We start from the raw sequence: 72,089 nt of genomic DNA on the forward strand, positions 1-72,089 counted from the left end.
CTGCTCCATAAAAGTAGAAGCTTTGCCCGGGAAAGGGTGGGTCTCGGTTAATCTTTTGCTGAGCAAGGATTCTGGTCAAAACCACAGAAAGACAACCACTGGACCATGGACCAGGGCACTCACCTGGGAGTGGAGGACCCACATCTGAGTCCATGTGCTTCCCTCCTTCCCTCTGCTAACTGGTTATAGGCTTTTAGGGGAAAGAGCTCTCTCACATTTCAGGAAAGCTCTTCTGTCCTAATGCAGAAAGGGAGGTTGTTTTTTTGTGTTGTTTTTTTTAAAAACAACACTTAGCACAGTACGGGAAAACCATATCCCACCCATGTTCCTCAGGACCTCTGGATGGTACATTTAAAAATGGAGAGGAAGCTACACTTGACTCTTCAAGGCATTATAGAAGGGAGGGCACATGGGGCTGGGGATGTAGAAGAGATGAGAGAACTCCTTTGTTTTATGGATCAAGGCGAGAAGGAATTATTAGGAGAATCTTCAGTCAGCTAAGTGGAGCTTCTCTTCTCCCTGCCCCATGCCATAAAAATAAGCAGACAGTCTACAAAGTTAAGAGAGGGGCAGATTTGAAAGTGATCAATGGAAACTTCTGTGATTAGGTGGTAGAACTCATTGCCACTGGAAGTAGCCAAGGCCAAGATATTTGTACCTGTATAAGGATAACGTGAATATTCGAAGTTATAGCAGTCAGTGCTTACACATATTGAAAGGATAATAAATCTCATACCTAGACAGAAATTGGCTTAAACCCAGTCAGAGATCTGGATGAAACCTACTGATTAGACAGTTATAGATTATCCCATGCTTATGTACTATTGGGGTCTTCCACCTTCCATTGAAATATCGGCTGCCAGCCACTGTCGAAGGTATGACCTGGGACAAGATGGACCTCGTGCGTGATTCAGTCTGACAATCCCTATTCTAACCGTCTACATAACACAGGCCATAGAGTTTCACCCAGAGTGGCTCTGGCCTTGACCTTAATGGCTTGTGGTTGAGCAGAAAGCCTTCCAACCTTTATTGCAAGGCTCCAAATAATGGAGAATCCACCACATCCTTTGTTAAGCTGTTCCCATGGTGAGCTGCCCTCACTCTTATACTTTGTCATGCTGTGTGTCCAGACCTGTGCAAACTTCTAAACCAGGGCAATAATTACAAAGCAATGCCACCAAACCAGAAATATGGGCACAGGGTATAATTTTTTCTGATAATTAATTGGCTCTTTTAAGGAGATGATTCAGTGACTAAAGACGTGAAATCGTTCCTGAATATTTAATCTCTTTATGATTTAGACGCACACAGAGGAGATCTTGGTATTCAGAGGCATACAACTGTCCTGTCTGGCAAACATTCTGGGCTGCAAACACAGCTTATACTGTACCCAACAAGAGCACAGTAATTCCCCTACGTTCTTATTAAAGCCACATCCCTGTAATATCCAAGCCATTCACAATCATCTGTGTATCTTCTCATCACAGCATTGGTTGTACAGGTTGAACCTCTCTTGTCCGGCACCCTTGGGACCTGGTCAGCGCCAGATGAGAGAATTTTCTGGACGACAGGAGGTCTATATTTTCTAGCACATTACCAACACTTCCACTGCTTACTGGGCTCTTAGGAGACACTTAGGGGTAAATTACAGCTAAATAACAGCCCAGAACACAGAGTAAGGACTGGTGGCTGGAAATAAACTTTGTGGGACCACAGGACACTTGACCACACCCATGATAAATTGTTGTCCAACTAACTAAAATTGTGCCAGATTACAATGTTGCTGGATGAGTGTGTGCCAGATTAGAGATGCTCAACCTGTATATTATGCCCATTTTGCAGCTGGAGAATGGAGGTAGAAAGGAGACCCTACTTGTCCACAGTCACGTCGAGAGTCTGGGGCAGAGCTTGGAATTTAACCTGAATCTCCAGTCCAGTACTGTACCCATTCTTCTACCCTACATGGCAGCTCCGCCAACGAGCCAGAGCAGTTACAGCTACTGACCAGACATGGAGGAACACCAGTGACTGCTCTTATAACCCAAGATGATAACTAATAGCTTGGTCGCACACGTCACACCTAACGAGGGAGGCACGAAGAGGCATTGCAACATCGTGACGCGGATCCAGTTCCTCAAGAAGGCTTCCTCTAGCCGGTCCCCCTTCTACAGTCACCACATGACACCTCTGGACAGGAATCTCCTAGCCTTCTGGGTCAGAAGTCTGCTGCCTGGAGAAGTTGAGCTGAAAGCCTGTGACTTGAAACGTTTGCGGGTGGAGAAGAGGCACAAGATGAACATGTGACTGTCCCTCTCGGTGCATCTCCAGCTGCTGTTTCAAACATGGGGAAGAAGAAGGGTATTCCTAAAAGATCTGCTTCCCCTACAGGGTTGGGTATTTAAATAGCAATTCAGCAGAACATGCTATGGTTTACCAGAGGCCTAAGATATGTCCCCCTTAGATGCAGTGCTGTCCCTTGCCTCTCCCCCAGGACTCTGACTGAAAAGCTGCCAGTGAAGTTACTGGACCAGCTAAGAATAAGGCCCAGCCAAGAATTTGTCCCCCTCCATAGTTTCTCGGACTCACTGGGATTATAGGAGGACCCAAGCAATGGGGGACCATTAACTGTTCTCTTTGCTGTCTTGTAGGGTGACTGTCTTAAAAAGGGGACTATGCCAAAGTGCTTCCATAGCAGTGTTGGGCTGACCTGATCTCCCTACACCAACATTCTCTATAAGCTGAGCATTTGGGTGGCCACTTGGGAGAGAATCAAATGCCACCCATCTGATTAGCAGAGTGCCCACAGGCAGCAGCATAATCTTTCTATTGGTGGTGCACATCTGCGCATACATTGCTGCATGTAACAACATTTATTCTGTCCATGGGTGGAAAAAAATTAGAGGGAACCTTGCCCTGTACCCCCAAAATTTTCCTTCACTTTGTCGTCATCCCATAGTCACATGGCCCTTTGCATCATCCAGATCAATCCGAGTTTAGTCTCCTCTTGACTGCTGCGGTTACACAGGTGTCGCCTGTGACTTTAATACAGTTTCTCTTCTTGATCACGTGTAAATCTGGAATATTTGGCTTTTCCCTTTCACTAGGGACAGACACTGGCAGCCTGCCCCCTTGCTGCATGGTTTACCTGTTGATCCAGGTGCTGAATTCCTCCTCTCTGCCCTGTATACTACGACGTTGGGTGTGTAGATACACAGAGAATGGAGAAGTTTGATTTAAGCCAGTTTCATTTTGTGCTGTTCTTAGTTAAAACAAGCTGGGTGGGAAGAAAATCACCACAGCTTTACTGTCAGCGTGCTGGCAAGGGAAAACCATCTGAGGAGTAGTAAGCAGGGACTGCGCTTTGTACGTGACGTGCCCCACCTCTGGACTTTGAAACTATCCATTCCCAGGGCAACACAGACGTCACCTTCCAGCATGGGGTACCCACCCTGTGCAGAGAAATGGAACAGAAACTGAAACTGACTTACTGCCCTATGCAGTCAGAGGTAAACTATGGAAGAGTAGTGGCCCAGCAGCTAGCAAGGGTGGAGATCACCCAGATACCTTGGTCCACTAAAAGATTTCCCGTATCTCAGATATTTACAGGCACCAGCTGGCAAAAGGAAGCAGCTGCCAACAGTGAAGTTGCCCAGAAGGACTCAGCATGAACCCGGACAAAGCACTTGATACTTATCAGTAATACAATAACCAGAACTTCAATAACCTGAGAAGACCTTCCTGTATTCCCAGAAGGTTTTAGTTTCGTAGAAACATTTTTTTTTTTTTAAATATTGGGTTGAGCCTTACTGGAAAGGCCAGTCCTAGTAGACTATGTCTGCTGGTATATAGACCCTGTGGGCTACGTGCGTGATCATTTATCCCCTGCAGGGAGGTTTCCCGGTAGGTTATTTAGCTAGAATGGTCAGATGGACATCCATCACGATAGTGCGTATTCCTGGCTACAAGGCTATTTTCCAAAGTGCTCCAATATTCTGCAAAAACTGCCTCAGATATCACCTCAGAATATCTGAAGCACTTTGGCCACTGAAGTAGGCAGCGGGATGTCTGGGTCCTGTTCCAAGTTCTGCTCCAAGGGCAAGTCAGCCCTAAACCTGTAACCAACTGTTGTGGCTCCAGCCTTAGGCCTCTTACCTGTCTGGTCCCTCCTCTCAGTTTCCCTTTCTACAGGCTGAGGGCAGGTGGGCTAGTTTGTGTATATTAGTGCTCTCAAATTAGAGGGGCTCTAGAGTCACAAGGAATATTGTGACTCCTATCAGCTGCAGAGTTCTGAGATCTCACCATCTTGTGACTTGAAAACAAAGGGTCAAGAGCATTTAGGACAATCAGAAGACTGGGTGTATTTTAGAGTCAGGATGATCTCCTTACAAAGGGGTCCCAGTAAGTCTTTACGACAGGAAATGAGACATGAGCTAGGTACATGCGCGGCTCTGCCTACTCTACTCCTGATGTAGCTGGGGATGGTCCCCTAGTTTTTCTGGAGAGGAATCCGATTGTTCTGCATCCGCTTGAAGTCAGTTGTCCAGTCTGAAGCAGGAGGAGCAGCCCAAGAGAGGGGACTGCCACAAAAGGATACCTTTCCTAGGTCCCAAATTATTGAACTCATATTGGATGAGGGCAGAGTTCATCACCGGCATAAACTTATTGCTTTCAGTTGGAGAGATCTGGCTGATGAATTAGATCTCATTATGACAACTTACATGGAAGCTGCCCCACAACACTGAACCGACAGTCACTTAAAAAAGGCCTTTTTGAATTTCTACACTGCCTTGACCCTCCTCCAGCACCAGTTTAAAGCCGCTTCTTACAGCCTCTTCTCTGGGTATGTCTCCTTTACCTGGAAGACCAACCCACTCAAGGTTGATACTTCAAAGTTCGATTTCACACACCTAGTAGGGATGTGCGAAATTGAACTATCGAGGTCAACAGATTACCCCTGTGCTCCTCAACACTGCACCGAGTAAAGAAGGTTGACTGGAGAGTTTTCTCCCCTCAATCTGCCTCTGTGAGGCTGGCCAAGTAAGTCGATCGCAGATGCGTGGCTGGAATCAACTGAACTGCTGTAGCTAGAATTGGGTATCTACGATCTTCTTTAAGGTCAGGTTTGGTGTTCAGCTCATCAAGCAGCGCAGCTCCTACTGCTCGCCTGAGAGGGCTGTGTCTTGGGGTGAGACTTCCGAAGGTGCAGAAGAGACTAAAGTACCATTTTCAAAAGGGATGTGAGCACTCGAGCACTTCTGAAATTGGAATCCACTTAGAGTAAAAGTTTCCCATTCTCTTTTCTTTCAGAGTAGTCAGTCCTAATCTTTATTTAATTTCTGCATGGACATACTTCAGCCAAGGCTGAAACAGTCACCCAAGAACAGAGAAACCGACATTTTCCTTATGCAGGGGATAGTTGCAATGTCTTTATCGGCTTCCCAGTTAGATGAGAAACTCCTTCTCTATTATTTTTTAAACCCACAGGAAGATTAAGAATTAGATCCATGCAACACAGGACATCATCAAAGGCTTCTTCTAGCAAGTCAACCCCACGTTGCATGTGGATTTGGGAGCAGAGCACAGTACGTCGAGTCGTTTTCATTTCTTGACAAAGTTCTCCTCCAAAAAAGTTCACTGAAGAGCTGTAGACTTAAAGTTGGAGCTTGTGTGAAACAGTCATAGAAGTTTAAACCAAAAACTGGGCTTATTGGTCAGACAACGTCCACATCAGAAATATGTTTGGAGGAGCGCCAGAATTAAGAAAGCAAGCAATGGGGCTTGTTTCATGATCAAGGAAATGAAAACACTGAAAAGCTGTTTTCTAAACCGGATCCAAAAGCCCAGTACCATCATCATCATTATGCGCACATTATACTCATATGAAGAAAAAACAACACACATCGTTGGGCCAGTATTGCTAAGAGAATGCAAAATGTAGCTCCTTCCCTCATATGGGCAATCCTGGTGACATGTTGCCCCTCATGTTTTTCCTGTAACCAGGGAGACTGCAGCTTACGTGATAACACCCAATAACTGATTAATTGCTGATCAGCCAATCTTTCATTGCTATCCGCAGGCACGCCTGTGGCATACCAGCCAGCTGTGCTGACCAAACAAAGACGGGAGCAAACCTTGAGATTCTCTGGAGGCCAGTCACATGGTTCAGTCTGTCTCTGAAAAAAGAAATCGGAGCAGGTCACTTCAGTTTCATTCTTCGTTTGTCCAGGAAACCACACCCTGTGCACAGTAGATAAAGAAATACCAGCACGGGCCAGTCTGCTTAGCAGAATTTGTGGTGTCTTTTGTGCGTGTGGAAAGACATTAATGCCTGTTTTTTTAAAAAGTCTGCAGAGGCCATATACAGTTACCATCCCGGGGCATGGACATTGGAAGGGGGTGCTCGGGGGTGAGACAGAAGGACCCAAAACTGGCCAGATTGGAGTGGTCTTGTGTGACACTGTGCCAGGCACTCACATTTGACTCAGCTGCCCCTCCACCAGCCCACTTGGGAAGGGGCTCTGCCATTACACCCCCTACGCCCTGGGCTCCCTTCCCTGACCTCTGCTGAGTTCAGGTTCTCAGAAGTAGGGGGTCCAAAGGCTCTTACTCCCCCCAGCCTCTGGCACCCACAGGCTGAAACAAGTCTGAGGCCTAAGTTTCAGGCCATTGCCCTGGCTGCAAAAAAACCGAAGAGGCCCAGGGGACCGAACTGCCAACATGCTCAGCAAAACAGCCTGCATGCGTGGAGTTGCCAATGCATTGCGCTGAAGCTATCCCTGGATGTGCTGAGTTCACCAGCACCCTCCACTGGCTCTAGCCACTTGCCCCAGTGCAGACGGAGCCTAGTACACCATCTGTCTGACTGCAATGAGCTATTCCAGCACAGAACTGGGGTCGGGGCCTGGATTTTGGGAAGAGGACGGTGGGGGCTTTCCTTAGACAGAATCGATAGAATCCAATGCTTGGTCTGCACCAGGCAGGTAAGTCAACTGCAGCATAGCTAGAATTGGCTTATCTGAAATCGACTTTCTGGGAAGTCCTCACAGAGAGAGGTTGATGGGAGAGATTCTCCTTTCAACCTCCCATACTCCTTGTGATATCGAGGAGCACAAGGGTTGACAGCTGACCCCGGATAGTTTGATTTCATCCATTAGACATTAGAGGAGGTTTTGGAGTTAATCGATAAGCTGAATAGTAACAAGTCTCCAGGACCAGACAGTATTCACCCAAGGGTTCTGAAAGAACTCAAATGTGAAATTGCGGAGTTATTAACAGTGGTTTGTAACCTATCCTTTAAATCTGCTTCGGTACCCAATGACTGGAAGACGGCCAATATAACGCCAATATTTAAAAAAGGCTCCAGAGGAGACCCTGGCAATTATAGACTGATAAGTCTAACATCAGTACCAGGCAAATTAGTAGAAACAATAGTAAAGAATAAAATTGCAAGGCATGTAGAAGAGCACAAATTGTTGGGCAAAAGTCAGCATGGTTTCTGCAGAGGAAGTCGTGTCTAACTAATCTATTAGAATTCTTTGAAGGGGTTAATAAACATGCAGACAAGGGGCACCCAGTGGACATAATATACCTAGATTTCCAGAAAGCTTTTGACACGGTCCCACACCAAAGGCTTTTATGTAAATTAGGCGGTCATGGGATAGGAGGAAAGATCTTTTCATGGATCGGGAATTGGTTAAAAGACAGAAAACAAAGGGTTGGAATAAATGGTAAATTTTCACAATGGAGGGGGGTAACTAGTGGTGTTCCCCAGGGGTCAGTCCTGGGACCGATCCTGTTCAACTTGTTCATCAATGATCTAGAAAATGAGGTAAGCAGTGAGGTGGCAAAGTTTGCAGATGACACCAAGTTGTTCAGGACAGTCAAAACCAAAAGGGATTGTGAAGAACTACAAAAAGATCTCAGCAAACTGAGTGATTGGGCAGCAAAATGGCAAATGAAATTTAATGTGGGTAAGTGTAAGGTAATGCACATTGGAAAAAATAACCCAAATTACACGTACAACATGATGGGGTCAAATTTAGCTACGACAGATCAGGAAAGGGATCTTGGAGTTATAGTGGATAGTTCTCTGAAGACATCCACGCAGTGTGCAGCATTTACCTTTTCCCATAATACAAGAACTAGGGGACACCAAATGAAATTGATGGGTAGTAGGTTCAAAACTAATAAAAGGAAATTTTGCTTCACACAGCGCACAGTCAACCTGTGGAACTCCTTGCCCGAGGAGGCTGTGAAGGCCAGGACTCTATTAGGGTTTAAAAAAAGAGCTCGATAAATTTTTGCAGGTTAGGTCCATAAATGGCCATTAGCCAGGGGTAAAGTATGGTGCCCCTAGCCTTCAGTACAAGGGCAGGAGATGGATGGCAGGAGATAAATCACTTGATCATTGTCTTCTGTTCTCCTTCTCTGGGGCACCTGGCATTGGCCACTGTCGGCAGACGGGATACTGGGCTGGATGGACCTTTGGTCTGACCCAGTATGGCCACTCTTATGTTCTGATCTCTACCAGGCACACAAAATCAAACTCTGGAAGATCATCTCTGACCGGGGCAATCTTCTGGATAACGTAGACTTACCCCGAGACACACGTTCGCCCACTCAGAAATATTTAATACAGGCTGCACAAGTGCCGAAAGCTTCAAATGGGCTATGGGTATAAATGATGGATCATCACTCCACACCCACTCTGTCCTTTCACCCAGACTGGCTTTGCTTGCATTCACTGCCCACACCCAGGCCTAACTGGGCCAGCTGGTTTTGGCCACCTCGGAAATTATACCTTCTTCTAAAAGGTCATTTATATACAAAGACAGCTTCCCATTTGTGTCTTGTGGCATTTCGATGCTACCTCCCTTTCCTGGCTCCACTCCCTCAGGTCAGGTTTTAAGCCCATTTAAGGGTTCCTCTATACGCTGCATTTCCCGACCTCGGAAGCGAGTATTAGGCACATGCTGTTTCCTGAACCATGCCCAGCACTGTGTTATGAAAGGGGCCTCAGCACTGCTTTTCTATTTACCCTGGCAGATTTATCTGCCCAGCCCTCAGCAGGTGCAACCACTCCCCCCCCCAAATCCAGGAGCGCAAATGGCCCCAACGCACCTGCCAGTCGGGTCTTTTGATATTTAAATACTTGATTGACTGAAGCATTTTGCACAAGCCACATTCCAGTTGTAAGAGCAGAAACTGCGAGCAGGGTTGGACTCGAGTGTCCAATGGTGCAGGGAAAAAGAACATCACAAGGCAGAGTTAAGTGTGGTTACACATACAGAACACTGAGGGTGTAACTTTCTACCTCCAACCCACAGTAGGGCAATTTCCCCAGAGCTGGAAAAACACATTCCAACTCTTTAGTCATTGGGTTGGGAGCCATGCACACTCTAACGTCTTCCATCCAGGGCAGAATAAATTTTGTTGTGTGCACCAAGACATGACTGGATGTGCACCACCAGTAGAAACACATGCTGTCAGGTGTGGGTGCTCTGCTAACCAGTGGGGCAGCACCTGACTCTCTCGTGAGTGTACGCGCAAGTGCTCAGCTTAGCGGCAACACAACTTGGGTTTCTCAAGAGTGTGAAGGGAATTAGGCATCCAGCTCTCAAGTCAATTGGATTTGGGCACCAAATTCTCTTCTAGTCCTTTGAAAGTCCCGGCTGTAACTGTGTGGGCCCAAAGCTACAGGAAAAAGCAGGCATGACGCCCATTGGTTTCAGTGGCATTCCACCAGGGTAGAACCACTATGAGCCACAGGAGACTCCAGACCCCAGGAATCTCCTCACCCTTCTAGCACGGCAGCATGGCAAGAACTGAAAGCATCAGCCAAACAGCAAGTAACATGCCAGAATGGTTTAATGGAGGCTCAGTGTTCCCTGAATGCTGAACACCTGGGCAGTCACCCAGAAGCAGAGGTGGAAAAAGTACCCAAAAAGTTACTTGAGTAAAAGTGCAGCTGCTTTCACTTCTGGATACTTGAGTACAATTAAGATGTCACATGTTTTCCAGAGGGTCACCAGTGACTTGTACTTAAGTACATCCCCCCACACCAAGCAGGTGTACTTTTACTCAAGTAACTTTTTGGGTACTTAAACCCCTGCCAAGAGAGATTCAGGTCCTGCCCAACTGCTTAGAAGAGAGTGTCCACAACCAGCAGTACAGTAAACCTTCAAGTTATGGGGCTTCCAGGAATGCAACTCTTGCAAGTAACTCAAATTTTCACGCAAGTTGGGGGGAAACCAGTGGGCAGCCTGGTTCCTGTCTCCCCAGCACTGGCAGGGCCCAGGAAACTGAACAGCCAAGTGGCAGCCTGGTTCCCAGATATCCACTGCTTGTGGGACCCAGGAAACTGACTAGCTCATGGCTGGTCAGTTTCCAGGGTTCTGCAAGTGTAGAGGCAGCAGCCTGGTTCCTGGCTCCCCTCTGCTTGTAGAGCCCAAAAACTGAACTGACTGGGGCAGCAGCCTTGCTCAGTTTCCTGGCTCCAGCCACTGGAAGGGATCAACGGAACCACTCCCAGGACCTGGAAACTGCTCCTGCCAGTTGTGCATATCTTGAGGGTATAATATGTACCTTTTTCCTGCTGGTGCACATCCATACATGCCTTGACCACACATAAAATTGATTCCACCCATGGATGGAAAAAAAGAGGGGGAACACTTATCTTCACTGAGGTTATTCTGGTGTTACAAGGGTGCAAGGCATGGTCTTGCAGTCTGCAGGCTTCGTTCCAAGTGAAAGAAAAACACAGATCTCTCAGAGAAAGGCAGGAGGCGGCAAATTACCCTCTACACAACACCGACCCTGACCCACTTCACACCACTGCCCAGGCCAGCGCTGTATCCGCAGAAAGTTACGATGCCCTGTGGTGGGAGTGGAAGCCACTCATTACACTCCTACAAGGAGTTCTGCTTCACAGGCTTTCCCATGACTGCCAGCCCATGCAGACACACAGCCTAGGAAAACCGGGTCAGGAAGGCTGACACCCTGTGTGAGCACATCATGTTGGGCCTACTGATGCCTCCCACATATGGAAGATTATGCAGGTTATCCCTACTTTCAGCATCTGTGTGCTCCCATATCCCATCTGCTTTTTAACAGGCAGTATACTGCCCTCCTTTACACCAAGTATTTCCCATGGGCCAGATCCTCAGCTGGCATGGATCAGCGTAGCTCTATTGGCATAAATTGATTTATACCAGCGGAGGAGAATTTACTCCAAAACACCTCGTCCCCATACAGGGTTCCCTCTACTTTTTTTTCTGTCCGGGGTGGAATAATTTTGTTCTATGCACTAAGGAATGTGCTGATGTGCACCACCAATAGAAACACAGGCTGCTCACTGTGAATGGTTGCGGGTGCTCTGCTAATCAGCTGGGCAGCATCTGATACTCTCTTGGGTCGCTGCTCCACACCTATTCCAAGTTTGTTTTTTCTGGGAACTAAGCATTTCCCATTCTGCGGTGAAAGGGGCCAGTTTCAATGACATATTAATACTATGGAGTGCTCTCTTTCCAGCTTGTACAGGTACCTACTCAGAAAAAACAGTCCAGATCCTTTGTGCTTTTATAATCCCTTTCCTGTGTTAAAATGCAAAGGGGATTTTCTACTCTCACTGGTAGTTTTTCAAGTCAGCAGTTATGTTCTGAGAGTATGTAATGGTCAAGCATTAAAAATAGGAATGAGAAAGAGGCATCCTGTGTCTATTTTCACTAGCAGAAAAACAAAATGCCAGGCGGGACATCACATGACAAGAAGTGGCGTCACATGACCAGAGAGCAAGATGCAGGTCACCATGGTTAGATCTGCAGAGTCATTGGGACCGCCACTCCCCAGCTTTCAGATCAGAACTCATTCGATTCAACCCACTTTTCCCCACCCCCTCCACTCCTAACTGGAATAGAGAAAAATGTGGGATGACAGAAACGTATTTTCCCTTTTCAGTGTCTTGCAAAAGCTGTTTTGTTATTGCTCTATGGCCATCGCTAGCGCTTGGGAAGGGGAAGTGGGTATAGAAGATCATTAGCAGCATATGGGAGCTACTAGAGATGCTTGGAAAAGTTCAGAGGAGATGTTGTTTCATCAGTATCTGCCACTTCGGTGAAATGCAAATGTTTTTGCAGATTGTCATTTTCCTGACGTTCCAGTGGAACACAGAGCTCACCCACAAGGTAGCTCCCACCCCCAGCTACCCCCCTTCCAGCTGCAGTTTCCCCAGGCTGCAGCTTCCTGCCTGTTCCCAGCTGTGGCTTCCTGGGACCATGGCTTCCTGCCCGGCCCCTGCAGTGAGTCACCATGAACTTGGGCTGCCAGCTTACCAGCCCAGGCCACTGCTCACTGTTGCTGCTCTCAGCCTGGGCTCCCTGGCTGCTTCTGGCCCCTTACCCTTGCTGCCAGACCAGCTGTGCCTACCCTGCCCTGAGATCCTGTGGCTGGCCCTTCCTCCTCCCAGCTCTGGGACTCTGGTCCTGCCAGACGACGGATGTTGCTTGATAAGAGAATGCCGGATTTAGGCATTTTAACCTGTAGGTCAACCCCAAGCCAACCATTTTAAGCCCAGGCTTACAAAGCAGTGTGGATGCTCACACGTGGGTTTGGGAACACTAACTTCACCAGCCCAGGTCCCAAAGAGCTCCATGTTCAGCTCAGATTCTCTCAGAGCGCTGCCTGTGCACCTGACGCCACCCCTCGGCCTTCCAGGCTTTTAAAAAAAGAAAGAAACAAAAAAAGAAAAAAAAAAAAACCTGTGAGCAAACACCTAAGCAGCCACTGGCACCATTTCCTTCTGCCCTTGCCAAGCTCTCCCCACCCACTTCCAGTCCCAGCAGAACACTGCTTGCTTACCAGCTCGGGAGCTGTGTGGGTACGCGTTCAAGGCCAGCGGCTGGGGGAGAACGGGGCTGGAGGGAAACCCCTGTCAGCACAGCCAAGTGGGATTGATGGAGCGATCAGACAGCCCGAGCTGATCCGCCAGTGGATTAGACGCCAGGAGGTGGGAGCAGGTGCTGCACCGCAGACGAAGCCCACTGCTCATTTTATCGGTACATAAACAGGGAGACCTGAGCCAGGCAGTCTGGAGAGATTTGCACCCTTACCAACAACTGGATCAGGGGATTTGGTTATTATTAACTAGCTTTACTGGGTGTTGGTTGGGTCCTGAGTGCAATTAATTTGGGGTTGTTTGGAAAATAAAATGAACATGCACATGCTTCACTTAAATCGTTGCTCTGGGGAGGAGAGGCTTCGTGTGCAGGTTGCCCTGAGGGCAGAGGACTACCTCAGCTCTCTCACTGCAGCAGTGTGAGGCCAAGTACCTTTCCATGGCTGCTGTTGCTCCCGTGGGTTCCCATGGCTGCTTCCCATGTCCCCCAGCTGAGGCAGCTCCAGGTTTGTCTGCCCCCTCTGCTGCCCAGCAATCTGTTCACTTTCCCCTCACTCTCCAGTGAAGGGGAACAGCCAGCACTGTTTCCGTATGAATTGGGGGGCGAGCTTCAGATGTCTCTGTCCTCCTTAAATGGTGCCTGGAGGGTGGAAAGCTCAGGGATGGGGCAGTACTGGGGGAAGGTGTACCCCAAAGCCAGCCTCTTTCAAATGCCTGGTGATTCTGGTTCCCTTCTGTTCTATCGCTTACAGGAAGCAATCCCATTCCAGGCACATGCCATTTTCCTGACACAACCAAACCCTAACTTTGTTTTAAGATAGGATAAGAAACTGCACAGCAAATGTCATGGTCTTAGTTCTTACCATTTAGGAGGAGGTCTTGGCCAGAGATAGACAGACACATAAACTCTCTCAAATTATATAGCAGATTATGTATATTGCAGTAACAGCTCAGCACCCCAGGCCTGGACCAGATCCTCATTTTGCCAGGTGCTGTTCCGTGTTTGTACAAGGTCCCTGACACATGGCTCATCTCCAAGTAGAGCTGACCAGGAAATTCCAACATTTCAAGGTTCATTTTTGTTCTGAATTGGAAGGAAAAGTCCAAGTGTCCCACAAAGAAAATCCAAAAACAGTTCGATTCAGGGGTATCAAGATGTTTCGCTTGGAGAATGTCAAACGGACAAGTTCTGTACCTTATGTCCTATGCACAAATATTTACACATTACAGGCCAGGTAAAATGCAATGGATCAACATGAGAAAGGCCGAACAAATCCTTTCAAACTGTCGCCCGTGGAAACTGACATATCCACAAACAACGTTTGGATTTTGGCAAACCCCGTGCGCCAATAGAATAAACTGTTCTGTCCAAAAATTCCAACAAATCCATGATTCACCATTTAAAACCCAGAAAGACCTATTGGGACCAATGTCTGCACTAATCTTTTCCAGCCAAATGTTCATTTTTTTCCATGCATGTGCGGAATAATTTTATATGCACCAAGACATGTGCAAAGGTGCTCCGCAAGTGGAAACAAAACACCCAGCTATGGGGTGCTCTGCTAATCAGCTGGGCAGCATTTGAAACTCTCCTGAGTGGGCGCCCAAGTGCCCAGCTTACAAGGAATATTTGAAGCCTTTGTTCTGGCCACCTGCACCCTGCAGGCTAGAGCGTCACCCAGTGATTTTTGAATCCAGTAAAGTTACTTGCAATGCAGTTCCCTGTTCTAATCATACTGGAATGGCTCCAGCCAGAAAGCTCCTTGTGTGGAAAGTTCGAATGGCTGCAACACTCTCTCCCCATGCAGGTTTTCCTTTCACAATGCTGCCTATGGTGCACATATGGGAGGTACACAGGAGGCACATGCACCCCCCACTTTGTCCACCTCCTCTCACACTCATTGTCAGCAGTGCTACTCTCAAGCCACACCACTCCAGGACACCCATGAGAGATTCAGGTGCCGCCTATCAGATTAGCGGAGCACCCACAGCCGGCATAAGATGTTCTACTGGTGGTGCACCTCCGCACATACCTCAGCGCACACAAAATTTATTCTGCACATAGATGGAAACCATTAGAGATAACGTTAACCAGGACTCCACTATGCCAGACACTGTACAAACCCAGAAAAAAGACACAATCCCTTGCACAATGTGCCTCTTACCACAGGGAATACTTTGACCTGGAGAAGCACTTTGGTTCTAAGGCCAAGTGCCTTTTTTTCCCCTGTGGAATATGTTTTCATGCAGCTGCTGGAGGGTTTGAGATTCTTGCCCTCCTTTCATAAGAAGGAAACAGACAGAGGGGGAAAAAACTCAAATGCTGGTGAGAGTGCAGGATAAGAACATTTTAAAGCTCTCCAGCATTGTCACAAAAAGCTTTTCATTATTGTTCAAGCAGCTCCATCTCACTTTACCATCCCACCTGCGACCTGGAGAAGCCACAGAAAGGTTTGGTACTTCGCAGAGCTAGAGCGACACAGAACCTGCCCTGCCTGGCTGCTGCCTTTTAAGGGACTCTTTATGCCCTCAGGACTTCTAGTACTTCTCCGGGCAGGGATGCTGCAGGTGCCATGACCACTAATGGTGCAACAGTGATATCGACTAGATGTGGGGAGGGGAACAGGGTCTTGCAATAGACAACAAAAGCTCTTGGAGCTCTGATCCAGGGTGAGAGGATTCCAGGGTTTCAGAGGGATCACTGAAGAGCCATCAGAGGGCAACAGCAGTTGGCTGGGTTTTTCCTGTTTAGGTGGAAGACCCATATGTCCCACCAGCCATTAGGAATCCTCTCTCTCCTGTACAATGACCATAGCATCTGAGACAATCGTTTTGCAGGGAGGGGAACACAACAATATCCCAGAAGAGATCCTACAGCCTTTGCCTTGCCCACTCTCCTGCGTCATCCTCATGCACACAACAGCTGAGTCCTGGAGCACAACACATCCTGATTAAAAATCCACTTCCCTCCTTCCCCCAACTCCTACCCCACCCTGAGGCTCTGACAGCCCTTCCCTCATTAGTGATACATCAACATCTGGCTACAGCAAAACCTCAAGGTGTTGGGGCAGGGGGGCATGGTCAGGTTCTTAATACAATAAGGGCAGGGCAGGGCCAGCCTTACAGACAGGGGACCACCCAGGGCACTGTGGTGAAGAAGCAGGTTGTGCTTACAGGGTGAGGCCATGGAAGAGAACCTAAGGCAGTGGCGAGGGGGGCTGGACACTGGAGGGTCCACAAGTTATCAGGGGATGGCCATGAGAAGGAGGCAGCAGGGGCAATGCAGGGATAGGTGGGGGTCTGGGGGAAGCAGTGAGGTATTGGGGGACATAGGGTCCAGGGTACACATTAGGGCCTGGGAGCAATGCGAGAGGGAACCCAGGGAGGCAGTGTGGGTCGGGGGACCAAAATACAAGTTTGCTTAGGGTGCCATTTTTCTTAAAGCCACCCCTGGGGCTGCGCCTGCTCCAAGACAGCTTTCCATTGACGCACCCAAGACAGCAGGTATGAGGGGAAACTGAGGCACTGAGTGGTGAAAGTGACTTGCCCTCAAGTTGCACAGCAGGTCAGCAGCAGGGGCCTGACTCCTGCACCAGTGCCCCAGCCACTATGCTGCCCCATCATGCACTGCCTTCCTTAGGCATCAGCGTAGGGCCTGAAAAAAACCAACACAAACCCTATCCCGCACACAGCTACTGGGTCACAGAGCACAAAGGGGCCATGCCATAAGCAGCACACCAAACCTTAGCCAGCCTGTGTCTCTACACACAACTGAATAATAATAATCATCAGGTTCAACCATAATAGAGTAAGTCAGAAGGCTGGATATGCCTTGGGTTACTCACAGTTAGCAGATCAGCTGGGGAGAGATGACAATGGGTCACTTTTCACTGCACCAGAGGGGTCAGATACTCTGTGTTGTTTGTCCTGGCTGCAGGAGGGGGACAAGCCAACATGCTTAGGAAGCCTGCATGTGGGACTGGGGGTATAACTTGGAAGAAGGGACCAGTCATTACCTTTGTGGGTCCAGAATACCAGGAAAAGCTGTGGACACACCAAACCTGGCTGCTGTAGACTCTGATGACCAGAGCTGCTCCTGTGGAAGGAAGACATGGTTCTGCAAGACCCACCCCAAGGCTGCTCCCCTCCCAGGTGGCATTTCCATTTCAGAGATTTCCAGAAGCAACTTGTGTAGCTAAGCAGCTCTAATGAGCTCAGCTGGGTGGCCCAGAGTATTATGGGTTGGAGCCCTGCTCCCCTTCCCTTACTTCCTGTTTCATTAGAAGGCATTCCCTCCCATCCCCCATCCCAGCTGGCATGATGCAGTTTAACACAGGAGCAAGTTCCCAGCTGGCAGGTGCTGTGAGCAGACTTATTTTTGGTGGCCCAGAGCAGCCCCGGTCCCAGAGCCAGGGATGTAGAAACACAACACTGGGGTTCTGCACTCCCTGAAAATTAGGTGTCACCAGATGCTCCCAAATTAACCAACCCCACAAATCCAGAGACACCAACCTAGGAGAGACAGGGCTGTAGGCAGTTGTCACAGAGAAGGGCCTTGTCTCTTGGCTCAGCAGGTGCTCTCTCCTTGTTCCTTCCTACTGGCTTGGCAGGCTGGGCAGGTTTTTCACCCCGCCACACTGCTGAGTCTGGGAGCCATGCCTTGGGCTCCTCTGGCTCTGACAGGTGATATTGGCACACAGACAAGTAGCAGCCCTCCTGGTTGGGTTTCATGTTTACCAAGCGCCGAGCGTGGTGCTCAAAACATGCAGCGGAGAGCTAACTGAGGCAGGAGCCCAACCGCTGTGTGGGAAAGAGCCTGCTTACAGAAAACCCAAGCAGCAGACTCTGCTTCGGCTGCATGGCCTCTGAGCGCGTTGCTGAGATAGGCACAAGCAATGCTCCTGCTACTCTTTTCCATCCATCCTCAGAATAAATTTTTCCACGTGCCCCAAGGCACAGGTGAATGTCCACCACCAGGCAAAACAAAGCCTAGCTCTGAGCATTCTGCTAATCAGCTGGGAGGCATCTGAATCCGACTGGCCGTCCAAGCAATCAGCTTACAGGGAACACTGGGTACAAATGCTGTATTACCAAGGCCCCACTGTGTGGGGGTGTACACACCACACGCCCCGCCCCGTGGAGATATGTCCATGTTGCTACACTTTATTAGGCCCGTTTTAAGAGACAGCTTCCAAGTGCCTGGTTTGGAGCCAGCCATCCCAGCAGTTCTGGGGTGCGGTCTTGAGCTGTCCCCGGTAGAGGGACCTTCAGCACAGCTCTTCCACCCGTATCCGAGCACCCCAGCCACCAGCTCACAGACTCCTCTCTTGCCCAATGGATAGCGAACACAATAGAAGGTGTCACAGCTTCAGCAGGAGCGATGGGGAGAGCTCAGAGCCAGAAGGTTGGGTGGTTTTCAAGAAGATCTGCCCTAGGAATTGCTGGGTTATATAGGAGTTAGACTGGGTGATCACAGTCATTCTGGGCTTTGCACCTGTGAGTGTCCTATAGTTCCAGGCAGTGCTTTTTTTTTTTTTTTTAAATAGAGGAGCCGGTACTCAACCAGCTCCCTGCCCCTCCTCCCCCAGCCAGTCCCGTGGCTGGGGCTGCCGAGAGTCCTGTACTCAGTACCAGCAAACATCAGCACAGTAGCAGCTCTGGTCCCAGTGGTTAACTCCTGCCTCCTCGGAGCTGTGGAAATGTGGGTTCAAATCACGTCTCTGAATCAGTTGGTGGGAACATGTGGCCCTCAGATCTCCCAGAGTCTGGGTGAGAAGAGGGTTGGGGTGCCAGAGGCAGGTTGTGGCCAGGGGGTGCTTACCTAGGTGGCTCCCAGGTAGCAGGACCTCAGCCTTCTGAGACACCTCCAAGACTCTCAGAGCAGCCAGCTGTGGGGCCACGTGCTGTTGGGAATGCTGGGAGTGGAGGGGGAGGGAATACTTCCACATTGCAGAAACCGGCCAATGGGAGCTGCGAGATTGTGCTGGGGGTGGTGACAGCATGCAAAGCCTCTCTCTGGCCCATGGTATGTAGCACACACAGAAGCACATGGATCCTGCAGCCGGCTTCTCTGATCAATGTGTGGGGGCAGGCAGGCAGGCAGGCAGGGAGCCTGATTAAGCTTTTGCTGGGCCACAGGCCAGACCTAGAGGCACGGCAGGCTGGGTATGACCCATGGGCTGTATTTTGCCCTGCTCTGATTGAGACCATCAGTTATAAATCCAGGCCAGGTCACAGCTATCAAACCCAATGGAGCGAGAGGCCTAGCATGGTTGCTAGGAACCAAAACCTTGCCACCAACTTCAGTGGGCTCTGGCTCTGGCCCTGGCCCTGGCCCTGGCCCACCATAAAGCTGTTAATTCCTAGCACACCAGGGAATTTCATAACCACAACTTAAGTCTCAATGGTCCTTTAAGTTTCTAAGGTGAAAAAAAATTGCTGACACAGGTAACAGGCAGCAAGGCTTCTTAGAAGTTTATGGTGACAGCCTCAAGGCCTCTTCAATGTTTTTATGTTAATTGCTTTCCCCCAGTCCCATATGTGACCTTATTTTGTAGCGCAAGGTATTTTTGTACAGGCAACAGCATGCTGCACATCAGAGGCTGTTTGCACAGCTGTAAAAGGAGCAGTTCCAGCATCTCAAAACACAGCTGGCAGAAAGCAGAGTGCCTTAAAGGGAGAGCCTTAGATTTGACCCTCCCCAGTTCCAAAACCAGGCCAGGCAAACAGACTCATGCACTGGGCATTTCTGCAACTTCTGTCACAAGGCAATCCTACAAAGCTAGGAAAGATAAAAAAACAGGATGTTTCCTTCCAAGCAGCTCCACCTGTAAGAGATTCCCAGGCAGGCTTTAGCAGAACTTGTTGAATGAAGTTTAAAGGTATTTAAGGTCCGTTGTTAAATGAATGGTTTATGTATTACTGTGGCCTAGGATTCAGCGTAACCTCTCTAGCAAGGAGATGAGAGATGAACCTCGAAGTGTTGTGCACGTTGAACCTCTCTAATCTGGCACTCTCTTGTTTGGCAACAGCTGTAATTCAGCATGAGTTTAGTTATCTAGATGGCCATTTATCATGGGTATGGCCCAGATTCACATGGGCCCAGCCACCAGTCCTGGCTCTCAGTGTTCTATGCTGTTATTTAACTGTAATTTATCCCTTCAGATGCATCAGACACCAACGGGCCCAGAGCCCAGGGGCGTTGACACTGATGATGAATTTACCTGTTATTGCCTTCTAAGGGCCCAGTAAGCAGTGAGAGTGTTGATAATGTGCTAGAACATATTGACTTCCCATAGTCGAGCAAATTCTCTTGAGCACCGGTCAGGTCCTCAGGGTGCTGAATTAGAACAATATGTCAGACAAGAATGGACTTTGGGGACAAACTGTATCAACTGTTTGCCTGGGGTTGCTCGAGAGCAGTGTTTCTTAAACTACGTTCTGCAGCACACGGGTGTTCCAGGAACAACTCGCAGGTGCACCACAAGCATTTGGAAAAATACACTGATGGTCTTTATTTTCTGTTATTAAAACTAGATACGTTACTTCTTCAGTGCTACAATACCTGATTACAGTAAACTCTTTCGTATCCAGCAGCTCCTGGGCGAGGCCACTGCCAGATAGTCAAATATTCTGGAAAACAGAGAGTGCTTAACACGAAAGAAAAACAAGATTAGATATTAAGAAACAAAAGTGTATGCAGAGTACTTTATTTACCAACAACAGCAGTAGCGTACACTGTAAATTTCTTCTGTATTTATTTGTAGTTGCTTTCACTGTACTGTACTTAGGCAAATGTAACAAATACACTTATGGTTGAATGCCAGTTATTTGAAAGTTCTGGATAATAGAATGCCAGCTATGAGAGTTTACTGTAAATTACTTCATTTTGTTTTTCCTGTGTATGTTGCAGTTTGGGTTTTTTTTTTTTTTGGTTTCACAACAATTTTTTTTGAAGAATATTTTCATAGGTGTTCCACGTAAAATTATTATTGTTTGGTGGTCTGTAGTTTCAAAACGTTTAAGCAGCACTGCTCTAGAGCAGTGGTTACCAACCTTTTCACTAGTGCAGATCGCCCCCATCACCCCCACCAAACCATTCACAGAATCGCAAAGCAAATTCTTTTTTCTATGAATATTTTCATTTCTCTTTCAGTATTTTCACAGGCCCCCTGCAACACCCTCACAGACCCCCCAGAGGTCCACAGCCCCCATGTTGGGAACCACTGCTCTAGAGAGGAGGTGATTGCTGCTCCTTACTTCTGCTAGACTTTTGAAGAATGGCCCATTTGCTGTCTGCTGATTATTTTTTTCCTAGAGTGTGAATATTGAAGGCCCAGGCTGTGCAAAGGGAAGACTGAATTATTCCTGGATGTTCTGGTTCTGAGCTGAAGCTGTTGTGAACTTTTAACCCCAGAACAACCGCTTGGCAGGGTTTAAAGGACTGGCTCCTTCTAGTACATGGAAATGGCATTTTTTTGTGGTGGTTGTGGGTAAATTCTGGTCAGTCTATTAGCATAGATGTAGAATCTTTACGTGTTTTAATGTTTTTTTTTCTGTAATGCTTTCACCTTAGGAATACATGTGCTTGCTTAGAACCAGCTGGGTAGTAACTTACAGCTGCTGGCACTGACAGCTGCTCGCAGCCTTCGAGGAGAAAGCAAAGTACAGATGCTGATCTAATCAGGCAGTCTAGCTTGCTGGAGATAGCATCCTGCTGGCAGGGAACCATGCAACCTGGAAAAAACACTGATCAGGAAGGAGAGAGATGTGGGTCTCTGAAGAGAGGCAACGGTTGAAGGCATCTTGGCGGGACTATGATAGGTGACTAAACGTGCAGTTTTCCTGGACCATGACAGTATTGTAGAGACTGAGATGGGAAGTCAATTGCTGGTAGGGCAGGTGGGATTCCTGTCCCCAGTAGATACTTGAGGCCCCATTTCTCAGCTAAACAGGCCCTTAGCTGGGCTTAAGCCCAACTAACCAAAAGGGACAGCTACGCCCCACAGTTCTGATCATGGCCTCAGGCCTGGTTCGCTGGGCAAGCTTGGCAGGGAAGCACTCGCCCCAAACACATTATCGCAGAGTGGCCAGCAGTCGAACACTAGCAGGGCAGCCCCCGCTCCACTCCCATACACCAGACAAGGACCTTTCCCAGTCACTGAATGACACACAGTCCTAAACGCACAACCAACTCGCACCCTCACTCAGTGCAAATTCACATTGTAACTGGCTCCAGCCATGCCGGCTCTGTCCCCAGTGCTGTCTGAACCTTGGGGCTGTAATCCCCAGCCCCGGTGCAGCTTGCTGCCACACTCTGCAGCAGCTGCTGGCAGGGGGCAAGTGGCACATAGTCTAATTATTTTCAATGGGAGGACAGATGCACTCACAGCTGCTGACCGCACACAGCTCATAGCAGTCATGGGATTTCACTCTCGATGGGTCTGTCCATTAAAGTGCAATGTTAAAGTGACAGAGGGTGAGCCACCAGCTACCACGGAACAAAATGGCCCTGTAGCCTCTATTAACAGAAACCCTTTTCTGACAGCAGTAATGGGACTGCAAAGCCAGTCTGGGATGAACAAAGCCAATGCAACACAACCTTACATGCAAGCTGTTTGTTCCATTGGTTCTTAGGAAATCAACCTTTTAAATGCATTAAGTCCAGACCCTCAAAAGGTAATACCCAATTCTAGATGAATCTAAATACCTTCGAGGATCTGAGCCCTAAGACCTGCTCCTGCAGCTATGCTGACCTCATAGACCCCCTGCCCTGTGCAGTACAGCTTACACCTCTCTAATCCCCAACTCTCTTCTCTGGCAACATCCCTAATCAGGCATGATTTTATTTAGCTGGACAACAACTTATCATGGGTGTAGCCCAGTTTCCTGCAGTCCCATAAAGTTTCTTTCCAGCCATGAGGCTTGGGTCTCAGAGTTCTTATATAGCTGTACGAAAGCTCACCCAAAATAAATTATTTTGTTAGTCTTTAAAGCGCTACTTGATTGCTTTTTTTTTTTTTTTTTTTTTTTTTTTTTTTAAACCCCTAACTGTCTTCTAAGAACTCAGTAAGTAGTGGAAGCTTTAGCTAGCCAATAACTGACCTTCCATGGTTCAGCAAATTCTCTCGTGCGGCATCAATCAGGTCCTGAGGGTGCCAGACTAGAGAGATTCAACCTGTATTAGGACAGAGCTTTTTAAAACCAATCCTCACACAGCAGAGATATGAACCCACTGACCTAATGAGTCCTCTTCCCACTCCATAGCCAGAAGTCCACAGCCTGTGATGAGCAAGAGAAAGTATAATCAAAAGCAATCAGCTTGTTGCCAAGGTCTAGGCAAACAAATAATGAATTGGAATGATGGTCAAAGGTTGCCAATAAACTGCCAATGTGTGGGATAGGGGAATTCCAGCCACTTTGCCTGTGTCTTGCCCTCTGAACAGTTCAAGGTTGCAGAGGGGTTAAAGAGTCCACTTTGGGTGGGTTGGTCTCTCTCACTCTCATGCACGTATTTCATTAGCAAATGGAAACATTCATGGGTTTGAGTCTGTCAACCCTACTCTACACCAGTAGAATTACATCTCTGGTACATCAGTTTCTTCTGATCTATGCCATTATGAAAGGAATCAGCTCAAACCAAACATCAGATCAAGCAGCTCCACAAAAACAACTCGTTAAATTTAAAATAATGCTAGTTAGTTTCGAACATGAATGCTACATGTTGACCCTCTTTAGTCTGTTATCCTTGGGATCTGACTGGCACCAGACAAAAGAATTTGCCACATCACAGGAGGTCAATATCTTCCAGCATATTACCAACAATCCCACTGCATACGGGGCTCTGAGAAGACATTTGGGGTGAATCAGAGCTAAACAACAGCACAGAGCCAGGACTGGTGGCTGTAAACAAACTTTATGGGGCCACAGGGAACTTGGCCACACCCATGTCAAGTGGTCATCTGCCTAGTTAAAATCATGCCAGATTAATCCAGTTTGTCCAGCAATCCATAGAGAGCTTTCAAACTGTAGTACCAGGCAGTGAAATAAGCAATCTTTATCATTAGAGCACAGTAACAGTAAAAGGGAGTAAAAGGTGAAAAACTTGATTTGAGTTTTACTTGAGGTTCTGTTAATCACAGAAAAAAAATTGCTTAAGATATTTTAATCAGTGTTTCCTTACAAGTAAAAATCTAAAATTCTCTGATTTGCCTTTATAACAGTGGCAGGCTCTCGTAATCATGTTGCCATTCCTCCCATCCTTGTAAAGTTAGTAGCTGGGAGTGTAACTTGAACACAAGACTGAAAAGCATTATTGAAATGTTTGGCACTCCGTGTTGTTAAGGCCCAAAGCTGGGACTTAGAAAATGTAGAGCAGAACATCAAAGTTTCAAGCTTCTTGGGATCAAGAAGTTAATAGTTTTGAAAAGGTTTTCATCTCTGAACAAAATTTTTTAGCAGTTTTCAAAAAGTTTACAATTCAACATTGACTTTATGGCTTTCAAATTTTACTGTGCAGAAGAAAAATGCTCCTTTTAACTACCATAATTTAAACTAAACAAGAACAGAAAGTTTCCTTACCTGATCAAGTCTTTTTTTTCCCCTTCCTAAACTTTCCCTTTGTGTAGTTGATGTTTAACGCAATACTGCATTGTATGTGTTTTTTTTGGTCTCTCGGTGCCTGCTGGCGAGCTTCCGGTTCCAATGAGGCGTGTGGTTGACCATTAAGTTCATAACTCTGAGGTTCTATTTCAAATTCCATCCCCACTATGACCATGAGCTCCCTGTGCAATGCTGGGCTATTATAATTGTGAGATTCTGCAGTACCAGACTGGTGGGGCTCATCTCACTAGATGATCACACTCACGATAGCCTGGCCAAATGAGAAAGACCTTCCACTGCTTGGATGATGTGATCTGCTGGAATATTATTGTCTATGCGCTAGAGTAACTAGATACTTGAATAGCTGCAAGGCAAGGCCTTATTGATGCTACTGTATCTCCATTTTTTTTTTTTTTAAATTAAAGCTTTTGCAGTACCAAAACACGTCAAAGTGTGGACATCTTTGAAACAGACAGCAGCAGCTAGCTACTCTTAAGGACTTCCACCTCCTAAAGAGGAGCTTGAGAGTTGCCAGCAGGTGACTTTCATGCCAGTGCTACCAAGAACATTATGCTGTCTGACAGTGCTAACCCTGGTTTGAAAAAGTCCAAGAGGCGTATATTCAAACACTTGCACAGAGATCCAGCAGAAAAGTTGTGCTTTACTTTCAATTCAAAAAGTACCTCCTTCTAAAGTTAACAAGGAACAAGCTGATCCAACTGAACACAAAAAACCCCCAACCCTCTAAAAAAAAAAAAAAAAAATATGCATCTTTGCTTTGAATGCATGAAGATTTTGTACAGCAGGATTCCTACTGCCTGCCATCTGCACATTGTGGCATACCCATAAGAGACAATCCTTGCCCCTAGAGTTTATAATTTATCAACACAAGATGACAAAGATTAAAAAAAAACAATGGTTTTGTGTAAAAAGTAATTTGTGTCACACCCCTGCAGGCAACCTTTTACCAAGCTTGTGTTAATAGGCTAATTCCTTAAGACAAACTTCAGCTACAACAAGAAATAGCAGCGTAACAAACTAGAACGTGCACAAACAAATCATTGTCTAGACTGCGAGCTCTTTGAGGTCAGGATGCTGTCCTACTGTTCCTGAGGCACTCTGAAGTTAGTGTGTTACATAACTAAGAATCGCTCCCCCTTGCAGAAGGGCCATTAAAATCCATTCTTGATCATGCAACACATTCTTCTAAACACAAATGAGACACATGCTTTTTTCTGAATCAGACTTTAATTGTTAAAAGCCGCCCAGGGGCTGAATGTGCAAGTGAGGTTACCCTACTAGAGAATGAGGTGCATCTTATGTGGGGTAGTGGAGAAGGAAAGAAATCACAATTCTGTGTAAGGTTGCACATATACTAGTAATCTTCAGTTCACTTTAGACTTAGAGCTGGCAAATGAACAATTAGTTCTCCTTGGTTGCGGAGGTCCTTCATATAAAAGCAGAGGAGAGAAAAAAATATATTGTATACATATGAATACTGCTTGGAGACTTGAGGGAAGGAACAAGATGTGAAGCAACTTTTTCCCCCTCCCCTCTTTTGTACAGTGCCAAGCTCAGAGTTGAATGCTACCTAGTTGGGACTTTTCCCTGGAGTCTCACTCCTGTACTGCATGACTACATCATTGGCAGAGCTGTGATCCCATAAGAGATCAAGTCATGCCCACTTTGTACTCTATGGCTGGGCAACATTCATGCACCCAGCCCTGCCATATGTAGGCTGGAACAGAAGGGCAGGAAGTTCTAAACAACTTCTTCCTTTCAGCAGTTGTTTGAGCGAAACCCATTGGGATTCCACCTGCAGCCCTTGTGTGTGCTCTTCTCCCATGCTTCTCGCACACCAAAACCCCGTACTTACCTGCTCCTCCCCATACTTTCAGGGCATGCATAGTGGCTGAACTGGGCTCCATGCCAGCCTTCCCTTGGCCCTGTCCTGGGTGCGGGAACACCACAAACAGCTGCTTCTTGGCATTCCAGCTCTGGGAGGGGGAAGAGCATGGTCAGAGAGCAAATCAGCTGACTCCTAGCGCTCCAATGTGCTGGGAGGAAGGGGAAGGTATAGGAAGTGTAGGCCTCTAGTGCCCTGGTGTACAAGATGAATGAGGGTGGCAGCCCATTAGAAGGCTGCCCACCGCTGATTAAAAGGCTATTCTTCCTCCTATTGTTAACATGGAAAAGGAAGGGAACAACAAGCTTTTCCCCACCCACCTACTCATTTCTTACCTCCAGGAGATGGAGAGGTAGCTGTGTCTGCATCTTCACAAAACACAGTCATGTGTCACTTTAAAGACTAACAAAATTTATTAGGTGATGAGCTTTCATGGGGCAAACCCACTGCTTCAGATCTGTAAACAGATGATATTTCCAGATCTGCAGTAGTGAGCCTCCCCCATGAACACTCATCACCTAAAAAGACTAAACAAAATAATTTACTGAAGTGCCACAACACTACTGTTTGGTCTTCTCCAAGAAACTGTTTGCAAAAAAGCAAATAATGGGATTCCAGGTGACAATTCTGGGGTGACCAGAATGAATTTTGTCACTCGATGGCAGTCAGTATGTTAGTAGCAATTTTCTGAAAGGAACCCAACAAAATCAGCAGTTGCTCACGCCGCAAGCCATTTCCTAGTCAAACCAGAACAGAAATGAAGACGACGTGTTACTCTTTAGTAATGAAATAATTTATTTTCTAACAGTTGAACAATACAGAAGTATACATATACACAGCAAGGTCTTCTAAAACATGTAGTTTCTAAAAATGCATGTGCTAACTGTAATAAAAAGCACCATTATATGGTCTTGACACAGGATTCATAATGATGTGGTATTTACATTAGAAACTGAACGTCTGGAAACAGAATTCATATTCTCCCATCTGCTGCTCCCCCGTTTAGTCCATTTACTATTTGGAAGACTGCCAAAAATAAAGGGGATGGTTCTACAGCAGTTTTGCTAAGAGCACCAAGTCGAGAAAAGAAAATGTTTGATTTTTTTTAAAAAAAAAAAAAAAAATCAAATTCAAATAAAAAATAGGACAAAACTGGTCAGAATTCCAGGTCAATTAAGGGTTGGGCACTTTATTTAGAATTTTCTGTAGTCATCCAGCAGCAATTCAGCAAATAGCAACTGGATAAAGCTGCCTCAGAGTTTCATCTGAACATGGTCAAAAAAAAAGCCACCCCCCCCAAACCAACCTTCTCCCAAAGTAGTAAAGATTATCACAAATTTTGTTCAAACCTCCTCTTAAAAAACACTAGATTATTTGGGGCTAGAATTGTTTTGTGATTTCTTCCATATCGCAGAGAGGTCTACTCAGCTAGCTATTCACGCAGCTGTCACATAAGTTTAAGATTTCAATAATGCTTGGGAATGAGGTACCTGTTTCTACTATGAGACAGTATAAAACAACTTGCAGACAAAGCAGCAATAAAGCAACAGAATATGCACTTTCAGGGGAGCAGACATATAGCCTAGCAAAAGCAGAATTCTCCTCAATACATTAGTGTCAAAACCTGAAATTTGTAACAAAAGGGGCAAAAGAAGAACTCAAGGCCCTAAAGTATTGCTAGATAGTATTTCAGACACCTGTTTCATCTAGTTCACACACTTTGAATGAGCAAGGGAAAGCCAACATATATCTTAACATGAGACTCTCTTGGCTAGGTTTGTAGGCCTAGTGCACAGATTTGTAGTTCTGGAGTGACATCAGGTATAGAGCTTTCCTTTTGTTTTCAGAGCTGTAGTGGGTTTGGAATGGGGTTGGCTGAGGAGAGAAGTGCCTTATTAGAGAACAAAGTGCTAAAGTGGCAACTGACAGACCACGGCCTGCTAACAGCTAGAGTTCAGAAGTGTTTCTGGTTTTCATAAGATGGTGTCTAGTTGGTGGCACCCACATTGCTCTTTGAGTTTTCATAAGAAAATTCCTATTAGCAGTGACCCTGGATATTCACAAGATGTGACTATCAGCACCTTGAAGACCTGAAAGCTCTGCTTTGTAGAAGAAAATAGATTCTGGGTGCTCAACACAGGAAAACAAGCTCCATAGGTACAAACAATACTTCAGAATGTTTAAGACGGACCATCATTAACACATAGGTTACATCAATTTTTCTCCTTTGCTCTAATTAAGTGCAAGAGTTTCTGATTCCTCTAATTGAATGTGTGCTTGGTGTCACCATTTGCACTGAAACCTGCCAATGGCAGTAATTTTATTATCTGCCCTTTTCACAAGAAAAAAGTGTGTTTTATATTCACACATCTGTGCAACTATCAATTGTAAACTTGGAACATACAAGTAGTCCCTCACTCCCCTTTTGAACAAATCTACATTTCTTAATTTCTGCAGCTTATTTTAGTACTAATGCTGGTGGATCAGTGAATTCAAGGAAAAGGCTGGCAAAATAGAACAATGCTACCAGTTCAGCGGCCTTGGAAGTGGACTTAGCTGCCTGAGGCTTGAGCTCAATGACTTGCCAAGAGGACCAGAGAGATTTGAAGCTGCCAAGGATGGTCCTAGCCAATACAAAATGGGCTGGGAGCCCACAGTAGCAAAATTTACTGCACCTGCCTAGAGTTTTGGAAAGACACCATGTATACCCTTGTGTCAGTTTTGATGTTAGTGCATCATTTTCAAAGTTCAACATTTTCTATGCCATCAAAATTGAGTGGACCACATCCAAACAGTGCAAAGGTCAAATAGTTACTTTTTTTTTTTTTTTTTTTAATATAGGGACAAAAAACGCACAACATTTTCACAAAAAATAGTTAACGCAAAAGGCACAATTAAAACACATTACGCTGAATCTTAAGACTCTGTATTTCTAATTTTCTTTTTTTAAGAAAAAAAAACCACATATGAAGCACACAATTTCATATTTCAAATAACCCCTCCCACACTTTCCAAAAATCTAAAGTTACTTTTACCTTTAAAAAGGTACCCATATCTGCAACTCTAGGTTTGGTTTTGTGAGGCAATTTATACAACGCTTATTTAAGGGTGGGGGGAGGAAAAAAAAAGAAAAAAGGCAAGAGAGGTCTCAAGGAAAAACATATTGAGCAAAAGACCCCAAAGTGCAGATATTCAACTTTAAGTTTATAGGTTTTGAGCTAGCTCTCTGAAGAGTCTCTGCTTGTACACAGGAAGCAGGCTTAAAAATGCAAAAGGCATACAAGTTGTAGTTCAGTGCAAATTTGCTGGACATCTGAAAATCCCAGCTGTTTACAAAAATTCCTTGTTTTAAAACATAGCGCACACAAAGACTATACTTTGGAGATTTAAGCAATCCACTAGCCCCATTTCCCATCTTCTCTTTTTTAAAAAAAGAAGTTCGAATGATCTAAAAATAGCTTGAGGATATTTTAAGAAAACAAGACTCCTTTTATACAGTTCTCATTTGCACTTTACAGAGTGTCTTAGTGGCTTTTGGCAGCTTGACTAGTTCAATCTCATGAACTGCATTTTTAAAGACTGCAGGCAAGTGTGGAAGTCCACGTTTGCTGCCTATCAATAAGCTACGTAGCCCTTTTATATTGTGAAGTTGCTAGGTTGGATTATAAGGGCTTCTCTGGTCACCTTGTACCAGCTGGTTATATGATGAGAATCAAATATTCACTGTGAGAGTTTGTCAGGTGGGCTCAATATAAAGACCTTAAAATGTTTCAAGCAAAGAGGACTGAAGAAAAAAAAAAAAAAAAACTCTATATATCTGTTAGCAGACCCCTACATACAAAGTTTCCAGAACACCTATAAAAGCACAAAGTCATAAGAATGTATCTCCATTACATTAGTTTTATATAAAAATGAATAAATACTATTTATAGATCATGTGTATTATGTACATTTACATGTGCTCTATTTAGCTTACATGAAAAATGTTGCAAGGCTGAAACCACATTTTTGGGGGAAGATATCAAGGTTTAAACTGGCAACAAAAATCTTTTATGAGCCAGTTTTAGAGTGCCTGATGATTCAGCCAACTCAGGAAGTGCTTTTAACTCCAATAGCGCTTCTCTGAATAATTGTAGTAACACATTACTAGCAACATCCTGGAGAATGTGCCCCACCACTGACACCCACAGTTAGCTTCATCACTTAGTTATTGCTAAAATTTGTAGTAAGACAGATTTTAACAGGACCAAGCATTGCTTATAGAAAATAATGAGGCATAATTATTTTTGTGCTAAAGGGATTGAGATAATCTTTGTTCATCTCTCTGAGGTAGAAAAGAATTGTCCCAGAGATGAGAAGCAAGAACAAACTTCTAGGAAAACGTGCCTAGAACAGTATGCAGCTGCAATGCAATGGAGGTCACAATAAATTGCACAGGCAAAATAGTACCATTTGGGTTTAGATTCTTGAAGAAACAGATATGTGCAAGGCTGAAGACATCCTAATTCAAGGTAACTTTAAGAGGAAGAACATAATATCTGTCTTGCAGCCCAATCCTGAATGATGCTGAGCACCTACTATCTTGCCAGAGCTGCTCAGAACATCCCCAAGATTGGTCCCACTTAAGTCAAAACTCCCACTGTCATTTGCTGGCTGCTAATCTGACTGAGTTCAAGGGGGTTACTCTTGAAAGTAAAGGCTGCAAATCTACAGCCTTTGGGCCTTGAAGTCAATGGGAATTTTGAACGAATTTGGTCGAAAGGATTGGGGCATGTGGCAACAGTTATGCTACTAAAAATGCAATACCCATAACATTTAGGAGTTAAGACAAGGAACAACAACAAGACAGCTAAAATGCACCACATGCTACTTTGGACAGTTTAGTCCACCCATTTCCAGATTTATATTACGAGGAAGTTGGTTTCCCTGCTTCAGATTGTTGATTAAAGTTATGCTTAGCCCCTAGTTCTGGGTATTTGCTATAATATGTTGCTAAGCAAAGACAGAGTGGGTCTAGAATACTAGACAAGATCAAGGCCAGACAAAAAACAGTGGTGGTGAGAAGTCATTGTTACAGCTAAGATATTCTTGGGTACTTCAAAATTTGGTTGGAATGTGCAGTCTCACAGAGATGAGTTTACTGACAGAAAGAGAAGCTAGTGGATGCAATCAGATGTGTGCTCCAGAGAGTAGCTTGTAACCCACAACCCTATGCACTGCTTCAGGACTTAGGCAAAGCTGATTTCGCTACTGTTGGTGGTACATTAAAATTTACGTGCAAGAGAATTGTGGGACGGTCCAATATACTACCTAATAAGACCCAATAGGGAAACTGCAATGGATGGAACAGCTACTAAGTTGCTTCTTATAGACTGAGACAAGGCTTTTGATTGTTCTGCAGCTTTAATCTCTTAATTCCAGAGCTGGAGTAACCTTCATCACTACAGATGCTCTGCATGCTTCCTCTTTCATCTGAATCACTGGGGCTGCTGCTGCTCCAGTCCAGGTCTCCCATTAGATAGTCTGTGCTTTCGACATCCACATCAATTTCTTCTGTAAACCAAAATAGAGCAGTGTTGGAACAACCTGATAAAGCATTTTAAGGTTTCTGCTACAAGTAGAAATCTCCTGAGCCAACTGAAGTGCCTCACCTCTGTCAGAATCTGAACGCTCCGAAGAAACAGTAGATCCTATACTGTCCATTCTTATTCTTTCTATGCCTAGTTTCTCCAGCTGCCTTTTCAGATGCCGCTGTTCTCGTTGCAATTGATCTATTTGGTGTACTGCTTTTCTATCATAGTCTTCAAGCTTCTGTGGGTTCAAAGGTAACTGTTAGTTCTTCCGGGTGAAGGCCAACATTTAGAAGCTTACGTACCCAAGTAAACGCTTAATATTTAGACACAAGCGCTCAGTACCTTTGGAAGACAGATCACTTAGGTGCCTAACTATGGCTTAAATACCAGTTATCAGTTACTTAGTGCATGGCCTAGATTCTTCATATTTTAAGTATAGATATTAGAGGCAGTTATAAGCCAAATAAAAATTTAAAGGAAAAAACCTGAAGCACATAGTTCAGTGAGAATATTTCTATTACATCCTTAATTGGGTTGGCAGTATTTCAGACTTGTTAAATGTTTAAAGTTTGTGTTGCCATCCGTGCACAGAGTGCCACCCTGTGCAGTCAAAGGGCACTGTAAGTACCTCCATTTCTCAACCAAATAAGACTACGGTCCCACATAAATGCGACTGCAGAGAAAGCAGTTTCCAGAAACACCAGCACCACAGTTATTCTAAATGCCAATTTGTTTACCCAGAGCAGGAACTCTGAACACAAGACAGCTCATCTCTCCCCTCCCTGTATCCCTACCACATGCGTCTCAGTGTTCTGGAAGGAAGCAGCGCAATAGAATTTACAGAAGCCAACTTGGCAGATTTTTCCTGTTTATTTGGACAGTAGGAAAAAAGTTTGCATGTGCTCATGGAGTGGGCAGATTTCCCCCCCCTGCAGGGCTCTAGTGCAGGAGCCAGACCTCACAGGTTAAGGGGATGGGACTAAGCTATCCCTGGATTAGAAATTGCCTAACAGCCACATGGGGATGTGTATAAATAGTTCTTCCTTCTCAAAATTATTTTTATGCAATTATCTGGCAGGGACTCAATCCTATTTAGATGCATTCCAAATCTTTGTTATCTAGCTATTTGTAATCAGACCTGTGTCAACTAAGTCCCTCCAGGCCATCCGTTTTAACAATCCTATGTACTCTAAAGATATTTGGTACTGCTACGGAAAGATATCAAAACAATTTAACTGAAAGTTAAATATTTGTTTCCTCTTTTTTTAATTAAAAAAAGAGCTACTGAACAGTACAAATATTGAGGCAAACTCTTTGGGGGCACAGATTGTACAAACATAAAACAATGTCCAACAGTATGAAGGTCCCAACCCTGCTTCAGGCCTCTGGCTGTTACTACAGAAATGCAACAGACAGGACAATAAAACCATGTGCACAGATAATGGTGACAAGAAAAAAATTGTCTACAAAGATAGACTGTGTTGATTAACATTAGCCTGAGTTCACAAATGCACTCTCAGGAAATCTGACTACATTAACCAACTAGCTTCACAATTGTCACAGAAATCAAAGCCTCTCCTCTGTCTGGACGCTACTGTGAAACTAAATATTATTTCTTAACTCAGCAGTGGCCAAACAGTCAGGCACCAAGAGCCACATATTTTTTATATGTCTATCATGTGGCTTGATGATTCCCCACCCCCACCCTTCTCCAGAACCAGGCACCCCCAGCATCCCTGCTCTAACCCAACCCCTCTTTGCTCCCACAGAGCCAGGCAACCCCAGTCCTCCCACCCCCAACTCAGTGCCCTCTCACCAGACCTGTCTCCACTGCTGCTGCCCCAACATGTTTCTCCCACCAAGCACTGGGGCATGTGTGCAGTGCAGTGGACAGCATTCCTGGCAGGCAGCTCTGAGGAGGAGCCACGCATAATGGCTTAAAGAGCCCCCTGCAGTTCAAGAGCTGCAGGTTGGCCATCCCATGTTAACTCTTGGCAATAAGTGGAAGGACTTCAGATATGCAATACATAATCAGCTCCATGTTTCAGTGCATGTCAGCACTTTCTTCAAGACAAATCACATGGCAGGACACTGTTTCCTCAGCAAAACTTTAAACATTTATTACTATAAAGATCAGAATAAGGCTCATCTTGGCATCTGGACCAAGAGCAGAGGGTTTCCACTTTTCACAGTTGCGAAACTTCTTGAATCCTGAAAGGTGACCCTCTTGGGAGCTCTCTCCCCCTTTACTTTGCATACTTCTATACATAAAACCAGTTTGAACTCACCTTTATGTGCAATTTAGCTGTTGTGAGCAAACTCAGTGTAGTATGTCTATTGGATTCAGGCCCAGGAGGAACCAGCCCTTTCAGCTTCTCCAGACACAACCGCAGATGAGCACGTCTGTAACATACAAAGTTCACCCATCATGCTAGACATTTATAGTTAAATAGCAAATAGGTAGGAGTAAGCATAGTTTAAAAAAAAACACTGAACAGGTACAGCAACATCGCATTGCATGTCACATAAAGCCCAATCAATGCCTTTCAGTGCATGCCCCTCCCCAGATCAGCTCTCAATTGGTATATACACAGTGACCATCCACTGCTGAGTGAGGTACAGCAAGTACACATCACCTCCAGCGGGGTAAGACAGACACCTTTCTTTCATGAACATATCTAGCCAAACCCACTGCTGGTTACTAAGGCCTTTTATACAAAAGAAAACATTTCCTGGTGTAGCTATACTGTTGAATCCTCCTAATTTTGATCCTGCCTATACAGGTAAAAAAAAAAAAAAAAAAAAAAAAGATTACTTTTGCTACTGCTTATCCTAGTTCCCTGAATAAGCTTATCAATAGTCTTGCCAACAAACTAAGCTGCATCTATGCTAGTGCTTTTGCTGACATTGGTTGGTGTGGGGAAGGAAGGAGTCATACAAATGTACTGTAACTATGCTGGAAAAAATTCCAAGTTTAGACCAGATCAACCATTTCCCATGACACAATCTGTGATTCTGCTTTTGCGGATCTCTTTGTACACCATTTGCTATACAGGCTGTTTATATCAGTGAACAGGTTAATTCCACTTAATGACAACGATCCTACAGGATAAGACAAGTTTGTTTTAAACATGCTGTCTATTAATTTCATTTGATGACCTCCTAGTTCTTGTGAGCACACACATTTATCTTCTCCAGGCTCATCATGGTTTTATAGACCTTTATCACAGCCTCCCTTAGTCACATCTGTTCCAAGCGGAAGAGTCCTTGTCTTATTCTTTCATCATATGGCAGCTGATAATTTGGTTGTCCAGCCAATTTAAAAAAAAAAAAGTTTTACGCATTGGTTTTCTGATGGTATACGCAGACCATCCCAAAAGCTATCTGTGAATAGCAAGGAGACAGACTGAACAAGAAACAGCACAGGTCTTCTGAATTCCAAACCAATGTTTTTAAGTCAGCACTTCAAATACAAACCTGGCCAGTAGTTAACCTTACATTTTAGGTTTTAAGAGACTGATGAGTGTTGTGGTCACAAAGCTCAGAACTATCTTGTTTGCCTAAACACTCATTTAGTTGGAATATTCTCCTGGACCTGGTCATCTCTACTGATTTATTCACTGTCCAGCTCCACCACACAGGCACAGGAGCTTGGGCCTTGTTTTCTGATGTTTTCCTATATTTTTCACAAGCCTTGTGGGTAGTCAGGATCTTGAGATGGGAGGGGTGGTAAAACCCTTAACGGTCTCATGCCACCTCCTAGGCAGAGTTAATCCAAAGTCAAGGGTTTCTAAAAATTCCACCCACAGCGTGCGTCTACGCTGCAATAAGACACCTGCAGCTAGCCCATGTCAGCTGTAAAACTGCAGTGTAGAAAACTGCGATGGGGCTATAGCCTCAGCCCTGGGATATTGGTCCTTCATGGGGTCTCCGAGTCCAATCTCCAGCTCACAGATTGGTACATTATGCCTTATGTATTTGGTCAAAAGTAGATTTGCTACTAGTGCCGTCAAGGCTGACATCAGCTGCAACTGATCCCATACCTGACACTGCTTTCTAAGTGCATCAACCTTTAAAAAACAAAAACTGCCCCCCTCCACCTTCAATCCATCATGTTAATTCTTTGATAACTGCAGCTCCTTAGCATAGCAGTATTGCACAGCTGCAAACTGAATACACCTTTAGAAATGTTTCTTATGCCTACCTTTGTCCCCATTCGCCAATTTCAGATCAATTGCCCTGGTGTATGCATTTCCATTCATAAACAATCCGTTTAGTTAAGATGCATCCTCATTTTGACTATATGGCTATGTCTACACTAGGGGAAAAACTTCAAAATGGCCAAATCGGAGAATACTAATGAGGTGCTGAAATGAATATTCAGGGTCTTATTAGCATGCTGCCAGCTGCAACACTTCAAAAGTGCCGTGTTTCACTTGCGCGTGGCCTGTCTACACAGGGGTCCTTCTCGAAAGGAGCCTGCAAACTTTGAAATCCCCTTATTCCTATCAGCTGATAGTATTCTCCAATTTGGCCATTAGCATGGCCATTTCAAATTTTTCCCCTAGTGCAGACAAAGCCTATGCTACAGTAGTCAAGTTCCCCTACGGAAGTTCTTTGGATGTTGACAGTGGTTGGAAGCCCATATATAGGATACACGGTTTATTCTAATCTGTGCAAAACAGCTGCTATAAGCAAGCAACTGGGCATTTGCCTATGTGGATGATAAAATGCAGAGCTCGCTTTTCAGATACGCAGGGCAACAGCTTCACTGGGCTCTGGGAATGTGGGTAGTTCTAGAGACAGGTAACTTTCAATACTATTCAAATGCTTTTGTTGAGCCTGATATTTAGGTCACAGTGATGGCAATGGTTGCGACACAAACTGCCTTTGAAACAGCCATCATAAGTAGCTTCAAATTGAGATGTTGCAATTATCTGCATCTTGCCCTATGCACACTAGAAGTTAAACAATCATTTGCACTGAATTCTGAAAGCATTTTATGTAAGCAAAGAGATCGGATAATTTCACTCCTACTAGGATAAATACAAATAATGATGGAACCCAGTGATGACTCTGCACAACACTAACCCCAAAATAAAATTCTTCCATCTGCAGAGATTTATCCAACCTGCCTTAATGGAGTTACACAAGAAGCATCTGCACTACCTACAGAGCTATTACAAGCATGGTCCAGAATACATAATCTAGAGACTGTAGTGGGTATCATGTTACGTTCAAAGCCACTTGTGAGATGTCAAACCCTTAATATTAGGGAGTTTGCACACAGTGTACAACAGCAAGTGAGATTCCTATAACTCTAAACATGGCAGTGCATGAACCTTGATTTTCTAGCTCTAACGTCTACTTTAAGCAAGTATAAATCTGTTTATTTAAAGCATATTTCATTCTCGCTTTCACTGAGACCACACCTCCCCCCGCCCCAACTACAAGTTTTTAGATTAGACAATTCTCTCATTGGCAGAGCCAAATTCCTCAATAAAATTTCCTGTTGAAAGATCACAATTGTGATCTTTCAAGTTCACTGTGATGCAGGTAATCAGATTTCTCATGTTAATGATAATGCTTAACAAGCCTATTTTCAGTCTTAGATGCAATGTGATCGGATGGGGCCAAATTCTGGTTACAACTATCAAGTTAAACTGGTTCCCACACTATTCAAGTCCCAAAGAGAAACAATATTGACAAAGTTAATGCTGATCACTTGTGAAGTGCTAACTACTTGGTATTAGCCATTTGTGTGCAGAGATCCTCCATAAAGTGGTTAACTTTTGAGATTAATGACAGTTAATCTTAGAAACCAAAATTTTGTTTCACTCCTACATGCACACCAATGCGAGGATAAACAATTTGATTTAAAAAGAATACATTGCAGAGAAATACACAGGTTTTTCTAATCACCTTATTGATAAGCACTTCTTCACATGGCATTATTGTACTTCCTTGTTTTGGCAACAATATAAATAGGATTTCTACACACCTCTGATGTAGCTGCTATTGCAGAGTCTGTAGGAGACAGTTCATAAATGTGGTAGTTTTTAGAAGTATATATTCTTTATTTTCTCAGGTGATCAAGTGATAGTTTCGTGAATAATTTATAAGCTAGAGCAGGTTACCCCATTCTCTTCTAACCTTGGTTATTCTGGATATAGGCTAGATCTCACTTAACCATCAAAAAAGCCAGGCTAACAAAATAAGTTAACAGGCAATACCATATCTGCAATATTTGAGAGAAGGATGAGACTTTTAAAAGAGGAAATAAAATTTAAAAAAAGTGCCATTTCCTTCTAATAAGTAGTACAGTAGCTTAATGGGGAAGTGTCTAAGATTACCAAAGTCCATTTCCAATAATACAAGTTCTCTTGTACTGATACTTCCCAACTCGTAAAAATACACAAGATGTATGCTAAAAAAGTCAACCACACAAGAGCTTTCGTTACCTAGCTCTGTCAGTACAAGATTTGCAATTAAATTTTTGGAATAGATCAAGGTCAATAATATTGGTATTTTTACTCACTTGAAATTTCCTCATAGAAACTTCACTTTTAATATTTCCACAATGAGAAATAAGCCGGACATAAAACTATTATGGCAGCTTGGGGTTTCCCCACTCAAAAAGAGTTTCTGCTTGTCATTTGCTTTTCCCCACACTATCAAGTTATTTACAGAAGCACCCCAAATACGAGAAATGCTCATACACAATACACATTGCACCCTTCTAATCCAGAACTCTTGCCAGCAAACTCTGGTCCATCAGGATTTTAGTTAGCTGGACAGCCATTTAGGGCTGTGGCCAAGACTCCTGTAGTCCCATAAAATTTGTTTGCAGCCACCTGTCCTGCCTCTCAAGGTTCTGTGCTGTTATTTAGTTGTAATTTATACCCAAATGCCTTCAAAGACCTCAGTAAGCAGTGAAAGCGTTGGTAATACTACTACAAAACACTGACCTCCTGTAATCTGGAAAATTCTCTTGCCTAACAAAAGTCAGGTCCCCAAGGGTGCTGGATTAGAAAGGTTCAACCTGTATACATTCTTAGAAACCATGCTCCTGCATCTTGTCTGCAAAGTACATTACCAAGCTATAGGATAGGAGGGCTGATTTAAGAATGCTATAGCCTTGTCAAAAGAGCAAACAAAAACCAGGATTACACAGAATGCAACCTAAGGGCACAATCAGTGTGGTAGCTTTCTGATGAGAGGTCCATCTTGACCTACGTACTCTGACAGAAGAGGACTAGAACCAGAGGCTTCAATGGAAGATCCAAGAAACACTGAAGACAATAACGCAATAGTCTGACATGGGGCTTTGAGGAAATTTTTCCCATCAGAGCTTACACTATGAAGGATGAAAACATTTTAGGTGAGAAGTCCAGAAGATCTGCTACTCATGAAAAGATAATTCTGGGGCAGATAGCCCATATGAGCTCAGGTTACTTTGTTAGAGCAACCAGAGATGTCAATTCTCTGTCACGTTACAATTTATGCTTACCGCAGATAGACGTGGAACAATCTCCTGCCTTCTGACCACATCAGTTTTCAGTTTAAAACAGAGCAGGCTAAAATGTCACATGCTAGTCAGTGGTACTACCCTCCTCCAGGAAAACCCCACCCTTCCTACTTCAGTAAAATTCAACTCTTAGGATTTAAAGACTGTTCAAAGCGTCACTCCTGCCTGAGGGTAAATCTTGTATGTCCCCCCTGATATTAGTGTTCCAACAAAAGGACAAGCACAGTGGAGCTTGCAATAGAAGTGCAAATTCTGAATGAATCCTACAAACTCACCTATTCTTTTCCATTTCGTTGTGTGTTGACCTGAAAGATAAACAAGGAATTAGTTACCTAATGATTGTCAGTTGCAAACTAGTACACATGCTAATTAAGAATATCAATACAACAGTTTTCATAGCCATTCATTGCACGAGCCACAAGCTACTAAGATTTCAGAGAAAATGGCAAGCTACCTTGGAGACAGGAGGAAAAAAAAAAAAAAAAAAAAAAGGATGGAAGCAACCAAGACTCAGTGAAGAAATATGGAGCAACACAGCATGGGTTTTCTGGCAGCAAAATGGCAATATAAGCCCAGAAAGAGATGCAAAACATGATTTTGAAAGTACTGCAGCTGTTCAGTTTTTAAAAGAGGTATGGGATTATAAATGCTTTAACACTGGTGATGATTAAGCAAGCATACTGAAAGGGAACTCAAGACAAAACTATAGACGTCATTTAGAAACACACAACCCCTTGACTAGAGATAAAGAACGTTGGGGCAAGCATGAAGCAATAGGCCTTTGACTCATCATTGTGCACTTGAGATCAACCAAAATGTTATCTTTGTGTAGAAAGAGAAAGGACAATAGTCCATCTTAAACATTAGCCAATTAAGAGTCCAGTGTGAGTGGTTTCAGACATGCTCCTCAGTGTACTGCCAACTGGTGGTTTGGAGAGAATATTTAAGTATCTCACTCCCTATTTCTGTGCACAAGGTTCACATCATGAAGGAAGCCAAATTTGCATTTTCCAGGGGTTTCTGTATTAAAAAAGGAAAAACTGAAGATGGAGAAAAAGTTACCTGAACTTTGTTACTCTTAGGTGGCAATTTTAACTTATTTGATAATGCTGTTATAAGGTTTGGCTCTAATCAGTGCATGGAAAAAAAATAAGGTTTTAAATTACCCATTTAACATCAGATATCCCAAAACAACAAGTGCACCATAACACAACACTAGCAGACAAGTATGCAGGCTGGCACAACAGAATGACATGTAGCCTTAACTGCTACCAAATTCCTAACTTGCTTCCAGCTTTTCAAAAAGGATGGCATCTTGAACAGTGCAGTAATGAGCATGAACTAGACATCTGAGCTCATGGTCTGTTGATATCAATGAGTGATACCAGCTGAGCCATGGGTCTTGAACAATGGATTCAAGTCACCAATTTGGCAGAGAAATAATATCACAAAGATCAGGTAGGTGAACACAGGACCCTCATACAAAGCTTTTCCAGAAGTGAATGTGCCATTTTAAAATTAAAAGCACTATAGTTTGACATTAAAGTTGAGGTTGGTATTAAATTGATTTACAAATAATTCAGACATGCTTCTTCTTTCCTTGCAAGAGGTGGGAAAATGAAACACTATTGCAGGACTGCTCCTTAAATAACAGAACCGAGAATACTTAAGTATGTACATCTTTTAAAAGTCACTGTTGACTGACTTAACGTTCTGATGCCTCTTAATGCATGCACATATGCTCATAACAGAAATCTGTCACAACCACTCTTTAAAGCTTTAAATCAAGTGTGTCGCTCTTCAGAGACAGCATTACCATGGGAAGGGGGGTGGGGGGGACCCACAAACCTATGACAAAGGACTGTATATTTTCTGGACTTCTCTACCTGAGCCAGAAAGTGCCAGTGGTGCTGGTTTTCCTCACTGTTTTTAGTACTTCCAATAAAAGAAGCAGATTTTATTGTTAAATAAGCAATGTTAGGAACTTTTCTTTGGGAGGACACTACAAATTATATATTTGGTATTTACTCACTTGCAATTTCCTCAGAGAAACATCACTCCTAATATTTCACAATGACCTGATCTTTAGCAATTTATCCTCCCTTCTTTACCCTCTGGTGTTTCTAAATTACATTAAATGTTAACATGGCTCTATGTTAAAGTGATCTCTTCTGAAATGCAAACATTTAGCTTTCAAATCAATTTAAAAAGTAGTCACAAGATATTTTGATTTCAACTGAGAATGCAAGACCCATATTTCTTAGCACATCATTAAATGAATGCACATAAGTGTGACGTAATGGAGACGCAAGTTCCCCTGCCAGAACACCTGTAAATGGCTGAAAAGAGAAGACATTTTTGGTATCCTCAATTTCTGGATTAAAAAGAGTGATCAAGAGGCTCAAGTCTGATCTCTTCCCCATCTCTCAATTATGACAGCCCATATTAAACACATTACAATAATCTTGTAATTTAAAGACAGGGCTGTTGTGTGATAACTAGGTCATATCAATTCAAATGTTAGAACCAAGAGTTACAGATGTCCATTACAAACAAACAAATTTAATAAAATATGTCTGGAGTCACTAATTGCATCCAGGAACACTTTATAATGGAAAGATTTATAGTCAAGGATTAGTTCCATTAGCCAGTGAATTCTGTTTTTACAACATTAACCTTTGAGTGGATCATTTGCATAATATCATATAAACAAGATTCTTAGAAAAAAACATTAGTTTCCTTTGCTCAGAATATATTAAGTTGTTTTAAAATCAGAACTGGAAAGGCTGAGCACAGTAATTTCAATTCATGTTCCTGTTTTGTTTGTCAGTTTCAAAGCAAGTGTGATAGTTTAGGTGTTCAGAACTGAAAAGAACAGAGCCCATTTCTAGGAACCTTTAAAAGAAAAAAAGTTAAATTTTGCCTTATTTAGAAATTTTAAAGAGGACCCTACCAACTTAAGAATCAAACTGTTTAAAGCAAGTAGTCACTTCACATTTCCTAATGAAAACAGGAAATATTTAGTCCCTACACAGAACAGCCAAAAACAGGCCAGTAAGAACAGATATGCTCATCCACACAATATTTAGAGATGGATTTGCTCACACTGCTTTCTATGTATCATATTTCTCCATTCATATTTGATCCATAAGCCACCTCTCTCTCTCTCTCACACACACACCCCCCCCCCCCCACTCTCCAAAATCAACACCTCTAAATACACAATTCCTGCAGGCTTTATAATCCATTGTTCATTTAATAAAGTTAAAATTAGAGATTCTGAGACTGTCTGGAGGGAAAGAGATTAACTTTTTACTAGATACATTGAGAGAGAGAGAGAGAGAGAGAGAGAGAGGGGTCAGCTCTTGTATGTTAACATCCCTTTCTTAGAAGGATTTCAGCTGCAAGAATCTCCCCTTACCACCACCTCAGAAAAGCAGACATAAAAAGAAGCAGGGGTGGCAGGAGCATATCACCCTTCTATAGATCAAACTGTTAAAGTTTCTTGGTAATGGAGAGGCCTTCAATCTGGACTTTACAGATGTCCTTAGTTTAGAAATACAAAGGAGTTATCAGGACTTTAGACTCATCTCTACCATTGAAGAATATGCATGTGGTTGGTATTAGATTCCATCCTTCTTTTGCTAAGCTGTACCTAAATATTGCAGCACATATGGAGCACATCACATACTGATCTTAGGACACTAACTGTAGTCAAAACAGGGTGAATTAAGGACAGAGCTTTAACTGTGAAACTCCTGGCTTTTATTAGTCTCTGCCACAGCACAAGTAGTAGTAAATGTTTGCACCTCTCTACTCCAGCACCCTTGGGACCTGACCAGTGACAAAGGAGAGAATTTGCCCAACAAGGGGAGGTCAATATCATCTAATGGCATTACCAACGCTTACACCCCTTTGGTCTCTTAGATATTTCGGAGTAAGTTACAGCTAACAGCACAAAAACAGAGCCAGGACTTGTGGCTGTAAATAAAATTTTGGGACCATGGGAAATTTAGCTGGACAGCCATTTATCATGGGGGGGTGGCCAATTAAAATCATGCCAGGTTACAGATGCTGCCAGATAAGAGAGCGAGGGACTAGGGGGTTCAACCTGTACTAAGAGAGTTGCGAGCACCTAAAACAAGACAGGAACTTCAGTTATAGCCCACAAGTCTTCAGGGCATAAAAGCATCACTTAAACCCAAAAGGCTTCTAGAAATTTTATATCCAATTTAAAGTTAACCAATGTGGACCAAAATTAGTTTGGATAAATTAATCCCTGCAAAACATTTCTAGTATGAAGCGATTTAGCATTTTCAGCTGCCTCAACAACAGGATGTATATTAAAGCAAGAGATGAATAAATCTGTAGCAAAGGTCTAGATGGATTTTTATAGATGAACAATAAATAAATCAGGCTCTCAAAAGTGGCACTGGATGCAAGATTTAATCTAAGGTGGCTGCTACACTACCATGGTAATGAGGCAATTTGAAGCAAGCTCATGAGGTGCTGAAATGCATATTCAGGGACTTATCAGCATAATGGCAGCCACACAAACAAACTTCAATTTTCACATTGACAATGAAGATGGGGGCAGCTTTGAAGTAAGCATCTCGCTTTGACATTCCCTTACTCCGTTCTAGTTCTGCGGGAGTAAGAGCATGTCAAAGTGGGGAACATACTTCAATTGTCAGATTGAAAATGAAGATGGGGGCAGCTTTGACATTTGTTTGTGCGGCTGCCATTATGCTGATAAGGCCCTGAATAGGCATTTCAGCACCTCATGAGCTTGCTTCAAGTTGTCTCATTACCACGGCCCCTCCTATGGGACCATGGTAGTATAGTAGCAGCCTAAGTGTTTTACTGGAACCACATAACTTTCTGCACTCAGTTATAAAATTTAGTTTTAGTTAAGAATTCCTACAATAAAAACATTTAAAGTATAATAGAAAATGAATTTTTTTTATTCAAGATGTATGTGCTATAAGAGAAAAAAAAAACGTTCAATTCCCACATTAAATTTCAGAAAGAACATATTTCCATCATCTCATATTTCATGCAAGGTTTCCGAGATACTGGGGGCGGGGGGGAAGACTATTTTACTGAAGATGTTTCCGTAAAAATAACAGATGTCAAAAAAGTTTGACAGTTTTCATGCATTACAGCACTTGACACACACACACAATAGTCTAAATATATGCATGCTTGTCTCCTTAAGAAATGCTGTACATTTCATTTGAGGATCCACGCTCCACAGCAAAAGTTTTATTTCACTGACATGTAAACAGACACCTGAATGGAGGTGTTAAAACATTTGTTTTCTTGCAGTGCCAAAACCAAATTGGGACAAATTTGACTGAGGCATTATACAGCCACAAGATATTACCTTTATTATACACACCACACGGCTCATTTTATTTTTAAATGGTTTACATTGAAATTAAGTAGGGTGTGTAAATCACATGTAACCGAAATATTAAAGCACTGTGCTCATATGGAAAAGCCTAAATATGCTGTTGACTAAAAGCAAAAGTGAAACTAAGTAGGCTCTGCCCTTTTCCTTATTATTGAATGCTTAATAAGTTACTAAACTGAATCTCTCAAAAATCTAATCTGATTTAGCACAAGGATTTCATCAAGTAGAAAAACACAGTACTAAAAACAAGAACATCCCTATAATTAACACGCCACTATACAGTCAAATATAAATTGAAGATATTAATACATACCCAATGTTGTCACAGGACTATAAAAATCAATCATACTACAAATGACATAAGCATGCACCACATGCTTCTGCAGAAGATCTCTCTCTCTCACACACACACACAATACACTTGCCATTACCTGCTACTACCGTTGTTTTTCTTGGACTTGCTTCTTCGTTTTAAGGCATCTCTGTCCTTGTTATTGTAGGGTAACATAGATGCATAACCATGTTCAGCTTCTAAAAAAAAGAAAAAAATTGCCAGGATTTCACCTGGTCATTAAATCTGCCCAAAGCATACAGACATCCAGGCCTACTTGGGGATGGGAGGAGGAGAACATATTTGAAAAATCCGAAGGTGGAATTCAAGATTAGTTATCCACGAATGAACAACACACACAGCCTTTTACAAAACCCCCTTCCCCCCATCCAGGCACTCCATTGTTTCCAGCACGGGGATGATATACCCACGCCATACACGAGGGAGGAAGGGGGGGAATGGACACGATTTGGATTCTAGAGCAGGGACATGGGAGACGGGCTGTGTAGGACCCCTTCCTTCTCCTCCCGTCTACAGGAAGCGCCAGAACACTTGTTTCTCGGAGGGAACAAGCCCCCGTGGAAGGATCTGCACAAAAAGCCAGGGCGTTCGTGCGTGGTGGGATTAGACAGCATGTGTTGGAGGGTGTGCGTGCGCTTGGTGGGTAAGGATCCTTCCGCGCCCTAAGAAAGAGGGAGCAAAGGGGAAGGGGGGTGACGATGGGGAAGGGGAGCAGGGGCAGACCAGCCCGATTAGGAAAGCGGGGAGGGGAGGGTGCTCCCACAGCAGAGGGCTAGGGAGCCAGCGAGGGGCAGGTCACCGGTGGCGGGAGCGGGGGGGGGAAGAAGGACTCCTAGAGAAGGGGCAGGGGCATTGTTTCTTTTCGGAACAGGAGGTCCGGGCTTGGCCGGCGACGCGCGGGGGAGGTGACGCGCGGGCTGCTGGCGACCCTCAGTGTAGTATCCTCCCACCCCCATCGGAATGGCCCAGCCAGAGCGGAGGCCCTTCTCCCGGGGGCTGGAGCCTCACTCTCGCCGGGCGGGGGCCGGAGACCGGAGACCGGGCGCTGGAAAGAGGTGCGCGGGTAGAGGGTTCCGAGGGACGGAGGGCCTGGCAGCCCAGTCTCCTACGGGGATGGAACCGGGCCTCGGCAGTTCAGCACCCCGCTCTCTCCCGTCCCCACGGCCAGGTGCCAGACAGGGGTGGGCGGGCTGCCCCCGGAGCCGGTACCTCGCTCTCTCCGCTCCAGGTACTCAGCCGCCTCCAGCAGCATCTGGATGTTCACACAGACCCGCGTCGCCGCCGCCATCTTACACCACGGCCGGGTCCTGCACTCACTCTCCCGCAGAGCCTCAAGAAGCAGCAGCCGTAACAGCCGGTTTCCACAGCTCGAGTGTTTATCCCCCTCCTGCTCCGCTCTGACAGACCCGAGCAACCAACCCCCCGCAACCCAACCCACTGCCCCCTACTAGTTCGGTGCTCATTGGCTACCCGGCACAAGACCCGCCCTCTTATTGGTCAGCTCACATGAAGTCCCGCCCCTTTACACAATCCTCGCCTATGATTGGGCGTTTTCCATATGCCCGCCTCCTGATTTTAGTCCCGCCTTTCTCCTTTGATTGGCCCAATAACTTAAGTCCCTACCCCATTCCCTACCCTGCCTCTAATTGGCTAACGCCTAGGACCAACGCCTCTTGTTCGATCCAAATGGACAACAATTCTAATGGCCCGCCCCCTCTCCCATTCAGACGCTACGATTGGACAGTACTTTCGTAATTCCGCCCTGCCTAGTCTCCTCGGACAAGCTTAGTTAATAAGAGCCCAGCCCCTTCTTCCTTTCTTACCTATGATTGGTCAAACCTTCCTAAAGGCCTTCTCTATTGTGTAAGGCTCCCCCTTTCGCAGTTTCAACCGTCCGTCCAGTCGGTCATGGGTTTGTTCCGTTAGAAGGAACCAATCAGGTATCAGCAAGGTTAAGGAGGCGGGGTCAAGGCCACAGGGGCCAGATATTGGACTCTAACAATGCAGAGAGGTTACATCAGGGTGTAAAGACCAGGAAATTCCGTGCGGGTGGGGTAGGTGCAAGGGTTAGGGAAACGTGCAAGGGCTGCATTTAAGTTGCAGGGAGGTAGGGAAAGGGATGCATTCACGCGGAAATTTGCACGGAGGTGGGGAAAGGGCTGCATTCAAGAGGAAAGGTGCAGGGAGGTGATGCAAAGAGCAGGAAAAGGTGCAAGGGGGTGGATTCAAGAGGGGCAGGGCGGGATGCATGTTGGAGACAATGTGTGAGAGAGAGAACGGGAAGAAGGAAGCCCAGGTCAGGTAGCTGGATGAAGCGTGGGCTGTAGGTGCAATGTGACACTGATTTGACAGAACAAAAGGTCACTAGAAAACACAAGCCACCTCCGCCCTTTTACATCAACCCAGAACATCACAGGACTCACGTGGGTTGGCTTGTACGTGATGTTTTGCAAGGCTTTTGTGCCTTTCTATTACTCTCTAGGTATAGATCAGTAACTTCTGCCATCTGGTGCATCACTAGTCTGTGCCCCAGTCTGATATGCAAATACCACCCGCTTCACGTTTACCAGCACAAAGTCAGACCACTGTGGGGAAAGGTGGTGTCAAACGCTTCTGCCACGATCTATGATCATGAAAAGCTGAATTATGTTTGGAAAGGTGCATACAGTATAACAGGATATGATTGACATGGAGAAAGCTTCAACTTAGTAAACAATTGGAACAAATGGATACTGTCAGCCCAGCCTCACAAGAAACCATCTCTTTCTGGGGCTTTGCAATTTGACCCTAAAGGATTCCTCTGGCATGAGCCCTGAAATATAAATCTAAGTAGTTTGACCATTTAACCTGACAACATAGCAATAAGATATAGATTGCTGTACATGTTCTGGTTAGGTTCTTGTAAATCAAGCCCAGTCCCATACTATCATGGCTTCGTGTACAATGGGAATAAACAGTTTTTGCATTATCAGAAGTGACTGGCAGGTTTTAACTGCATGCACTATTCAGATGAGAGGGCTAACACTTGCCTTGCTGACCATAAACTCTGTAAATGTAAGTGAGGAATATCCGTGTTTCAGATCCATTTTTAAAATAGCGATCGGTAAAGGGAGCAGTAAAAGCAACCACAGAAAGTACCATTCATTCAAAGCAGCAGAGAAAAGCACATCTCTCTCTTTTCAGAGGGAAGGGAGAACCTACAAGTGCCAAAGGTCAATCTCCTCTGCCCAACCCAGGAAACAGCAAGTTGGATGTTGCTGCAAACAGCTCAAATACCCTTAAATCACAGTTAAATATTGTTTAAAGCAAACACCTCTCCACAAAAAAATTTCATACACTGACTTTTCTCCTTTTCTTTCCTGTTAGCTATCCTATTTAGATCTTAGTGTCTGGGTCTTTTTTGGGATTTGTACTGCTTGCATTGCTTTTCTAATCTATTTAAAATATTTGCTTTCCCCTGAAACTTGCTAACCTCAGAACATTTTCCCTTTTCTCATTGGGCCATTCCCTGCATCATGTTTTTAGGATTCCCCCCCCCCCCACCTTTTTCTCTGTGTATCCCCCACCTCTCAGCCTGCTACTATCTCATCTTCATTTCTGGTGCTTCTCCAGACCACTGAATCTACCCAGCCTCTCAGAGAGGGTGATTGCATTTCAGAGGGTTTCCAAATTTGCATGTTTTCTTTCAGCTGCTAATGCCGCTACATTTTGAATAACTCAGTCTACAGCATGCTTACTTAGGCAACATCAGACTAGCAGCTCTGAATTATTCTGGTAGTTAATAGGAAAATACATTTTTAAAGTTCCCCAGGGATCTGTTAACTGTGCTGCTGAACTGGGGATTTCCAACACTTACTGAGGGCATAGCAAGCCATCTTCTCTTATTATGAAAAATAAACTATGGCTTCTAGTACTTTGAGTTTTCCCAAGCTTAATGTCATGTTAAGCTACACCACTACGCATGTGACTAATAGTGTTGTGGGGAGGGTACAATACTAATTGTAGGTGGATTCCTAAAAGATCTGGAATTAAGCTATTGTATGTATTATTATGGAAGGGACTGCTGGAGTTGCTTCCCCTATCCCCCCACCTTCCCAAGAGACATGCAGGATGATGATCTCCCAGAGCAGCATCACATGACCCTAATGCATAGAGAAGATAGGCTTGTGCTTTTGTTTCTGTACTGGCACAAAGTCACTCAGAGAGCAGGCAGCTCCTGGGTTTTGTAGAATTCATCTTCCTGCCCACAGGTTAAACCCAGGACATGCTGTTCTACTTGCTCATGACTAGTTTTCAATCAGTTAAGGATTTAAGGTAGTAATACTCTGTACCACATCCTACCAGCCTGACACGGTTCACGCAATCAGAGGGAATTTATCTGAGACCAGCAAAAAGGCCTCTGCTCGGCCTCACCCGTGTTTTGCTAATCAAGATTTATGGCAAGACAAAGGCTTGGAATAAAGATGCTGATACTGATCTATGCTTGTCATAAGCCCAAAAGAAAACTGGAATCCTGCCTGAGCTTAAATACTAGGCATGAATTTTGACAAAACATCTTCATCTCAACTGTGGATGCGTTTTAGGATGAGGGAATATCAAGGTCCTCAGGTAAACGAGAATCTCTCACAAGGGGAAACATTAAAAAAGCAACCCCAATTAGGCAGTGAGACATTTAGGTAGTCCACAGACTACGTTCTGCAGGAATCTATCACCACCCTCAGGGTTTCTATGTAACATTCCAGCTCTCTCTTCCCACATCTCTCTAAAAGAAACCCAGCAAATCCTGCTCCATATATTCAAGAGCATAGTGCAGAAGAAAGAAATGTAGCATTACTCATAAATGGCAGGTTCTTTTCAAGAGTGTTTTTTCCCCATTCTTGGGTGTTTTAAAGAAAATTTCTACAGGGCATTTTGCTTGCCTTCTCCTGACTTCAGGAAGAGGTCTGAAGGCGCACAGGATAATTCTGAAAACTCTGAAGAAGCTGAATACCTGAAACATATTTGTGCCTTTGCAAATCATCTTCTTCATCTAGTGACTGGTAATTTTTCCTCAGTCTTCTTGTGTCGTATACAGTATGATCTTTATTCAGTACTTTAAACAGGTTCTGGCCATATCTTTATTAATTTACCTTCTCAATTTCAGATGGTAATCATCTCTGAAACTGGGTTCAGCTTGTGCTCTCCCAGGGGTTTTCTCACTGTCTGACATATGAGCATCCTGCTAGTTTTGGGACCCCATATTTATTTGTGTGGGCTGAATAAATCCTAATGGCATTCTACGTCATTGCAGGGTTGCACACGTGATTTTAACCTGAATGGGACCCTCTGTCAAATTAGTAGGGGAAAAGGCAAATATAAAAACATGTTTTGCTTGCCAGTCGTCATTAAGGTTACAAAAAAAAGCAGTGATAAAATCTGAAGGCAAGAGCAGAGGCGGCGCTTTAGGAAATTATCTGAATTGCCAAGGTATGAATTCTGAGCTTGATGAACAAAAGAAAAATGCATCATCTACAGCAAAGATTATTTGTTATTCAAGTCTCGGAAGTTAAAAGATACATGAATGCAAGAGATAATCGGAGCATTATCAAACTTGTGATCAGAAGTTCCTAGAACCTCAGTCCACCAATTACTGGTTATTTAGGATCTGATGCTGGTGGTTCAGCAGACTGGTCCCACCAACAGACCGGGGAAAGGAGATGAAAAACCGTAGAGTGCATGATTAATATATTTCAAAAGAGGACTGCTTATTGAATTAGGAAGAGCTAAGATACATGCAGCACTTTCCAAATGTTCCCTTGTCATGTAACTTCTGTATTTGTCACAGGGATGTTCTGCAAAATCGTGAATGGGGGGAGAGGAGAGGTGGTCTACATGACTGCAAATGGGGGCAGAGGTGTCCAGTAGGCATTTTAGGTCTAACGGGCATGTGGTCCACAGTAAGAATACATTTTCAACCACCACAGCCATGGCACGTGGTGCCCCCTGCTGGTGTGTGTAAGAAATGGTCATCTTACAGTGGCTCACTCTGTACTGGTGACCACTTTCACACAGCAAGCTCAGAGTATGATCCCCTTATAAATTAAAAATGGGGGAAGATTAAGCTAATGGGGGTTCAGGGCTGTCAGCCTCAGAGCTCACAGCGCACAATACCCGTATAATTATCTTGCAATCCCCAGAGTGAGAAATCTGAAATATACCATAACATTTGAAAAAGGCTGTTTGCATTAAAATAATCTAGATGAACAGTAAACAATGAAGGGAAGGACCTTAAAAATGTTTTGCCTTTGGGTCCTTCCATATAACTCAGATTTACCTCCACACTTTGTTCAGAGAAGAATCAGCCTGAACAAGAATTTTAAGCAATACATCTGTAAATATCTGAAAACCAAAGAATATTCAAATACTTCTTTCTCCCAAGCCACATAGTAGATAAACTCATGACTACCCTGTGACACTATGCTATCCTGCTCCAAGGTTCATGACAACTTTGATTAGCGCGTAAGGAAAGGGTTAAATGAAAAATAAGATAGTGAAGGAAGATCTTAAATGAGGAACACAATTCTCTTTCAACAACCAGGCATGACACAGACAGCATGACTCCCTGAGATATTCCTAGGAACACATTCAAAATAACCCCATTTCTAATTTAAACCCTAAACCACATTTATCCCTCTCACAGGCAAATAGCTGCCCAGACAAATCAACATCAGCCTCTCTGGTGCTTTATTCCCGAGCAACGCCATCATATTTTAACTATGTGGTCAGGGTAAATATATACCGGTCTTTATTGTAACTGACAATATTTAGTTATTCTAAAAAAACGCTCATAGAAATGAAAAATAATACATCTAACAGGAAAGTCCAGACAGGGAACAAAAACAGGCCTGAACACATTCAAACCGCCACATTTCTAGAAGGCATAATTTTTACCCTCGCTTCCTGGGAGGCAAAACAAGTGTTTCTTGACTCTCATAAATAAGTTGATTTTGTTTTACGGTGAGAAGCTGAGATACCAGGGCACACAAGTCACAGCGCAACAAGAAAACGTTAACCATTCATGCTCCAAGATGTCATTCTTCCCAGGTGAAAAGACTAGACATCAGGCAATAAAATCCAAAGGTCTGTTGAATCCACCTTTTCTGTTCATGTACTGCCTGTGATGAGGGAAAAGAAATCAGCATTGTTAGAATCTACTTGCCCTTGTGATCATTAGAACCTACTTGTCCATGTGAGGAGCTTTAGCAGCTAGCAGCTCCGATCTACTCATCCAGGCTTGGTGGGTTTTAAAGCACTGGTGGAAATCCACTAGAGGCTGGCTCAGAGAGAATGCTGCTGCCACTCTATAGCAGCGTGACAGTGCCTTGTGTGATGGGAGCTGGATGTTTGAGAAATGCCAAACAGGAATGGCACTGAGTGGCATTTCTGACGGAAGTCTCAGCAAAGAAGTCACGATTAAATGAGCCATGGAGAACTCACCCAGTCACCAGCAAACCCTTCAATTTTAGGCGGAGCTTATATTAGTAAACAAAGGACCTTTGCTAATATAGCATCTACTGATACAGCAAGCCAAATAAGCTATGCCGAAAAAAGCACTTATGTGCCCATACAACTACATCTGCACTAGTGCTTTTGCCAATTCAAAAACATTGGCAAAATAGACAGCACGCCCCAGCATGACAACACTATACTGGCAAAAGATTCTCCTACAAACCTGGTTACTGTGAGACAGAGGCACAGTGGTTTGGAAGCTTGCTATGCTGCTGCTGTGCAATGGCTAAAGGATTTTGGGTCCCAGGGTAATCAATACAATATATTTCAGAGGTACTGTAGCTTAGAGTTAAAGGGCATACAAAATAGACAAGGCAAGCCACATTTTTCCAGCAGTTACAAGAAGGAGAGGGAGAAGATTCCCAGGACTGCAGTGGCAATCTGTGCCACTCTAGTCGCGTACAGGTAATCTGGACTTCCCTAGCCTGGCAATGCAGTTGGTCTAGCATCAGTAGTGATCCCATGGGTACTCTGGGACTGAGGAAAAACCAGCAGACTGGGGCCGGGAGCAGAGGGGCCATCACTGACCTCCCTTGGTCCTGGACGAGGGAGATTCAACCTGTGTTGACAGTGTGTTTAGTGCCATAGCATCTGAGCTTTGCACAAAGTTATGTGTATCTAAACAGTGGTGAACGCACCTTTGTTTTTCGGTTCACCCCTGTCTCCACAGCAGTGGAGATTTAGAGAAATGGGGGAAGACGTATCTGGTTTCAGTAGTGTATAACAACTGCATAAATATAATATCAACCTGCACTCCTCAACACAAGCAAGAATAGCTTCTCAGACAATAAAACCCAGAGATCACCAGAGTTCTCCCCAGGACTGCGAAGTCTTCGCTGGATCAGATTGTCCTGGAAAAGAAATTATGTCTCCTGCAACATACCCAGCCAGGCATCAGCTATTTCACAAGTCTGTCCAAGTGGCAGAAACACAAACCTGTACTTTCTCTTCTGGGACACGTTTATAGCGTAGGCATTTACAGAACCATCCACTTTCTTCCCCTGAAAGACACAATGGAAAACTCAGTGTGTCGCACTGAGAACAATTCAGGAGGAGGCACAAGTTGTACAGCTGGGATCAACCCATCTAACCTAGCGTATTTTGTAAGAAAGCCAACTTGAAACCAGGGATAAGGCGGGTGAGAAACTCTTTTATCGAACAACTTTGGTTAGTGAGAGAGAAGATTTCCAGTTTACACAGACCCAAAGAGCATTGTCTAAGCTCAAAAGCTTGTCTCTTTCTTCAACACCAGTTAGTCCAATAAAAGACATCATCTCGCCCACTTTAACTCTGTAATATCCTGACACGGACTCAGCTAAAGCAACATCGCGTGTAAGTTGAAACCAGTTAGCAGCAGCTTACTAGATCTTTGCCAGATTTGTGTTACGTTGCAGAGGAATGACATTAACAAAACAACACTTTTTCAAAAGCAATTAGCAACAGTTCTAATCACTTTCCTCGGTCACACCATATCACAAAGCTCAATGTTAGCACCTATCTGCATCCATGGGTTCCATAAACAACAATGGCAAAATAAAGTTTTGTCTAACCACAGCTGTGGCATGGACAGGAGACACTGCTGAAAAACATTTTTATACATGTTGAACCTTTCTAGTCCAGCACCCTCGGGACCTGACAGGTACTGAGAAAGAGAATTTGCCAGTCCATGGCAGGTCAATATTGTTTATCAGCATTACCAAGACTTTCACTGCTTACTGGGCTCTTAGAAAACAAAAAGCAATCCTGTAGCACCTTGGAAACTATCAATATAATTTATTACGTGATGAGCATTTGTGGGACAGTCCCACTTCAGAGCTGGAGAATCCTAAGAACAGATAACTGAGAGGAAGGACATTTAAAGTTTAAAAGAAAAACAGGAAAAAAAATAAACAAAAACTGATGAATCAGCTAGATAAGACAGAAGGAAGTGGGGCGGAGGAGGAAGAAATGAAGTTTCTGTCAGTGTCCACTAAGTGGTCTGCCTGGGTCACTGTGATATCAAAGGTGGGGAAACTGTCCTTGTAATTCGTAAGGTAATTGACATCTTGGGCTCTCTGAAGACATTTAGGAGTAAATTACAGCTGAATAACAGCACAGAACACTGAAAGCCGGGACTGGTAGCTGTAAACAAACTTTGTGGGACCACGGGAAACTTGGCTACACTCGTGATAAGTGCACATCCATCTAACTACATCATACTGGACCACAGATGTTGCCAAATGAGGCAGCAATGGACTACAGAGGTTCAACCTGTACATTATCACCAGACCCTCTCAGGGTCTGAACAGAAGGGGCCTTAGTACCTTTCAGGATCATCTAGTGGACACTGCCCTTGTCTGTGACTCAAGAGATCCAGGCTCAATTTCAGGCTCAGTTGCAAGCTCCCTGCGTGCCTCTGGGCAAGTCAATCTGTGTGCATCACAGTGCCTAATCTGTAAGGCAGGATATCTCCCTACCTTCCAGGAGAATTATGAGGGGCAAATAATTACAAGATACTCGGACACTACAGTGTGTGTGGCGTATAGACAGACCCTACAGCTGTAATTCATTTAATGCCAGTAGGGTAGTAAACAGTATGATCAGTATTAAGAGTTTGCAGGCTCTCCCCCTTAGAGTGATGTACAAAATTATGTTAAAGGCAAAGACATATCCATGCTAATCTAAGCTCTGCAACTACAATTTCATATTGTGGGGCTGTAGCCTGGAGCTAGCACATCAAAAGGGGCAGAAGAAACAGGAAGATAAAATCAACACATCTGCATTTGTCCAAAGCAGAGGCCAACACAGGAAGGGCTGCTCCCAGATTACCAGCTGTCAGGTTTAACTTCTCATCTGAAAGTAACACTAGAAGCACAGTGTCACACTGGGGTATCTGGTCAAAAGCCAACACAGAACTGGCTTGGTGCTACCTTACTTGTCTTGCAAGGACTCACAGGCTTGGAGCACAATGGTGCAGAACTGCCCATCATGACCAGTATGTTGAAGTCCTCTGCTAATGCTGTATTATAAGCAGAACAGCAGCTCTCTATTATGGTTCCTATCAATACTCTTCTGAGGCAACGTTTCAACACACTGAGTTATTTCTTGCTACGTACTGACGAATTCCAAAGATTTGACAGCGACCTGTAATGCTGAGTGATTTAATGTTACAGGCAAGCAGCAAACCTTCCTCCAGCCTCTTGTGAAGGATCTTCCTAAACTTACCAAAGAAGCTTGTCTATACCCACGCTTGTCTATACTTTTTATTCAAGTTCTGTGGAACAGTCAACTCACTTTTGTTGTGTCAAAGGATGCAAAACCCATCATTTTCATCATCTCAATTTCCTCCTCTGTTTTGCCTTCCATATCTTCTTCTGAAAACAAAAACAAATACAAGAGGGATATGAAATACAATACTAGGAATAATTACCAGGCACATGATGGAAACTTACTGAATCTGTTGAGTAGGAAGGTAGGTAGTGTATGTGCTGCAAAACTGGCTCTTTGTTCGGCCCATACATATGGTTGGAAAAGAATACTGGTCCTTTGGTTAGAAAAACAATGCAAGGTCAGATTCGCCCCCAAAATGGAAGTTTCACAGAGGTTTGTTTTTACTAATACTGAATAAAAATATTCCCAAGTTTCTTTGCTTTCAAATTCCAAAGAAAACAATATTTCAAAAAAACACAAAACAGACAAACGCAAACAGACAAGACGTTCCTCTACAGCTGCCACCCAAATATTGTGTTAGTGGCGAATGAAGGAAAGAGAATGACATGATGAGCACAAAGAAACAGATTCTTTTTTAACTGCAGCCTTACTCAAGCATGAGATACATAGTAGTATTCATGAACAGAAACAGAGAGGGAGCCGTGTTAGTCTATACACGATCAAAACAAAAAGCAGTCAAGTATCACTTTAAAGACTAGCAAAATAATTTATCAGGTGAGCTTTCATGGGACAGACCCACTTCTTCAGATCGTAGCCAGACCAGAACAGACTCAATATTTAAGGCACAGAGAACCAAAAACAGTGTCCTCCTTGATTACTGCTTTTGGTTCTCTATGCCTTAAATATGGAGTCTGTTCTGGTCTGGCTACGTTCTGAAGAAGTGGGTCTGTCCCATGAAAGCTCACCTAATAAATTATTTTGCTAGTCTTTAAAGCGCTACTTGACTGCTTTTTGGTTTTTTAGTAGCATTCATGTGCCAGGTACTTTACACAAGAATAAGAAAGCAGGTGACCAAGCTTGACAGAGATATCTAACTTGAGGCATATCACAGATGATTAAAGTGGGACATGGGAAGCAACAGAAAATGGAAAGGAAAACCCCTGTACGGGAGACGCTGTGGTTGCAATTTCTTTCTTAACACATACTCTTGAGTTACTGACTAAGTTTTGCTTTGTAAAAAAAGCATCACAGATAACAAAGGAAAGCGAACTGCTTTGTAGGAAAGCAGATAAAAGTCATCAACCCATCCCCTTGCAATATGGGGCAACTTCCACTGACTTTGATTTTACCCATTACTGTTATAGTAATCCTTTAAAATTTACAGCTAGTAATCCGGAGAGCTGGGTTCCATTTGTTTCAGCACTTTGGATGGCCAGCACAATACCAGTCAGACCATAACTACTCTTGAGACAAGCTTTCAGTTTCCCTCCCAGCCCCATTGTACAGATGACGAGAATTCTTTACCCTCACCCTGTGTGTGTGCTGCCTAATTCCTTACCAACAGTAAAGTGTTTGGAGAGCCTCTTAAATATGCTGTCAGGCCTTAGGTCTTGTGACCAGATCTTTAAGGGCCGACTCTTAGGCAGGCTCAGAGTCCCACTGCAGTTATTGGGCCTCCACAAGGCTACAAGTGCCTGCTCTTGAAGAATTAATTGTAAAAAATACTGGCATTGTCAGACTGAATCAGACCCAAGGTTCTGTATCCTGGCTTCGACAGTGGTCAGGACCAATGCCAGAAACCTCTTAGTAGACAGCATGAGGGTCACAGCCTAACTCCTACCAATTAGTAACTGAATTATGCCCTGAAGCAGGAGGTTTCATCTCTCTCAGAATGGTTTATGTGCATTAACTATGACTAAGCATATGGACTGGGGCCTAGGAAGGCAAAGTATCACTAAAAAGGGCTGCACAGGTTCAGGCCTGGGTTGCACTCACAGATGTGAATCAAATTTTACATCTATTCTCCTTTCCCATCTGCCTTTAGTAATCCTGGCTTATGCAGCAGCAGAGGCCCATAGCTACTCCATTTGCTAATTTTAACTAGATGTTTAAACAAAGATAAACGGAGCCCCGATACCCTGCTTTGTTTCACATGGTTAGAACATTGCTGCATTACCAGTGATCTGACGCTCTTTGCTTTTGGAGTCTTTGTTTTCTTTCTTTTCATCGTCTCGTCTTTCCTTCTGCCGAGCTGGGGAAGAAGAGCTGGATCTGTGACGTCTTGGGGACCTAGAGTTTCACACAAGTAAAGATTTCAATCCAAAAACAGTTCACATTGTAATATCTGCTGGAGGGTGAATCAACAACAAACACACAATTACAATCCCACTTACAGCTATACATGCGGCATCAAGGAAGTAGAGCAATAGATACGTGATGTTGCAATGACTGGCATTGTTTTAGTGTTTTCTTGTGTGCCCCCTCTGCTTGTACTTCTCAGTTGACTCATCTTGTCCTTAGACTGTCAACTCTTTGGGGCAGGGATCATCTATTTATTTTTCATTTGTACAGCACCTAGTACAATGGTGCCCTGACCCATGACTAGAAGCTCTAGTTGTTACTACACTCCAAACAAACAAAGCAAAGGTGCGTAATTACATCACATGGGCCCTAGTAAAAAAAAAGCATAACACAGGCTGAATATTAATAAAGAGTCCCCTAACATGGATATTTGTTTGTAGAATTATTTTTTCTTTCCCTGAGCCCGTCAAAAACCCCATTTCCTGCATGTCATGAGGCTCACATCCAATTACCCCATTGATATAACAGTGAGAATGACTCCAATATGAACAGTTAGGGAATAGGATCATCAGCTAGAAAGCTCTGCCTGTTACCTTCAGAGAATTCAGAAATTTTTCCCCTCACCTGGATCGCCTCCTATGTGGGGAACGGGAACGACTCCTCCTCCTGTCCCTCTCCCGGGACCTCGAACGCTCCCGTCGCCTCCTCTCCCTCTCCCGGGATGCAGAACGGGAGCGCCTACGTTCTGAAAGACACCATGTTTGGGGAAAGAAGTGAAATGCTGATTAGTGTTGACTAGCTGGAACTGCCATCACCACTGTTACAGCTTCAGTAAATCCCTAAATTCATAGGAGTGTATCAGCTATAACTAAATTAAAAATAGCAGGAAGGAAATTCTTCCACCAACTAAATCCCAAGATTTGTTCCGAGGCAGGAAGAGCAACAAGAGCAGAGAAAGAAAAATGAGGGATGCATGGCAGTACTCACTGCAAAATTCTGAGTTCACCTTTTCAGAGAGATAAAGTAGTAAAAGTTCTATAATTAAAATAGAAAGAGGGACTATTCAGCAGAAACAAAATCTAGCTGTGAGCACTTTGCTAATCAGATGAGTGGCACCGGAGTATCTCCTGAGTGGCCGAACAAACAGAATTTACAGGGAACAGTGACCCAGGTCCGAGAGCCACTGACACAGGTAGACTGAATTCAAGGGCCAGCTTATTTCCATATCTTTAACAGTGTGCCTGATTCCTTTGCCTTGTGGTGCATCTCCCAGCCACCCTGGTATCAAGGCAGGGATCAGAGAGCCCTTCTAAGTGAGGAAGAAGCTTCCCTGACTGTTATTCTGTTCCCCATACAACTGGGCTTCCCCCTTTGCCCCATTATTTGGCTTTCTGGGTCCCTCCTCTTGCTGCAGAGTGACCGCTAGCTCAACCCCTGTATCAGGGAAGAGACCAGGAAAGCTGTGCCTCTCTTGGCGACGGGGTGGAACAGGCATTACATACCCCCTCCCCAAATAGCCATCAGGGCACAGATCTATTCTCTAGACGACAGGTGCAGTATCTGCCATTTACGTGTCCCCCCCCCCCCGCCCCGACCCAGCAAGGAATGGACATCCTTCCCTTATCCCAGGGCAGCGGGTGGGGGGGGGGGGTGTAACTTCTATTTACCCCCTCTCCACCTGCCTCAGGCAGGGATCTATGGGTGTGCCTGCATGTCTCTCCTGGGAAGGAGCATCCCTTGACCCCACCCTGGCACAGACCGCCAGTATAGAGGTTCCTGATCTCTTCTCTGACATAGCCCCAGAGCCCCCACCCCACTTTTGCTCCTCCCAGGGAGCAGCTTCCATTGCCCCCGCCCCTCATGGATCAGTGGGTCCAGCCTTTCCCCATGGGAGGAAGGAGCGTCCATTGATCGCAGGGCAAAGGTCAAGGGGTCCTTCTCTCTACTCCAGAGGCGCTTCCCGCCCATCCCCCCTTAGGCCACGCACCAGCGGGTCCCTCCCACCTCCCTGAGCGCCCCCTGCGCCCTCTATCGCAGGAGGGGGGGCTCAGAATCCCCGCCCCCCCCCACTCACCCCTCCGCGGGGGGGACCTGGAGCGGCTCCGGCCCATCCCGCCGCGCCCGGACCCCAGCGGCTCCCTCGGCGTCAGCCCCCGCCCGGTAGGGGCATTCAACGGAAATAGCCTCCGCCGGGGACATTTCCGGTGGAGTCCTCTCCGCTTCAGTTCCGGCCAGGAATACATTCCACGACACTTTGATTCCGGCGCCACTAGGTTCCTATATGTTTATGCTTCTGCATTGGGGCCCGCACTTCTGGGGACTTGTCGTTATGCCCCCACCGCCTGTCAGCCAGCCAGGCACCTCGCTGGCAGGTCGCCAACGTTAGGACTTGTCCTGAGCTGCAGCCAGGACACATGGGCTCTGGACCTGGAGTTATCCCATCCCCAGTTTGCACCAGCCAACTTACCCCAGCTTATCCCCAGTGTCTGCTTTGGTGGCCGCAGATCCCTGCCAGTGCAGACAGGACATGATTCCTGTGTCCAGTCACTGCCCTGCTGGAGCCCCTGAGAATGGTGACCATCCGTCTTGTTTTTCTCGGGACAGTTCCTTATTTAAGCTGTCTCTGGCACCTGGTGTCTAGAAGTGGTAGCCCCCGGTGCCAGGGAGCTTTTCTTCTAGGTGGGTGCCTCGTTCCCTGGCACACCACTGGTGAGCTCTGCCACAGGGCATCCTCTTCATTACCTGGTGCCCTCCCCCCCTCCGTGCTTGGATTTGTGGAGCCTCCATTCTCCATTTCCCCTCATCTAGAAAATATGACCTAATAGGGAAGACTGAAATAATTGGGCTTGTTTAGTTTGGAAAAGAGAAGACTGAGAGAGGACGTGATAACAACTTTCAAGTATCTAAAAGGGCATTACGAATAGGAGGGAGATAAAATTATTCTCCTTAACCTTTGATGATAGGACAAAAAGCAATGGTCTTAAATTGCAGCATAGGAGGTTTAGATTTGACATTAAAAAAGCCTGTCATATTCATAAACACTGGAATAAATTGTCTAGGGAGGTTGTGGTCTCTCCATCATTACAGATTTTTAAGACCAGCTGTCAGGGATGATCTAAATGGTGCTTGGCCCTTCTGTAGTGCAGGGGACTGACCTCTATTACCTGAATGTCACAAGACACACCTATGTCTTTCAGACACGGCCACTCACATTCTCATCACTCTTCTGCCTACACCAAATGCTGTGACTCATCTTGCATTCCCACTGCTAGTCCTCCTGCTCAGTGATCACATAGGCAATCGAGCCTCAACACCGGGTTTAAACACCAGTTTGGTGTCAGTCTGGCAAAGCAACCTTTCTCATTAGCATGGTTCTGTGGATTTTTTTTTCTTTCTGTGTGTGCCTCTGAGATGAGACTTTAAGAACTCTGGTCCTGTCTGCTCAGCTAGACATTAGTCATCTCAGGGAACTTCTCATAAGGGACAGGAGTTGCATAAGTTTCTGTGGACACTGTTCCCTTTCTTCCTGCTGTTCGCAGCACACTGTGCACCAATTGTTATCCTACAGTTGTGAGGTAGCTGCATTTCAGGGGTGTTTTACATATGTAGGCACTTCAGTCTAAGTATGATCTTGTGGCATGACACATCACAGAGCATGAAATACTCCATTTTTACATTATAGGATGACCAGATAGCATGTGTGAAAAAATCAGGACAAGGGAGAGGATAATAGGTGCCTATATAAGACAAAGCCCCTATTATAGGGACTGGTCCTATAAAATCAGGACATCTAGTCACCCTAACTCTATTCTCCTTTCTCTTAAACATATTGGAGTCTCACTTGTTTGTCTACTTATGTTTTGTTTTCTGATGTCTCCTTCCCCACCATTATTGCTTGCACTCATTCCCTCTTACATTTTGCTCAGCACATCAGGTCTTGTAAGCAATTGAAGTAGATGTGGCCTGGCGAGTAACTGCATGGGTAGGAGACATCCAAGATGCTGGTGATTCAGTGGCTAAGAGAATCCCAGAACTGGAAGAGACCTCAGGAAGTCATTGAGTCCACTCCTTTGGGCTCACAACAGGGACTAGCACCCTTCACATCACCCCCAACAGATGTTTCTCAAACTTACCCTTAGATACTTGAAAGTTATTATAAAACATATTTGAGCCCCCACCCACTAGGGCTGAACTCACAAGCCCTGATTTCTAAGGGCAGGGGTCTAACCACTAAGCTATTGCAAGTGATACTTTAGCCTGTGAAAGACTAGTGAGACAATACCCCTGCATACTGTATATGATGCTGGATGTGCTGCATTTCAGTGGCAATGTAAAATCCAGTGCCTGAGTGTGGGAATTAAAGAACCCCCGTGGTTCTTTATACAATCAATTCATGCTACTTATGTGGAAGCATCATATGCTAGCTGAGTTGCATGGATTCTCTGAGCTGACAATTTGGTAGCTTGGCAGAGAAAGACCAATATGAATTTACAGCCTCTTAGATTAGGATAAACAGAATTACAAGTGGATAAAGGGATCTTATGCACTAGTCACAGTGGGCTGGTTTCTAACAGCTCGTCAGGCTGGTATTTGCTTCAGGGCTTCCATAATGTGCTTTAGCATCACCAGTTACCTGTAAAACAAAGTCTCTTCTAGCCCTTAAAATTCCAACAAGAACCTTCAAATTGTAAACCAGCTGTAAACCAATGCTGCGATGTCTGCCTGAGTCTGCAGACAGCCGGAAAGGATAGCTAAGCAATGTAAACTACCCTAAGTGAACCTCAATGGGGACATGAACATGACAGTTCAATGATAATAAGGTATATCAACATTCTTGATTACTTCACTGCTAAGCAAAGATTTCAAGAAAGAAGAGGGGTGATGTTATTATACATTGTTAGACAGTGTCTCATTTTGGTGCTGTAGGTGGAGCTTGGGAGAATAATGCCAGTTTGAGTGCTGGTACAGAGGGCCCATAGAAAAACGTGTAGCCTTTCATTAGGTAAATGTTCTAAAGCAGCAGGTTCATTCAGGGAACAAGCAAAAGACACCAGACTTTTACTTGTATGGTGTTGGTTCAATCCCTGCCTGGGGGGCAATGATTAAAAGTTATCTAATAATTGTGTGAAATCAGTTTGAGAGATTTCAGTCATTGAGTTGGAAAGCTGCCAGCACCATTTTTAAGGAGCAGTCTCAACAGCTTAGCAAAAGGCAGGATATAGGATCACTAGAGCACTTTTTAGGGTGGGAGGGGGCTGAGCTGCACCTCCTCATACCTGTTGGTGCTTCTCACTGCCTCACACCAACCATTGCCAACTTTCCTGGACCAGACGCCATTGCCAAAAATGGCATCCAGTAGTCCGGTCTGGGAGAGTTGGCAACCTAGCCACAGCTGGATGTGGCTGCAGAGCCCCAGGTCAGAGAGGAGACCTCAAGCAGCAGCAGAACCTCCAGGTCAATGAGCTGGACAGAGGGGACAACAGGCTGCAGAGCCTGCAGGGACAGTTGGCAGTGGAACCTCAGGGTGTGGTGAAGCGGGTGGACCATGGACGGGTCAGCCAGAGGCCAGGACCCAGGACTGGCAGAGCCATCTGCAGGTCAGTGGCAGAGCTGGCTGCTGGGTGCAGACAAATCAAGTACAAACCCTGGGGGTTTCGCAGCATCCCCCTGGCCCCCTACCTCTGGCGCCTATGGGCAGGAAGGGTGTGTCTACACAGTAAAGTTATTTCAGAATAACAGCCACTATTCCGAAATAAATTTGTGAGCATTTACACCGCAAAACTGCAATTTTGAAAAAATTTCAAAATAGCGGACAGCTTATTTTGAATTTTTTAAACCTTATTCTGTGAGGAATAGTGACTATTCTGAAATAGGTATTTTGGAGTAGGGGCTGCATAGACAGGGAATAGGGGCTATTTCGAAATAAACTATTCCTGAGTAGATTATTCCTAAATAATGCTGCTGCATAGACATAGCAGTAGAGTGTTTCCAGCGGTTCTAATCTGAAACAGGCTCTGTTGTGTGTGGACACGCTATTTTGGAATAAATTTTGCTTATTTTGGGGCTATGTTGTAGCGTGAATGCATTATTCCAGAATAATTTATTTTGGAATAGCAACTCCAGAATAAGCTATTCCGGAATAACTCTGTAATGTTGACATGCCTGAAATCTGAATGCTTTTATTCCGCCTGAAGCTCAGGCTTTTTCTTCTCAGGCCGGTATTGTGGAACTGGTATCCTGGGAGGATTTCATTTACCCAAAGTAAAATGCACACGAAAAGAAAACATGTTGTAAGTGTTCTGGTGGGTTTATTTCATTTGCTGCTGTGCAGAGCGATCAAATGGAAACAGCATTTTAACAAGGAGCATCAGGTCCTGACATCACTCAGGTTAGACTTTCACAGGCCTAAATAGAGAACCAGACCCACACTGAGTGTAGTTGCTTTAATACAGTAATATTCATTCAGTAAAGAAGTGCTTATACAATCATCTGTATGCAGGGACATGCAGTGCTAACAAAACTCTGAATCAAGTAAAGAGCTTGGAAATCACAGCACAAAGCTCTCTTTAAAACAGCAGGATGACTTGGGTATTGAAAAATTAAAAACCCAAAACAATACCAAAAATAAATATATATATGTGAATTGCAAAGAAAAGCCTCCAGGAACCTGCAACCTGGAATGTCCCTGTCACTGAAAAAGTGTATATCGACATACAGAAAAGAATATAGCTTTCAAGTAATTGTGCATGGATACAGGATACCAGAGTCTAAGCAGCCATAAAGTTATTTACACCATAATCCTAGTGGAGAGAGTCACAATATTAGCAAGAGGCCAAGCACTGGGGCTTATTTACCAACGAAGACATTAAATAGAGCGTCCAAGCAACGATTGTCAGACACAGACATGTTCACTTCAATAGCCCAGCCGATATACAGAACACTGTACCTTGCTTAGTTTGGTTATTGTTAATATTCTGATCAGGCTCCCCTGAGTCATTATACATTTTAACATACGGATCGTCAGCCAATTTGCTGTGATAGGCAAAAGCATGAAGAGCTGGACTGAAGGATGGAAAGCACCTGCTTGGAGATTTGAGGCAGGCTTGTCTGGCAATCAATAGGGGAAAGTGGCTGTTATTTAGCATTTCTGTTCATTTGATGTCACCTGTTAACAATTGCCAATGCTTTAGCAACCCTGGTACTGCCATGTGCTTACTCCCTTCACCTGCATACACTAAATAAATAGATTCTCTTCCCCACCAGCATGGAGGGTCTCTCTGCAAAGTTCAACTTCACTAAGACTCCTATTGGAAGCAGGGTGTCGTTATGATGGTGTCTATTTCTGAAGCATGGGGAGGGGCCAGGCTTTTGCCTTCCCTGAAAGTGCGTTCAAATCAGACCACCTACAGGTTGTGCCCCATGCTGGAAATGGAAGACACACATGTATCAAAGAGGAACTAAGAGTTCTAGATGAACCGTTTCTGAGAAGACAAGTTTCTTCTGCCCTCCCTCCTAATATCTACAATATACTCTTTGTTAACCGGAAAGATCGGGGAATGGGGGATTCCAGCTAATCAAATTATCTGGTTAACAGAGAGGTATACTAGTGACCAGAAATGTTCAGGCATTACCTGTAGCTGGAAATATGAACTTGTACATATACATTTACATTTATTCTGCTTTCACACACACAGCATCAGTGACCAATCCCAGATGTACAAAGATTCCTTTGATCACCCTACTCTGACCTCTGTACACGTCATTCTCTCTTGCTGCTAGTTAAACGAGCTGTAGATCACCCCACAAACTAACCTTTATACAATAAACTGCAACCGGAAATGCATTCTGGATACTGGTCACATTTTTTTCCAGTTAGTGAAGAAAAGAAAGATGCATATTGCCAATCATGAAATTTTTCTGTTTACTGAGAATTCTGGTTAATAAAGATCTAGACAACAAAGAGTGTATTACACTTGGTATTTGATTGTTGTCAGGCTAATGCCAAATTCCTCGGTCAGACCCATGCATGTAGGTTGGCCTTGTATAGCAAAACCAGATGGAAATACACTTGAAACTCTGTACTCAGGGTGTGCCTCGTCTAGGAACATTGGTGGTACAGATCTTGGCACGGGGAGGAGGAAGCTGCTCTGCCTGCTGTTGTTTTCCCTGCTCCACAGCTGGGGGAATGGCTGCCATGTGACCGACCATCTTGGGAGCAGCCAGAGGCACCCCTCTCCTGTCCTCCTCATGTGCCCTCCCTCACAGACCCTGCCTGGGCAGCCTCCATAGTCCTCAGAATTTCCTTAATCTGTTTCCCTGGGTGGCCAGATTAAAAAAATGTTCAGGCACCAGCACTCCCCAGTGGCCTAGTAGTGATGGGACCAAAGGTCTTGTGAGTGAGTATAGCTCCTTGTTAAGCCAATGGACCTTATCCTACTCTTATTGAGGGCCAGAGCCAATGCTTGCAGAAGGCAATGGAGCCGTTCCCTTGACTTCAGTAGGCACTGGATGACGACCTCCAATAGCTTCAATGGTGTCACTTTTACGTCTTCCATAGCTTCAGTAGTGTCATGCCTACTCTACATGAGTATCAGAGAAGAGTAGCCAGATCAGTGTCCTCTGACATCATGGTGATGAGCACAGTCTATGAACTTAACAGAGAGAATGAGGATTTGTGCCAGTTTATTCCAGACCTGAATTTGGCCCAGTGTCTTTCTTCAAAAAAGAAAGGAAATAATTTAATGGGAAGCTTTGGGGGCACTTTAAAATATGTGCTCAGGTCCAAGATAGTACCTGTGTGATATGGTGCCCAGTGCCAGCTTTATTGTCTGAGGCTGAAAGTAAGAATGAAGCTCTTCTACTCTGAGTGAAGCAGTTCAACCAAAAATACTCAGGACAGACAGTCCACAGCCATTAACTCGTATTTCAGGCAGAATGTTTCTATGAGGAGGTGCTGAACACCCATTGTACATGTGACTGCAGGAAGAGGGCTTCAGGCTAGGGGTGTTACTTTAAAAAGTTCTTTCATGCCTCTCTTCTCTGTCTCTAACCTGGATCAAGCATCTCCAGGCTCAGTCATCAGCCCAGCTGTATATAAGTGTAAGCCTCCGTATTAGCCTGTGCCAGTGACCTGCAGCACCAGCCACTGTACAGAGGGGAAAGCAGCTGTCACATCCCCTCTGATGCAAGTAGGCAGGGATGGGTTGGCATTGGCTCCAACTTCTAACATGCCAGCCAACAACCTGGGCCAACTGGAAGGGGAAGTGAGGTGTACCACTGTGACATATTGTTTCTTCTATTGGAAAAAAAAAGGAAGCTGGAATCTAGTTCATGATTCTCACAGTCACTTTGAAAGCTGTGCACTTTCCTTGGGGCACTGCAGTTCCATGCTGTCCCTTCATGAGGCTGGATTGCCAGGGGCCAGGCCAGCCCTGTGTAAGTCACAAAGCATTTCTGCATGAACTCCTTTCTCCAAGAATACTGCCAAACTTTGGGAGCGTTCAGGGAAGGTGAGAAAACAGAACAAGATCCTGTACGTTCCTGCCATTGCTTCAGGATAAGATCTTCTTCTTAAGCCCCCCTCCCTCCTTTCTAGGGAACAAATAACCATAAATCAGATCTGTAATTGCAGGGATAAGTAGAGGGTTATTTCAGAATAATCACATGGTTATTTATGCCTTGCAGATTACATGGCACAAGTGTTACCATGAACAGATGTAAATTTATAAATGAATAACCAGTAAGTAAATATCATGTAATTACAGAGCTGGTCTATGGCCATTTTTTTCCTTATTAGATCAAGTGCGCCTTTTCAGAACAGCTCCACACAAAAAAGCCAAAAGAAGCCCAGGAGAGTCCTAAATTATGTGGATTTGGTTATTCAGAGGGAATTATTGCGTTAGGCTTTTGCATTTCTGTCCCTTGTTTGCCTCTTGATGGTTCTGATCCAGAGCCCTTGATGTCAATAGAAATATTCCCTAGATTTTAGCAGGCTCTGGATCAGGCCTCAAAGCATGACTGAGCCCACTAACAAGTCCTATGTTGATGTGAAAGCATAGAAAGTGAGAGGAGAATCAGGACATCGTTGAGGTTTAAAGGAAGCACAGAATCTGATCCTGAATGGCACCAGGCCAACTATCCAAGGAACAACTTGTTAGGAATGTGTGCATAAAGTGAGTAATATTTACCAACATGGTTTCAGTTCTAAATTTGCATCAAATCCAAGGGCTGTTACAGAAGAGATGGCCTTAGGCTGCAAGAACTGGATTCAGACTCATGCTTTCCCACAATTAGGAATGTTTAGACTTGGGACATGGGTTTAGGTCCCTTTCAGGCTATTTTATGTGGTGCTTCTAAATCACGTCTGGGACTTTGGCCAGGCCTGTTTTAAAAGCAGCAGGTACACAGCTCAGGTTCCAACATGCAAGGCTTGTTTTGTTTTTCCATGCAAACTCCTATACAGCCATTGCCAGACATTCAGTCTTAGAAACAGGAAATCACTGCATGTCATGGGAATGTGGCCATAACAGGTCAATGATCTAACTGGGCCAAGAGTCTGTATCTCACAGCAAGCAAGGTTGCAGAGGAAGGGTTCAATATGTTATAACTGTATCTATCAAGGCATTACTTCCCCAGACAAGTACAGCCATCCTTTCTTTCTGCACCCACTTGGTGAATGGCTTATCCCTTTAAACTCCCTATACTTGGACAATAATGCTGATGACTAACACTGTTTTGAAAGGCAATCACACAGGCAAGACTCCCACTAATTCAGATGTACAAGGCCTGCAAAGTCAGGCATGAGAGCCAATATTGTGTGTAACATTTCACTGAAGAACAATAAGGCAGACATGGAAGGAATGGAAATTCACACTGATTTTGTGCTGCTTTTCATCTAATGGCAAAGCATGGCTTAGAATCTAATCACACGTGATGGGGCAGGTTGGGTTTTGGCCTAGTTCCATCTAGGCTCTGCAGCCTATGATTTAATGGACTGGTAGGATTAAAAATAATCCCCAGGTTTAGGCTGCAAATTTGGGAGTATTTGGAGCAGGGCTTTTGGAATGGTCTTATCTCAACTAGAGAGAGGTCCAGGAAGAACACCACATCTAACCCTTGGGGATACACCCAAATTGCAGCTCTGAGTTGGCTGCATGCCAGCCTGACACTGACCTTGCAGCAGAAGGAATGGGCGGGAAGCAGCAGTGAGCCATGGTACTATCTCCAAGCACATCCAAGGTGATAGATACACCACAAAAGAAGAGGCAAGCTGGGAGAAGTGCAGAAGGGGAGAGAGAAGAAAGAAGAGCAAATGTCTCAAATTGGAAAGAGGAAAAAAGTCTTCGGACAAAATGATGAACCTCTTACTCATGGGGGGATGCTTTGATGACATGATGTCACGTATCAGAGGGGTAGCCGTGTTAGTTTGGATCTGTAACAGCAACGAAGGGTCCTGTGGCACCTTATAGACTAACAGAAAAGTTTTGAGCATGAGCTTTCGTGAGCAAAGATTCACTTCATCAGATGCTGGTCATGGAAATCTGCAGGGCCAGGTATAAAAAAAGTAAATAAATACAATAAAATATACCTGGCCCTGCAGATTTCCATGACCAGCATCTGATGAAGTGAATCTTTGCTCACGAAAGCTCATGCTCAAAACTTTTCTGTTAGTCTATAAGGTGCCACAGGACCCTTCGTTGCTGTTGATGACATGAGACATTCCAAGAACTTGGCTTTGCCCCTTTTTTTCATTTTCAGCTAACTAAAATGTGAGGCACTGTATCACTCTTACCTCTCTTCATGAGTTTTCTTCAAGCCTAGCTCTATGCACCTATATGTTTGGCACACAGGCACAAACACACACCCCTTCTTCTTCCTTGTTTAATCCCATCCAATTGGGGCTGATCTACAAGCCCTTGCTCTCCAAATCACTTTCCTCCATACCATAGCCTCTATCACACCACAAATTACCGTCTTCTCTAATGACATCCCATCATTTTTTCTTGATTGGGTCTCTCTGTCTTTCCCTTCAGTCTTGATAGGTTGGACAGACTGATTCACATCATTGTCTAGACTGCCTTTTACATCACCAAGCCATCTGAGCCTTCACACCCTAGTTCTTTGGTTTACAGCTGTTACTTCGAGCATGTCTCTATCACACATGTTCCTCACATGCTCCTTCTTGGCTTACCCCAATCACCCATCTCAACATTTGCATTGCAGTGGAGCAGACCATTTAATTTATCTAGCAGACATGAGCATGAACAGCACGTATCTAAAGGGAATGAAGTTTTTGTTGTGGCAGGGTTTGTGTTTTGTTTGTGGTTTGGTGGAGCTTCATCATTCTACATTTACCAAACACACCTCATAACTTGCTTTTTAAAAACATGTATTTTCCAGAATTATCTTCCACTCCCATCTATTCAAACGCCCCCAAGAAGATGCCAAAGTAAGATTTTGGTGCCTGTTGAGAATTGCAAATCACTCCATAGTTCTGTATTAAGGCAAATGTGATGCAAGATTGTTGAGCTGATTCCCTGTCCTATGAAGTGCACATACTAATGGTTTTCTCTGCGTGCATCTTGCTAGAATGCACATTCCTAGATTCCTCACAAGAACCTTATTTTAAAAAAATGATGATGCCAATGACCTGGTTTCTGTTACTGTGAAAGACAATAATAAATAACCATACCTAGCAGTCACATAAAGCACTTTTCAACAGCAGACCTGAAAGCACACAAGGAAACTGAGATTCAGATGTTAACCCAAGGTCATCCACCAGCCCAGTGACACATCTGGGAACAGAATCCTGATCTCCTAAGATGCAGTCATGTGTTTTAACTGCTAGACCTCACAGCCTCATTCCAACAAAGATGAGATTCTGAAAAATCCACAGCATTGGAAAAGATTTTAAAACAATCAGTGAAAATGGTTGCTGTTTTAATCACAATTTTTCAACAGTTTGCTCTGTATGGTCAGAGATGAATATAGATAATAAATTATAGATCCAGAATCACATCCAAATCTACACTGCATTGGAGTTCAACTTCACAGTTTCAAGTCCAGGCTGCTCTAGAAAGAGGCCTGAGTTGCAGCTTCCTGATTCTACAGATCTACTGACATGCATTAGAGATGAGCCTGAACCAAAACACAGCCCAAATAATACAATACACTTCTAAGTCACCTGTTCTCTAACTTTCTATTCTGTGGACCTGATGACAGAGAAAAAATCCTCCACGGACCACCTCCTCTCCCAGCTTCTGAAACCCCTCCCCCATCCCCAATAGATAGGTACTTTGGAGGGTAGGGATAGGGTCCAGAGCAACCTAGATAAATTAGAGGATTTGGCCAAAAGTAATCTGAAGAAGTTCAACAAGGACAAGTGCAGGATCCTGCACTTGGGCAGAAGAATCCTAAGCATTGTTACAAGCTGGGGACCGACTGGCTAAGTAGCAGTGCAGCAAAAAAGGACCTGGGGATTGCAGTGGATTAGAGGCTGGATATGAGTCATCAGTGTGCCCTTGTAGCCAAGAAGGCAAATGGCATATTGAGGTGCATTTCCAGCAGGTCTAGAGAAGTTATTATTCCCCTTTATTTGGCACTGGTGAGGCCACATCTGGAGTATTGTGTCCAGTTCTGGGTCCTCCAGTTTTGAAAGGATGTGGATGCATTGTAGCAGGTCCAGCAGAGGGCAACAAAAATGATTAGGGGGCTGGAGCACATGAGCTATGAGGAGAGGCTGAGCCATCTGGGTTTAGTCTGCAGAAGAGAGGAGTGAAGGGTGATTTGATAGCAGCCTTCAACTCCCTGAGGTGGGGCTCTA

The 72,089-nt window shown here is 44.4% G+C and overlaps 2 protein-coding genes across 2 annotated transcripts; both read right to left on the reverse strand.

Moving 5' to 3' along the window:
- Positions 1-27,176: 27,176 nt before the first annotated feature.
- MXD1 (MAX dimerization protein 1) lies at positions 27,177-46,640 on the reverse strand. Its single transcript, XM_074981632.1, has 6 exons — positions 46,478-46,640; positions 45,348-45,447; positions 39,776-39,805; positions 34,261-34,375; positions 32,051-32,210; positions 27,177-31,952 (listed from the first exon to the last, which is right to left on the reverse strand). Exons 1-6 carry the CDS (start codon positions 46,554-46,556, stop codon positions 31,765-31,767), a joined length of 672 nt encoding a protein of 223 aa, XP_074837733.1. The 5' UTR covers positions 46,557-46,640; the 3' UTR covers positions 27,177-31,764.
- A 5,395-nt stretch (positions 46,641-52,035) lies between these two features.
- SNRNP27 (small nuclear ribonucleoprotein U4/U6.U5 subunit 27) lies at positions 52,036-60,455 on the reverse strand. Its single transcript, XM_074981719.1, has 6 exons — positions 60,342-60,455; positions 58,892-59,012; positions 58,143-58,255; positions 56,090-56,169; positions 53,753-53,817; positions 52,036-52,422 (listed from the first exon to the last, which is right to left on the reverse strand). The coding sequence occupies exons 1-6, from the start codon at positions 60,376-60,378 to the stop codon at positions 52,368-52,370; spliced, it is 471 nt and encodes a 156-aa protein (XP_074837820.1). The 5' UTR covers positions 60,379-60,455; the 3' UTR covers positions 52,036-52,367.
- Positions 60,456-72,089: the final 11,634 nt, after the last annotated feature.

The sequence above is a fragment of the Carettochelys insculpta genome, chromosome 31 (assembly GCF_033958435.1).
Source record: "Carettochelys insculpta isolate YL-2023 chromosome 31, ASM3395843v1, whole genome shotgun sequence".
NCBI classification, from domain to species: Eukaryota; Metazoa; Chordata; order Testudines; family Carettochelyidae; genus Carettochelys; species Carettochelys insculpta.

Coding starts and splice junctions, on each gene's coding strand:
- MXD1 (XM_074981632.1), bottom strand. CDS start 46,556: ATGGCGGCGGCGACGCGGGTCTGTGTGAACATCCAGATGCTGCTGGAG. Junction 32,211..34,260: donor CAGCTAAATTGCACATAAAG/GTGAGTTCAAAC, acceptor TTGAACCCACAG/AAGCTTGAAGACTATGATAG. Junction 31,953..32,050: donor GCGTTCAGATTCTGACAGAG/GTGAGGCACTTC, acceptor TTTGGTTTACAG/AAGAAATTGATGTGGATGTC.
- SNRNP27 (XM_074981719.1), bottom strand. CDS start 60,378: ATGGGCCGGAGCCGCTCCAGGTCCCCCCCGCGGAGGG. Junction 56,170..58,142: donor CAAAGAGCGTCAGATCACTG/GTAATGCAGCAA, acceptor TTTTGTTTTCAG/AAGAAGATATGGAAGGCAAA. Junction 53,818..56,089: donor CATCCTTTGACACAACAAAA/GTGAGTTGACTG, acceptor TGTGTCTTTCAG/GGGAAGAAAGTGGATGGTTC.